General features: G+C 37.3%; 3 long non-coding RNA genes across 5 annotated transcripts; 1 reads left to right on the top strand and 2 right to left on the bottom strand.

The window, feature by feature from the left end:
- Nucleotides 1-30,015: 30,015 nt before the first annotated feature.
- LOC129433752 (uncharacterized) lies at nucleotides 30,016-47,981 on the bottom strand. 2 transcript variants are annotated; one of them, XR_012365357.1, is made up of 4 exons: nucleotides 47,299-47,981; nucleotides 31,997-32,020; nucleotides 31,268-31,375; nucleotides 30,016-31,001 (listed from the first exon to the last, which is right to left on the bottom strand). It is a non-coding gene; the product is annotated as an uncharacterized lncRNA (long non-coding RNA). The 2 variants fall into 2 exon arrangements; XR_012365358.1 differs by having other exon boundaries at nucleotides 31,286-31,375.
- LOC129417845 (uncharacterized) lies at nucleotides 33,070-36,891 on the bottom strand. 2 transcript variants are annotated; one of them, XR_012365232.1, is made up of 5 exons: nucleotides 36,877-36,891; nucleotides 36,424-36,511; nucleotides 34,419-34,493; nucleotides 34,003-34,152; nucleotides 33,070-33,476 (listed from the first exon to the last, which is right to left on the bottom strand). It is a non-coding gene; the product is annotated as an uncharacterized lncRNA (long non-coding RNA). The 2 variants fall into 2 exon arrangements; XR_012365231.1 differs by lacking the exon at nucleotides 36,877-36,891 and having other exon boundaries at nucleotides 36,424-36,537.
- Nucleotides 41,820-45,854, top strand: LOC141358904 (uncharacterized). Its single transcript, XR_012365416.1, has 3 exons — nucleotides 41,820-42,078; nucleotides 43,961-44,146; nucleotides 44,615-45,854. It is a non-coding gene; the product is annotated as an uncharacterized lncRNA (long non-coding RNA).
- Nucleotides 47,982-72,089: the final 24,108 nt, after the last annotated feature.

Below are 72,089 nucleotides of genomic sequence, written 5' to 3'. Positions count from 1 at the left end.
AAACTGGCTTGGGGCCATTTCTGAGAATGACATTTCATCGGGGGGCCGCAGAGCTATTTTAACGTTCATAAAAGTACAATATTTCTGTAAATGTCATGTTTAATTTCTATTATTTAATGTATAATAATATATATATAATATAATATATAAGCAGTGGTTTTATCTTTTTAATATACATTATTTTATAAAAGTAGCCTATAAGTAAATCTTTTCTTAACCTTATCTTAACTAAGACTTATCATAACCTTGCACTAAACTAACAAATTTCATTCCTGTATACATTTATAAACTATTATAAAAAATTACCATTAGTAAAGTTAAGTGTTTCTTTTTGATTTATTTTGGATTGTTTTCAGTCATAGTATTGACTTCATTATGTTCTTTGTTATTTCAGTTTTAATGAATTTTCTATTATATGTGGGAAAATATTAATAAGTGAAAGTGATCCCATAACTTTTGAATGGGAAGTCAATTTTACATAAGCTAGTTGGACAGAAAAAAATAATAATACTGCTCTATGTGTAATTGTATAGCAAGCTACATAATATTATACTTCATTATATACTTCATTACAGCAGTATACATCCTCTGTACATTTCTCCTTATCTTTTCTCTTTTCTTAACCTGGGCACTTTGATGGCTCTTTTCTTATCTGTAATTTAAAATGTGTTGCATTACTACCTCCATATGCGGTGTCTCCATTAGATGCTGTAACTTGATGTGAACTAACCCCACCGCAGCTCAATCTTCTCTGTGTAACAGCTGAGTATCCACCCGGAAGTAACAAATCTTCTCTGGACAAACACTACAAAGTCCCGACCAGATTAACTGATCACATGGTTACAATGATATGATTGATGCAAGGTTCAGTTGAGGAATTAAAATCCGATCACGCATTGTGTTATCCTCGACCTCACGGAGCGCGCGGTTAATGGCTGCGTAGCAACGGGTGACGCGACCCATGACACGGAGTGCAACTTCCGCTTCTGAGCACTTTGGAAAGTAATGCTTTGACTCGTTTTAATGCGTTGTTAGACGCGACATGTGAACGAACACATGAACGTTTAAATTAAAAATCAAACGAATATAAAACAAAGTGAATAAAAATCTTTCTGGGGCCAGATTATGTTATATTTTTGAAAGGTGACGCGGGCTGCAGAGAGAGAGAGGGCGGGCCGCAAATGCACGTTAAAGCTCCACTGTGTACTTTTTTTAGTTAATTCTTAGCAAAAACCCATGTTTTCTTTCAAAAGTATGTGCTCATTCATGTGTAATTACTTCCATCCCACTAATCAAAGAATTCTCGTAAGTGTAGAATCTGCTATTTAAAATACCGTCGAATCGCTCTCTGGCTGAATCCATGTTGTGCCTCCATCTTTGAAATACATTCGCCGACGAGGGACATTCCTGAAATTCAAGCTCCGCCTTTCACGCTTTCAGAGTACACTCACGCTGGCCGCTAGCTGAAGCCTCCGGAGGTTGCATGTGTAGGCGGTATACGTCATCAAGACAGCCTTATTTCAGAATATTAACAATTATAAAGCTGACAATTATTCTTAGTTAATTGTAAATTGATGTAATATGCTTATGACTTGCGAATGTAATGCTCAGTTAATTTAAATAGACCAGGCTTGATGACGTATGCAGCCCGAATATATGCGACCTGTGTAGACTGAATCCTTCGAATTTTACAACAGCCGCACGCCGTGATAAACCTGCAATCTAATGCTTTGATTTGAAAGCCTGTTGAAGACATATTCTCGAGGATATTAAAACAAGTCACCAAGGAAGCGAAAAGGGGATTTTAAACGACAACGCGACAGGAAAAACATCAAGACCAAAGTCAATATTGGAGTTAGTTTTCCAAGATGGAGCTCAATGGACACTGAAGTTGCTACTTTCTATCTTCTACACAGGTAATTCAGCATATTCGTTTACATCTATAGAGTCTATGTTTTAAACTTGAAGTTTTATAGTTCCTTGGCTAACTATAGCATAGTAATGCAGTTAGTGAAAACACGCATGTGATTTAATGTGTTCGAACAGCCACACGACGTCTCTCCGCCCATTTATGTAATCTGAGGTACTGAGATAAATGTTTTTCATCTTTTCTGACCTCTAGCATAAACACACGGTGACAGCCCTATTTTTAGCCTTTCATTGATAAAACGCCGCTGATCTGCGCGTCTTTCGTTTCATTTTACAAGCGTGTGAAAGTTGAGCAATCTTATTTCACCAATATCAGAGATTAAATTCAATTCAATTCAATTCAATTTTATTTATATAGCGCTTTTCACAATTTGGTAATTGTATCAAAGCAGCTTTACATAATAGATGCAGTGAAAAGCACAGAAAATCGACAGATAGCACAACATAATAAACGATAGCACAAGCAGTTAAATTTGCTACGGCTATAAATCAACATTATAAGCAAACGTATTACTAATGTAACGTATAGAAGTTAAACCCAAAAAGGCTGCCTCCCCGGGTTGAAAAACCCCCTAGGAGAAAAAAACCCCGGAGTTTTAGCCGGGGAAGTAAAAAAAGTCATAGGTGGAAAAAACCCTTGGGAGGTATATATATATATATATATATATATATATATATATATATATATATATATATATATACACATTGAAACGGAAGGAGATTAAGCGGAGATTAAGCGGAGATTAAGCGGGTTCTGCCGGTGGTCTTTGGTCAGGCATCAGCTGGACATCACGTTGAAGAACAGCTAGTAGATCAGTTGTGTGCCGACTTTCACATGTACCGGAACTGGATCTGTTTGTCTCGTCCTCGGGATCACACAGTAATGTGGGTTTAGTCAGCTCGGTTCCAGACAGGCTAACTATTGCTGGTTAAGTGTATTACATATAGTTGATGATTTTAGAAACGGAAACAGAACTCGTTTGACTAAGGCCAGAGGCCCCACTGCCGTCGTTAATACTAACGTACAGTGGCAAACGGTTCTGTATGACATACTATTTTAAGGTCATGGGAAAAGGCCAAAATTGCAAGCCGGCCATATTTGGCAGTTAAGACTCAATCGAAAACCAATTCAAAGTTTCAGCATATTACTAAAGAGTATTAATGAGATTTACTATGCTTTGAAGTGTTGACGAAAAAAAAGGTTTTAATTTATTCATTAATTTATTTATTTATTAGGTTGTACAAGCTAGCTATTAGGAGATAAGTACCATTGTTAAAACAACTATTTGAAAGCCTTGTTAAAGAGAAAAGTTTTAAGTCTAGATTTAAAGTTATCTACTGTCTCTGATTTTCGGACGTCGGTTGGTAAATCATTCCATAGCTTAGGGGCTAAGTAGGAAAAGGATCTGCCACCTTTAGACACTTTTGATATTTTAGGGATAATTAAGAGGCCAGAATTTTGTGACCGCAATGCAGGTGATGGATTGTATTCTGATAATAATTCTCTAAGATATGAGGGTGCTAGGCCATTTAAGGCTTTGTAGGTGATTAGTAATATTTTAAATTGTATACGATATTTAACTGGTAGCCAGTGTAAAGATGCCAGAATTGGGCTTATGCGGTCATACTTCTTAGTTCGAGTAACAACTCTTGCAGAAGCGTTTTGAACTAGCTGAAGCTTGTTGACCTGTTTTGCATGGCATCCTCCGAGTAACGAGTTACAATAGTCTATTCTAGAGGTCATAAAAGCGTGGATAAGCTTCTCTGCATCTGATGCAGACAACATATGGCGTATTTTTGAGATATTTCTAAGGTGGAAGAATGCTGTGCGGCAGACATAGGAGATATGGCTGTCAAAGGATAAACTGCTGTCGAACATCACACCTAAATTCTTAACCGTGGAGGTTGGCACCACAGTGCAGCCATCTATGGGCAACTTGTAATCTGTCATATTATATTTGTAGCGATTCGGTTCGATAACAAGTATCTCTGTCTTATTGGAGTTTAGCATAAGAAAGTTATGTGACATCCAGTCACTTATATCGCTGATGCAGTCTGATAGCTTAGAAAAATTTTGTGTTTCGCTAGGATGCGAGGAGATGTAAAGCTGTGTGTCATCTGCATAGCAGTGAAACTGTATGTTATGATTTCTGATAATATCTCCCAGAGGTAACATATATAAAGAGAACAGGATAGGACCTAAAACTGATCCCTGCGGTACGCCGTATTTAACCAGGGAGTGATGTGACTCCTCCTCATTTACATAAACAAAGTGATAGCAATTGGTTAGATACGATCTGAACCAAGCTAGCGCCTGACCACTGATGCCAACATAGTTTTAAAGCTCTTACATATACACAGACATTTAACGTTTACTTAAAACATAAGCATTGGACAAAAAAATTGACAAAAAGAGACGGATTTAAACACCAAGTGTAAACGTGATGTGTTTCTCTCGTCCACTTGTGATCCGATCGATGAAAACACATCTAAATACCAAGTGTAACAGCCCCTGGGGTATTTTTCCTTGCGTGGATGAAAAAGGAGTGTCTTAGCTACGTATATGGTTGCTTTTTGTATGTTATTTTAAGCGGACATATCATGACAATCAGACTTTTTACATGTTTACATACATCTGTGTGCTTTGACGGATCACAGGCAAAGTACATTGCAAATTGTTCATTTTTTTCATTGCTTTTGCTTTGTAGCTACTGGAAGCCATGTTAACCTTGGCATGACAGGGCCACCGTACTAGTTTAAACGCGTTCCGAATGGGGGGGCTAGAAAGTAATATTCAGTTGGTTGTCATATAGAATTTTACCGCTAGATGGGAGTAGATCCTACACAGTAGAGCTTTAATGGAAAAGAACCGCGAACCCGAGTGACTGAGCGAGAGAGACATAGAGCTGTTCTGTGTGTGAGTGAGCAACACTATACATCTGTATGTGTGTAGGGGAGGGCGCTTTTACTACTAGCCTATCACAGAACGCTGACACAATCAGCTACCCAATGATGATTTTCATTTAATCCGAGCACAGATATTGACTCGTATTACTCGTAAAATACTCATACTCGGCAGAAGTGCTTTATCCGTACCGGATACTCGTTTCAGCCGAGTATCCGGCTCATCTCTAGTATTTAACATCAAATTACATTTTTGTATGTTTTACTCCTAACTTTAACTATGATTTGCTTGATATTTTTGGTGAAACATGTTTACATTGTATTATTTGAGTAAATGTATGCAAAAAATTAAGTAGATTGCAAGTAGATCTTGCAGGAAGTCAAACACCCCAGAAGCTTGGCCATTTCCAGCTTAAGTCTCACTTGAAAATCATCGTAGATCTACAAGTGCTCTGAAGTAATCATTAATTCATAAGTGCATCTTAGACAACAGTACAAGGTCACCTGCAGGACAACCAGCAAATTGCACTCCTGCAATGACGATAACGTAATGTTTTAAATGTATATTTATTTATTGGGTTCTCTTTGTTTATTTGTTTAAATTACTTTAATATACATTCAAATGAGAAATCAAATTTAAATGACTGAACATAAATTAATAAAGAAGGAAAACGTATTTTGTACAATTATGGTAAAAGTTACTTGCAAATTGATAAATGGTTCCTACCAATTGCTGCTACAATTCATCTACAGTAAAAAAAAAATGTTTTGATGGGAAATGGCATCTGATTAAAGAAACCAAATACATATTTACTGTACAATGCAATAATCCATAATAATTAATAAACATAGATAAACAACAAATAATACTAATAATTTAAACTAAAATAAAATGCAGAAGGCATTTCACAGTGGTACAAGTCTTAACTAAACTAAATACGGAAAATAATATTTATTTTTGCACAAATTATTAAAACATTTAAAAAGTAATTGAACAATAATGAAAAATAATATAAAAATATTAATATTAGTGCACATCGGCTGAATATCATTAGCCTAAAAAAGCTTCTGCTACAAATTTGAGTCATTCTATTGGGGACATTTCAGCACTTGACAAATGGATAGCGACTCGTAAGCAGCACTCAAAACCCAGCTGCTAGTGATCGTTTAACGTGCATCTTTGGGAAACGCAGGTAATGAACAACGGATGTTCATTAAGTAGCTCGTAGAAAGCGCTCTTAAGTTTAATCGTTATCGGGAAACCCAGCCCTGGTAATTGTTGGGTTTATGACTATATACACATGTTTTTTAATGAAATATTGGCTGCGTTCCTCTGTAAACAACTTAACCTCCTAAGACCCGAGCTTTGGGTTGTCTTGTTTTTTTCTCAGATTTCCTCCAGCTATTTTTGGGTAAGGAAGAACCAATAACTACAGACCCGTTTGCCACTGAACCTGCATTAACGACGACAGTGGGGCCTCCAGCCTTAGTCAAACGGGTTGACACGTATGGTCAGGTTGCGATGTTGGCGTTTTTTTTTTCGTGATCTTGTAAATAGTATGCAATATAGACCCGTTTGCCACTGAACCTGCATTAACGACGACAGTGGGGTTACAGGCCTTAGTCAAACGGGTCGACAGGTTTCATTTTCTCTTAAAAATCGGAAGGTGACCCTTAGTTACCATATATACCGTCGCAGTGGGCCCCCAATTTGCAAAATCCTCAACTGTGGATAAAACAATTATGCCTCAATAGTTAGTCTGTCTGAAACTAAGCTGATTAAACCACATCACTGTGTGACACTGGCATTACATGTGAACGGCCCCTACGCTAATATGATTTTGTTTTTCTCTCCCTGTCTCGTCCCTGGGTCCCATTGACCCTGAGGACAATGGGACAAACAGACCCAGTTCCGGTAGATGTGAAAGTCGGCACACCTCTGATCTACTGGTCGTCCTTCAATGTGATGCCCAGCTGATGCCTGACCAACGACCACCGGCAGGACCCGCTTAATATCCGCTTAATCTCTGCTTAATCTCCGCTTAAGCTCCTTATCCGTTTATATGTGTGGATATACATGTATATCTCCCAAGGGTTTTTCCCTCCTAGGACTTTTATTTTTATTTCCTCGGCTAAACAACCCGGGGTTTTTGTTTTTTTTCTCCTAGGGGGTTTTTTACCCCGGGGAGGTAGCCTGCTTGGGCTTAACTTAGCTTCTTCTTCTAGACGTTACATTAGTAATATGCTCGCTCATAATGTCGCGTCATAGCCGCAGCAAATTTGACTGCTTATGCTATTGTGTATTATGTTATGCTATCTGTGCTTTTACTGCTTCTATTAATGTAAAGCTGCTTTGAAACAATTGAGTATTGTGAAAAGCGCTATATAAATAAAATTGAATTGAATTGAATAACTATAATAACCAAATATTTTTCTTTGATAATGAAGCAGTGTAATTGTCCAAGTTTGTGAACAGGTTCCAGTTACACACAATTAAATATTATGGTGCAAACAACAAAAAATGTGATGTCACGTATGTGGAGATCCAGGGCTGGGTTTCCCGATAACGATTGAACTTAGCACTTAACTTCTTCCACCCTGAAGCTATTTTGGGGATTTTTACCAGGATTTGGCCTACCCAATTTCAAAAGCTTCCCATACCCACATGCAGAGGTTTACATACAAAAGTTTTAAAGGAAACCCTTTGAAGTTACATAAAACACTGTTGAAAGTGCTAAACATGGTTGTATGTGTTGTCAGTCCTCTAAAAAACACAAAAATAAATAGGCGCTTTTTGATGTTTTTTTTCTAAAGTTTTTATTTGAAAGTGTATAACTCTGGCCCTGGATATCTCAGCTCCCTGCAGATAGTTTTGTTTGAATCCAGCAATTATCAGCTTACAGAGGAAAAAGGAAAAAAATTTTCTCTATCATAATCTATGCAAAAGTTATTTTACTCCAACTGAAGGGAGGAATAATACCCTTTTTGTACACAATTTCTGCCTAAAAACAAGTGTCCCCATAACCACATACAGTGGAATAAATGCAAAATCTTTATATCATTTTAAAGAAAATCCTTTGAAGTTACATAAAAAGCTGCTGTTTGTGACAAATATTGTTATTTATGTTGTTTTTCATATGATGAAACACCAAATTTTCTTTTTTTATTTTGTAAATACTGTCTTTGATAGTGTATAACTCTGGTTCTTTGTGTTCTAGCAGACTGCAGACTGCAGTTCTGGTTGTTAGCAGCAGCAGACAGTAAACACCCAAAAAAAGAATGAACTCTTTAGCATGTCGCATTCAAAAGTTATTCTCATTTTACTGAAGTGTGCGAAAATACATTTTTCATATAAATATTAATTTTTAGTTTTGCACATATAATAAATAGCAAGGGATTATTCATGCACACAACCAAAGAAAATGCTGTGAATGGACTCATTTTTTAGAGTAGGACCTAAGAGAAAAGATGGTGTATCATTTGTGGCTATCTGTGCTATCTGAGGCAGTCCACACTCAAGTTTCCCATATGTTTACAAAAGACGATTTTTTACATCATTATTCATTCGACGATTGTTGGATATGTGATAAAAATAGGACAAAAATAACACTGCAGCCTTATTCCTGAGAGTAAGAGCTTTCATTTGATATAAGACTTGCCCATGTTTGTCATACTTGAAAAATATGAAATATGTGAATATTAAATGATATTAAAAAATATTTAATGGGGGGGTGATAGTGTAAATTAAGTGTAAATAACTTTCTTACAGTAAAAGATATCTCAAAGTGATGCATATCTGCAGAAAGTAGAGAGTCTAAGCTTTCAAACAGTATCTCATATGTGTTACTGGGGTCCATGACAGACCATTAACAATTAAAATAATATTTTATATTAAGTTAAAATGAGAAATTTTGGACCCGGGACAGGGTCCTAGGGTTGAAGAGGTTAAGAGCGCTTTTTCTACGAGCTACTTAACGAACATTCGTTGTTCAGTTACGTGCGTTTCCCAAAGATGCACGTTAAACGATCGCTCGCAGCTGGGTTTTAAGTGCTACTTACGAGTCGCCATCCGTTTGTCAAGTGCTGAAATGTCACCAATAGAATGACTCAAATTTGTAGCAAAGGCTTGTTTAGGCTAATGATCTTTAGCCAATGTGCACTAATATTCTTTATAATATTTGTAATTATTGTTCGATGACTTGTTAGGTCTCGTCCCACTGCAAAATGCCTTATGCATTTTAAATAATAGTTTAGATTATTATTGTTATTATTTGTTTTTATTATCTATGTTTATTTATTATAAGGGATTTTTGCATTGTACCATAAATATTTATTTGGATTCTTTAATCAGATGCCATACCCTTCAAAACATTTTTAGCCTAGATGAATTATAGCTGCAATTGGTAGGAACCATTTATCAATTTGCTAGTACCAACTTTTACCAAAATTGTACCAAATACGTTTTCCTTCTGTTTAGTCATTTAAATTTTATTTCTCATTTGAATTTTAAATATATTATATTAAAGTAATTTTTACAAATAAACAAAGAAAACCCATAATAAATAAATATCGCCTACATTTAAAACATTACATTATCGTTATTGCAGGAGTGCAATTTGCTGGTTGTCCTGCAGGTGACCTTGTAACACTGCTGTCTTACGATGCACTTATGAATTAACTATTACTCCAGAGCACTCGTACGATGATTTTCAAGTGCTACTTGTCCTGACCTCTTGTCATTGACTTTGCTCTGCACATCTCTCCTTTTTCTCAATAAACATTGTGAACTTGCTATTGACTCAGAGACCTTCTTTGTGACAGAATGAGCGCGCCACCTATGGAGTCAGCGAGTTCGGAGAGTTTGGATGTGCAGAGCGCCCTTCACCAGCAGGGGGCGGTCATCGAACAGCATTCATCGTTGCTGAACGCAGCGGCCAGAGATTTCAATCTTCTGTCTGAGCAACTAATTGAACTAAGCAAGCGGTTGGACCGAGTTGCCCCACTCGGTGAACTTCCATCTTCTACCTCTGGAGGAGCCGCCTCGACTGAGCGGTAGCCACACATGGCGACACCTCCTACCTATGACGGCGACCCCAACACCTGCCGGTCCTTTCTGCAACAGTGCTCTCTCGTCTTTGCGCTCCAGCCTCGTCGCTTTACATCATCTACTTTCAAGGTGGCATATGTCCTGACGTTACTCACCGGGAGAGCGAGAGACTGGGGTATGGCTGCATGGGGGGCAAAAGGGGTCGTTATAGTCGTGCGCAGGTCCTACGGCGTAGCAGCAACGGCGTAGGTTCCGCGTCGGTTTTCATTTATACTTTTGCGTCGTCGTCCGCATCGACGTGCAAACACATGCGCAGACCGCTGGTAGGCAGTATCCACGCGCTTAACAAGTTAACCCACAAACGAAGAAGAAACAGCAACTTGTTGTGTATGATTTGAGAAGACCAGCAATGATGGAAGTAAATAAACAGCGACTTTTGATGCAGTTTGAGTTAAATCACTCCTTTACTTGGCTCATCTTTGTTTTCACCGTCACAAAGGGAAATACCTATGACGCAGTTTTTTTTACCTGACGGGAGGGGTTCTGGTGGACCAATCACAGCGCTTGCGGTCCGCGTAGATCTGACGTGCTGTTAAATTTTTTGTGAGGTGCGCGTCAGGCTACGCAGAGCTACGCACAGACTACGGATAGCCTACGCTGAACCTACGCACGACTATAAATCGCCCTTAAGGCTCCATTTACGTTTTCGTTTGAGACTCTTGAGGAGGAGATGTTGAGCCTGTTTGACCGTTCACTCAAGGGAGACATGGCTGCGGCTGAACTGGTGAGATTACGGCAGCGTAATGCCTCTGTTACTGACTTTGCTATAAAGTTTAAGACGCTTGCCATTAGCTGCAACTAGAACGATGCCGCACTAAGAGCTCAATTTCTCGAGGGTCTCACACCTGCCATTCAAGACGAGATTGCACTTCGGGAGCCACCCACGTCACTGGAGGCTGCCATCGACCTGACCTTGAGGGTCGAGACTCGTCATCGTCAAAGAGATCTTCGCCGGTCTTTTCGTCATCTGTCATCTGAACCAGAGGAGTCTGCTTCTGTTATGCCCACCGAGGAACCCATGCAACTGGGCAAGTTCCGCATCACTGCTGGTGAGAGAAATCGTCGTCTGTTAAATGGACTATGTCTTTATTGTGGAAAGTCGGGGCACATGGCGGCCACATGTCCGGTAAAAGGTTCCGGCCGCCGATGAGTTTACGAGTCTCGGTGGGTGCATCGTCATTTAAATCTCCCGTAAGCAGTACCACTTTGCCTGTCATTGTGAATTATAACCAGTCTTTTCATTTGCAGGCGTTGTTGGATTCCGGTGCGGAGGCCTGTCTCTTGGATGCTGGGTTGGCCAAGTCCTGGGGTATTCCATTTATTCCTCTTTCTTCTCCTCTGTCTGCCTGGACATTGAAGGGTCAGCATATGGCTGTGATCACGCATCGCACACCCCCTGTGAGTTTGTTTGTTTCTGGCAATCATCGTGAGGAGGTTGAATTTTACCTTTTAGAGGATTCACAATCGCCAGTCATTTTAGGTCATGACTGGCTATCCAAACATAATCCTCACGTTGATTGGCAGAACAATGTCGTGTTGTCATGGAAGTCTTCGTGTTATGTTTCGTGTCTTGGTCCTGCTCCTTCTCCTGTCTCTTGTTCTGTTTCGCAGTTTCCGGCTGTCGATCTCTCAGGGGTCCTGGCGGATTACTCTAATCTGCACCAGGTATTCAGTAAAGCCCGGGCCACTTCTCTGCCTCCTCACCGGTCGTATGATTGTGAGATCAAACTCCTTCCTAACACTTCTCCGCCTAAAACCAACAACGACAAGTCCATACCATAGATAAGAATAAATATTTAGTTTAGTTTAGTTTAAAGCTTTATTAATCCCCGAGGGGTAATTAGTTTAAGCTTACGTACATAGTGCCCCACACAAACACTTACACATATACTAAACATCTAGTAAAAAACACACACACAAAAAATAAAAAACATTACAAATCACTTACATTTGTTATATAACCTTATTGCCTCAGGTACAAAAGTAAATTTATATCGATTTGTGGAGCATTTAATTGCTCTTAAACGCCGCTGTGAGGGCATCCACTCAAAGTCTTGATTGAACGGATGGGTACAATCTCCTAATATTTTATGTGCCATCTTCAGCACTTGCTGTTCATCATAGGAGGCAAGGCTTCTTAGGGGAACACCCATAATTTTCGAACATACCTTTACAATGCCCTGCAACTGATTTCGGTTTTTTAAGGACAGTGATGAAAACCAACAAATAAAAGAGAATGACAAAATACTTTCAACAAATGAATTATAAAATGACATAAGAACTGCTTTTTGTACATTAAAAGAATTTAGCTTTCTCAGCACGAACAATCTTTGATGCGATTTTTTGAGAATTAACTCAGAATTCTGATCAAACTTTAACTTGTTGTCAAAGATCGTGCCCAGGTACTTATATTTTTCTACCACCTCCACATGTGTGCCATTAATTACTATCGGTTGAAGTGATAGTGTTCTCCTGCCAAAATTAACAATCATCTCTTTTGTTTTTAAGACATTCAAATCCAGTTTCATATTTTCTCACCAAGAGATGAAATTGTTCAAAACTAAACCATACTCCTGATCAGAAAGTGTAAGCAAGGATAGTAACACAGTATCATCTGCGTATTTTATAAGAAAACTGTTATCTTGCAGACTCTGACAGTCATTTGTATATAGTATGAACAAGATAGGAGATAGCACACACCCTTGTGGGGTACCTGTGGAGATATTTACAATATCTGACAACACCTCATTGATCCTAACCCTTTGTTGTCTATCTGATAGAAAATTTGTGATCCATAAAACCAATCCATGATCAAGATTAAATTGACTAATAAGTTTTTTCCCTAACACAACAGGTTGCACAAGATTAAAAGCGGATGAGAAATCCACAAATAAAAGCCGGGCAAAAGATCCACTATTTTCCAAGTGACGACTCAAAGTATTTAACAAGAACAGTTTAGCATCATCTACGCCTCTTCCAGCGCGATATGCAAACTGCAAAGTATCTAAAAGTGGTCCTGCGACTGTCATTATGTACCTCTTGACTTCTTTCTCTAAAATCTTCATAACTAACGAGGTCAAGGCGATTGGACGATAAGGAAGTTGGTTTAACTTTTTTAGGTATTGGTACGATAATCAAACTTTTCCACAACTCCGGTACCAACCATTGATCTATGGATGATTGAAAAAGTTACTGAAAGACTTCACTGAGCTGATCGGCGCAGTGTCTCAGTGTTCTACCACATATGCCATCAGGCCCTGAGGCCTTGTTAAGTGGAGTGGCCTTCAGCTGTCTGTTAATGTTATATGAGTTGATTTTAAAATTATTAGAAGTACTTAAGGTCTCCTTAAAAATAATTCTCTCATCATCAGCGGCAGAGGATGTATCCAAACGGGAAAAAAAGTCATTATACTCTTTAGCTAAAATCAAGTCAGTGTCTGTGTTTCCAATTGATGCATGTCGCTTTGGTAATGTATTCACTGCAGCCATATTCTTAATCCCTTTCCAGGCAGCTTTCAGATTACCTTGCATAAACACATCTTCAACCTTATTTTTATAGTTACTTTTAGCAATTTTAATTGCTCTTTTCACTTCTCTATTTATCTGTTTTTTGTCCTCATTGGTCCCTACAAAAATATTCTCTTTTTCTCATTAAGTATACATTTTAACTCCTTCGTAATCCACGGTTTATTATTAGGATACAAGGTGATCTTTTTGGTGGGTATCACAGAGTCAACACAGAAAGTAATATATTTAGAAATGGTGACCACCTGGTCATTCAAATCAGAAGATGTATTCAAAAACATATTCCAATCGGTGCAGTCAAAACAACCCTTCAAGACTTCAATATTAGAAGGTGTCCATTCTTTCACATATCGTGTATCTTTCTTAGCTTGCTTTACAATAGGAGTGTATACAGAAGTCAACAAGACTATATTGTGATCGGCTGAACCAAGAGGAGGTAGAGACAGGGATCGATATGCTTCCGGTATTGTTCCATAACATCTTTCCAGCTCAGCCAGTCGCCGCATGAACAGCGCCCGGACTTAGATAGTTGAGAATTTAAAAAAGAGAGAATTTAAAAGCAAAACCGATTTTGGCACAAAGGTTGCCTTCCTCCGTTGTGTCCTACAGCATGGACAGCGAAGCCGTCGACCTGAGGGAAGCCACTCTAATACAGGGAACATAACATGTAAACTGTCACTTAAAATCCTACCGGCCAACCTCAGCGTTTGCTGTTCACATATAATAACAAGAGCCCTCATGGGAAGTCCAATAATCTTTGAGCAAACTTTAACCGTTCGCTCCAGGCAATTTCTGATTTGGAGACTAATTGAGTGAAACCAGCAGACCATGGAAAATGTGATGACAGTTTCTATGTAGGAGTAGTAGAACATAGTAAGAATGTTCTTACTGACTCTTCTTAAAAGATACTGCTGCTGCTGACATTTCCTCAATATCTCCTCTGTATTGGAAGAAAATTTAAGCAGATTGTCAAAGATTGTCCCAAGGTACTTGTACTCTTTAACGATCTCTATAGGCCTTCCATTAATAAAAGTAGGGATCCATTGCTATCTGTCTTTGTTTATTGGAAAAGGTTACTATCATCTCTTTAGTCTTTTTCACGTTGAGTTCCAAACAGGAGGTATCACACCACTCAATAAATTGCTGAAGGGTTGGGCCATGATGCTGTGAAGGGCCTGAAAGCAGGGACAGTAAAACAGTGTCATCAGCAAACTTAATTAGGTGACAATCAGGTTGGGTGGATCTGCAATCATCAGTATACAGAATGAACAACAGTGGTGAAAGGACACAACCCTGAGGAGAGCCAGTAGAAGTGTATAGAAGGTCAGAAAATGTATTGTTAACCCGTACTCTCTGCGACCTATTGGTCAAAAAATCAATTATCCAGCAAACCACTCGATCCTCCAGATGAAAACGACTGATGAGTTTCTCAGCAAGAATATGTTTTTTTTTTCTCAGCAAGAATATGTGGCTGTAAAGTATTGAATGCCGAAGAAAAAGCAGCAAACAAAAATCTGGCTGTAGTATTTGGAGCCTCAAGATGCTTGTGAACAAGGTCTGTAATGAACACCTTTGCGTCATCAACCCCTTTGCCTGTTCGGTAAGCAAACTGTAATGGATCCAACTGTGAGTCGGTTACTTTGATAATGTGATTTTTAATAATCCTCTTTAATAAGTTCTGAAACATCCCCCCAACTGCTCCACACAATATTTTAAGGTTTGTCCACAGATGTTATCTGGTCCAGGTGCAGATTTAACTTTGGTCTTTTTGAGTGCTTGCACCACCTCTTCTGTACATATAGTGAAGGCAGATTCATCAGGTTTTAAAGTAGAAATTATTGTTTTCAATTGAGTGCTCTTATCAGTCTCAAATCTGGTGTAAAAAGAGTTGAGGTCACTAGGAAGGGATGTTGAAGTGCTGCCTCCAACATGAATGTGCTTGTGGGCAGTGGAAGCAATATTAACTGCTGCAATGTTCTTAAGGCCCTGCCAGGCTGCATGGAGGTTGCCCTGCGTAAATGTTTGCTCAATCTTGTTCTTATATCTCACTTTTGCAGATTTAATAGCACGCTTAACCTCTCTGTTAACCTCCTTTTTTTCATTCTCTGATCCGGTGTAAAAAACTCTCTTTTTCTTATTTAAAATCTCCTTAAGTTCTTTGGTTACCCACGGCTTGTTGTTTGGAAAGATGGTAACCTTCTTGGTGGGATTGATGTTGTCCACACAGAAGGAGATATACGATGTCACTATGGCCCCTTGCTCATTTATATTACTTGATGAAGCTGCAAGCATATTCCAATCAGTTATTTCAAAGCATCCCTGTAATCTTTCAATGCTATCATTAGTCCACAGTTTAAAAGTCTTTACAACCTTCTTGGTCCTCCTTATAACCGGCAGATAGGCTGGTACAAGTAATATAGTGTCGTGGTCAGCAAAACCAAGTGGTGGAAGAGCGAGAGATCTACGTATATGCACCTAAAATTGAGCCATAGCATTTATCCAATATTTTCCCTAAGCGAGTAGTACATGTGACATACTGATGAAAACCTTTCAAGGATTTTTCTGCCACACAGTGATTAAAAACCCCCAGAATGAATTTGGGAGGCTGGAGATATTAATTCAAATCTGTCTAAAATGTTCTTAATATGTTCTGTGGCTGTGGTCGCATTCGCTTTCGGATGTATATAAACCAATATAAAAAAAAAGCTGTGGAAATTCTTTGGGCAGATAAAAAGGGCGTAATGATACAGCCATGAGTTCAATATCGGGGGTGCATAACTTTTCCCTTACAACGGTCGTTGAGCTCCAGCGTGGGTTTACATACAAACAAACACCGCAACCACACTGCTTGCCCGTGGAATCGCTGTCGCGATCAAGTCTTAAGGGAGTTCCAAAGCCATCTATACTTAAAGTGTCATCGTTGTCGTTCTTGTTTAACCATGTTTCAGTAAATGCTAAAATGGAAGCAGTCCTATATTAATGCATATGGTTCACGTTAGCTTGCAGTTCGTCAATTTTATTTCGGAGAGAACGAACATTGGCCATAATTACTGATGGAAGCGCTCGATATTTACATTTCTCCCGCTTAAGTCTTGCTCGTATTCCTCCCTTTTTCCTCCCCCTTCTCGTTACCTTCTTGTTTTGAGAAGATTCCTTCTGGACAGACCTCTTACGTGTTATTTCCTCTGGAATCGTCTCTGTAACAGTAGCCTAATAAGGGTGGAATTGCAGCTGCAGCAGAAAATCTCTTGAATATGGAAGTGGCAGGTTTTCCAGGAGATCATATTCAGTTGGCAAACAAAATACGTGCTCAAAAAAATTTAAAAAGACTAATGACCAAAAAAGTCTTTTGTAATCCATTTCGATCGTAAAAGCAATGTTCCACCAGTTAATTAGCTGCCATGAGCCTCACGTGTAACCATATATAAATGCACAATATCCTCTCAATATAACATGGACTGTCTGAGTATAATCCAAAGTAGGTATTCACGATATAAAAAAGCGTCCATAAAACAACAACAAACAACAAACAAACAAATACAATTAAAAGTTATGCGTAACTCTACGAGCCGACGGTCTGCCACACGAGCAGCGACCAGAACAAGCAGTAATGACATTACTGTTAAGAATAAGTACCCCTTGCCATTAATGTCATCAGCATTCAAGTTGTTACAGGGAGCGCGCGTATTCACCAAGTTAGATCTGCGTAACGCTTATCACTTGGTACGTATTAAAGAAGGCGATGAGTGGAAGACAGCCTTTAATACACCTTCGGGACACTGGGAATATTCCGTTCTGCCGTTCGGGCTTTGTAATGCTCCAGCTGTCTTTCAGACCATGGTCAATGAAGTGCTGGGTGACATGATTAACAGATTTGTCTTTGTGTATCTCGATGACATTCTCATCTTTTCTCCCTCCATGCAGATACACACTCAGCATGTTCACATGGTTTTGCAACGGCTTTTAGAGAATCAGCTTTTTGTTAAGGCAGAGAAGTGCGAGTTCCACAAAGAGTCGGTTTCGTTTCTGGGGTTTGTCATTACAGAGGGAGAGATTCGTCCCGATCCCGCTAAAGTTAAGACGGTTGCCGATTGGCCAGTACCCGACACTCGGAAGGAGCTTCAGCGATTTCTGGGATTCGCCAATTTTTATCTGCGTTTCATCAGAAATTTTGGTCAGATCACTAAACCTCTTACCACTCTCACTTCACCTAATGTGTGTTTCCGTTGGAATAGGGAGGCTCAGGAGGCCTTTGATGATTTAAAGTCCCGGTTCATCTCTGCGCCTGTTCTCTCTATTCCCGATCCGGCTAAGTAATTTATAGTGGAAGTGGATGGGTCTGATGTCAGGGTAGGTGCCGTTTTATCGCAGCGATCGTCTGTTGATGGGAAAGTGCATCCGTGCCCTTTTTTCTCTCACCGGTTAAACCTAGTGGAACGAAATTATGACATAGGGAATCGGGAGCTGTTGGCGGTTAGACTTGCATTGGGTGAGTGGCATCACTGGTTGGAGGGAACCTCGGAGCTCTTTCTGGTCTGGACGGATCACAAGAATCTTGAGTATATCCGTTCGGCCAGAAGACATCTAGGCAGGCTCGTTGGGCACTTTTCTTTGATTCATTTATATTACTTGATGAAGCTGCAAGCATATTCCAATCAGTTATTTCAAAGCATCCCTGTAATCTTTCAATGCTATCATTAGTCCACAGTTTAAAAGTCTTTACAACCTTCTTGGTCCTCCTTATAACCGGCAGATAGGCTGGTACAAGTAATATAGTGTCGTGGTCAGCAAAACCAAGTGGTGGAAGAGCGAGAGATCTACAGTTGTGTTCAAAATTATTCAACCCCCCAATGCTGTTAAGGGTTTTAGGGAATTTAGTGTACATTTGTAATTGTATTCAACTTGGTACATTCCAAGATGGCGGCTCCATGTGACATGCAGTTTGTAACATGCAGTTACTTAAGAGAGTTATTGTTTTGAGACAATGATAAAATAATACTAAAGTGATATTGTTATTGAAATAAAAAGTCAAACAAAATGGCACCAAAGAAAATCAGCAATGCAGTTGAGGAAGAGTTGGAGGAGATTCGAAAATCCTTAAACTTCATGTCAGATGAGTTGAGCAAAGTTGCTAAACAACAAGTTATGCTACTTGACCTGATGGAAGAAGTTAAACAACTGAAGAATCTTGTGAAAGAGAAGGATAAGAAAATTGAAGGATTGGAGAGAAGGATTGATGATCTGGAACAATACACAAGAATGGAGGATTTAATTGTAAATGGATTGGAAACAACACACCGAATGTATGCCAGTACTGTGGCCAAGGATAAAGTCGGCGAAGACGCCCTGCCAGAGGAACTTCTAACACTGGAAATGCAAGTAATAAAGTTCTTTGAAAGTAAGAATATGAACATTCAGAGTGATAATGTTGTGGCCTGTCATACCCTTCCCCGAAGGAACAGCGGAGCAAAGCCTGTCATAGTTGTTCGGTTTGTGAATCGGAAACACAAAACTGAGTTACTTAGGCAAGCTAAAAAGTTGAAGGGTACAGGGGTGTATCTGAATGAACACCTTACAAAGAAGAACGCCGAAATTGCTAGATGCGCACGCATACTGAGGAAACAGAACAAGATACAGGACAAGGAATTGTAAAGTGATGATACGGTTAAATGGAACACCAGAAGAAGCCAAAGTGCTCACAATAAGAGAACTTAAAGAATTGGACCAGTACGCGTGACGGAAGTCTACTGTATGTGGAGAAATATTCGTGATAAATGACAATGATTGTGTTACAAGTGAAGACGTTGGAGTAATATCAAATGAACTCACTTACTACAAATGATGGACATTGAAAAGGATTTTTTGTTCCCATACACAGATATTGATGATAGGGAGTTTGTTACTATTCACAAGGACTGTGTGTCAGACTACTCACAAAATCAATACTGTAAGTACGAAAATTTGAATTTAAAGACTTTCAATCACACAGACTATAAAATGTATGATATTGAAAATGATATTGACCCGGAAAATCATTTTTACAATACAGTAAATATTAATTGCTGTGAGTATTATACAGAAGAACAATTTAATAAAAATGTGGATATGGAAGGGGCATTATCAATACTACATTTCAATAGTAGAAGTCTTTATAGAAACTTTGTTCAAATTAAGGATTACGTGTGTCAGTTTAACAAATTCAATGTGATAGCTGTGTCAGAGACTTGGCTTGATAATGAGAAAGTAGAAGATGTAGAATTGGAAGGATACAAATTGTTTACAATTAACAGAGTGATTAAAAAAGGAGGCGGTGTTGCTTTGTATGTTGACACAGCGTTAAGATGCAAATTGATTAAAAGTATGTCATTGACTATAGAAAATATCCTGGAATGCTTAACCATAGAAATTGAAATTGAAAGATCTAAAAACATAATTATTAGTTGTGTGTATAGAACACCAGGAACATGTATAGATACATTTATAAATAAAATAGTTGATATTCTTGAGAAAAAGAATGAGAACAAGATACAAATTATATGTGGAGACTTTAACATTGATTTGTTGAATCCAAACGGACACAAGAGGACAACAGATTTTATTAATACAATGTATAGTACAGGTCTTTTTCCTGTGATTACAAAACCAAGTAGAATAACAACAGATACTGCTACATTAATAGATAATATATATACAAATGAAATTGAAGCGGAAATAGTAGGTGGATTATTTATAAATGATATGACAGATCATCTTCCGGTTTTTGCGATCTTTCAAAAATTATTTACAAAAACAAATGAAAATGGGACTAATAACTATATGATGATCAGACATAGAACACCAGAAGCCATTGCTGCCCTTGGGGAAGACTTACAGAAACAAAACTGGAGTGAGGTCTATGAGAATAAAAATCCTAATAGAGCCTATAATGCTTTTATGAACATACTAACTGGGCAATATGAAAAACATTGTTTGTCTAAGAAAATTGTAAAGAAGCGCAAAAATGATGATAAACCTTGGATTACTAAGGGAATAGAGAAGGCATGTAAAAAGAAAAATGCTTTATATAGGAAATTTATAATAACTAGAACCAAACAAGCTGAAGATAAATATAAGACATATAAAAATAAATTAATAAGCATTATAAGATTTAGTAAAAAAGATTATTATCAACAAATATTGGAAAGGTATAAGAGTAATACTCAAGCAACATGGAAAGTACTCAACAGTATAATTAAAAAGAAAACGATAAAGGTGGATTACCCAAATTATTTTGTAAATGATGAGTCAATAATTACAAATGAAGTGAAGGATATTGTCAATCAATTTAATGAGTATTATGTAAATATTGGATATAAATTAGCAAAAGAGATTGTGGAACAGCAAACTGGAGACAGGGTAGATATTTAAGTAAATATTTCTAGTAATAAATTTTCAATATTTCTTAGGGGAACTGATGAAATGGAAATAATAGACATTGTTAATAATTATAAAAACAAAACGTCTACTGATTGTAATGATATTGACATGTCATTATTAAAAAATATTATATTATACATAGTAAAACCATTTACATATATTTGCAATCAGTCATTTTTAACAGGCATATTTCCAAGTAACATGAAAATAGCCAAGGTAATCCCTATTTTTAAAAATGGTGATAGACATATTTTTTCCAATTATAGACCAATTTCTCTGCTCTCCCAATTTTCAAAAATCTTAGAGAAATTATTTGTGTGCAGGCTTGATAATTTTATAGACAAACATAAAATATTGAGTGAACATCAGTATGGCTTTAGAGCAAATAGGTCGACCACAATGGCAGTGATGGAACTGGTAGAGGAGATTTCCACTTCTATGGATAATAATGAATATACTGTAGGGGTGTTCTTAGATTTAAAAAAAGCTTTCGACACTATTGATCACAGTTTATTAATGAGGAAATTGGAGAGATATGGTATAAGAGGAAAAGCCTTTTCTTGGTTAAGCAGTTACCTTGAGGATAGATATCAGTTTGTACAAATAAAGAATATTAAATCTGATCTAATGAAAGTTACATGTGGTGTTCCACAAGGTTCGGTGTTAGGTCCCAAATTGTTTGTATTGTATAAAGATGATATTTGTAAAGTGTCTAAAAAATTAAAAATGGTATTGTTTGCTGATGACACAAATTTATACTGTTCGGGGAAAAATTTGGAGCATCTCCTGAAAACAGTTAAAATTGAATTGATGGCTTTAAAAAGTTGGTTTGATGAAAATCGACTTTCATTGAATTTGACTAAAACAAAGTTCATAATATTCAGCAATCGACAAAGTAATATCAAAGCTAAAATTACGATTTGTAAGACGGAAATAGAAAGAGTATATGAATATAAATTTTTGGGTGTTACAATAGACCATAAATTAAGCTGGAAATCACATATAAACCATGTAAAAACAAAAATGTCTAAATCCATTGCGATATTAAATAGAATAAAACATTTTTTAAATGAAAAAACATTATATACATTGTATTGTTCTCTCATAGTTCCATACATTACTTATTGTGTGGTGGTGTGGAGACATGCATATAAAACTAATACAAAACCAATGTATATGTTACAAAAGAAAGCAATAAGGATTGTAAAACGGGCTGACTATTTTGAACTAACAAATAAATTATTTATAAATTTACAAGCTTTAAAATTTGTTGATTTAGTTAACCTTTATACTGCACAGGTCATGTATAAAGTTTATAAGAATTTACTTTCAAATTGTGTACAAAGGATGTTCAAAATAAGAGAAAGTCATTATAATCTTAGAGGAATGTATATGTTTATAAAAGTAAGGGCAAGAACCAATACAAAAAACAGATGTATATCCGTTAAAGGAGTTAAACTATGGAATAATTGTGACAAGGAATTAAAATTGTGTACATCACTCACTACATTTAAGAAAATGTTTAAGAATAAGGTAATAAATAACTACAAAAAACTATATGAATAATTAAGTACGATATAATTAATATATATTTTTATTATAACTTTTTATTTTATTTTATTTTTCTATTTGTTTTCTCTTTGTGTACCTTTGTATTTATATCTTCATAAAATGTCTTATGTAACTGTATGTTTATTTTGAATGTACCAGTTTCGCTTATTGCGTAATTATGTATATAGGGTAGGCAAAATAAGCATAAGCTTCAGCCTGCACCTTTTTCGGTTGATATGTATGTATACATTTTGTTTGTTTTGGAATTATGTGTGAGGACCGAAATAAAATTTGTTGATTGATTGATTGATTGATTGAGAATGAAATCCTACAAGGACTTCTTAAAGAACCATATGCAACTAAAATGACATCAATTGGTTTTGTAATATAGTAGTAAATGTTTCTTTTGTGAATTCTTCATTGACACAATTATTCAACCCCTTAAAGAACTACCACTCTGAAGAACAGAGGTTCATTGAAGTGTTTTCAATCAGGTATTGATAACACCTGTGGATGTCAGGGAACAGCAATAAAGCTTAATAAGCATCAATTAGGCAGCTTTAAAATGACTGTGATACTCAGCTCCTTCTAAACATTTACTGGTGTGGTTACAAACATGGTGAAGTCAAGAGAATGGTCCAGGAAGACAAGATAAGAGGTGATTAATCTTCACAGGAAGGGCAATGGCTATAAGAAAATTGCAAAGATGTTAAACATACCAAGAGACACCATAGGAAGCATCATTCGCAAATTCAAGGCAAAGGGCACTGTTGAAACGCTTCCTGGTCGTGGCAGAAAAAAGATGCTAACTGCGACTGCTGTGTGCTATCTGAAGCGTAGAGTGGAAAAAAGTCCCCGTGTGACTGCTGAGGAACTGAGAAAAGATTTGTCAGATGTGGGTACTGAAGTTTCTGCTCAGACAATACGGCACACCCTGCGTACTGAAGGCCTCCATGCCAGAACTCCCAGGCGCACCCCCTTGCTGTCTCCAAAGAATAAGAAGAGTCGACTGCAGTATGCCAAAAGTCATGTGGACAAACCACAGAAGTTTTGGGATAGTGTTCTTTGGACTGATGAAACCAAATTAGAACTGTTTGGGCCCATGGATCAACACTATGTTTGGAGGAGGAAGAACAAGGCCTATGAAGAAAAGAACACCTTGCCTACTGTGAAGCATGGCGGGGGGTCAATCATGCTTTGGGGCTGTTTTGCTTCTGCAGGTACAGGGAAACTTCAGCATGTGCAAGGTACCATGAATTCTCTTCAGTACCAGGAGATATTGGATGACAATGTGTTGCAGTCCGTCACAAACCTGAGGCTTGGGAGACGTTGGACCTTTCAACAGGACAATGATCCCAAGCATACCTCCAAGTCCACTAGAGCATGGTTGCAGAAAAAAGGCTGGAACATTTTGAAGTGGCCATCGCAGTCACCAGACTTAAATCCGATTGAGAACCTCTGGTGGGACTTAAAGAAAGCAGTTGCAGTGCGCAAGCCTAAGAATGTGACTGAACTGGAGGCTTTTGCCCATGATGAATGGGCCAAGATACCCGTAGATTGCTGCAAGACACTTGTGTCAAGCTATGCTTCACGTTTAAAAGCTGTTTTAACTGTAAAAGGATGTTGTACTAAGTACTAAAATTGAATGTCACTTGGGGGTTGAATAAAACTGATAATGATGTGAGCACAGAAAAGACATTTGTGGATATTTCATTATAAATGTTATGTTATATTTGTCTGACCTACACATGCCTCTTTGATGTAATTTTAAGCAGGATGACTGAATGATCAAAATCCATGTCAAACCGGCTAAAACAATCAATTTCAGTTGGGGTTGAATAATTTTGAACACAACTGTATATGCACCTAAAATTGAGCCATAGCATTTATCCAATATTTTCCCTAAGCGAGTAGTACATGTGACATACTGATGAAAACCTTTCAAGGATTTTTCTGCCACACAGTGATTAAAAACCCCCAGAATGAATTTGGGAGGCTGGAGATATTAATTCAAATCTGTCTAAAATGTTCTTAATATGTTCTGTGGCTGTGGTCGCATTCGCTTTCGGATGTATATAAACCAATATAAAAAAAAGCTGTGGAAATTCTTTGGGCAGATAAAAAGGGCGTAATGATACAGCCATGAGTTCAATATCGGGGGTGCATAACTTTTCCCTTACAACGATCGTTGAGCTCCAGCGTGGGTTTACATACAAACAAACACCGCCACCACACTGCTTGCCCGTGGAATCGCTGTCGCGATCAAGTCTTAAGGGAGTTCCAAAGCCATCTATACTTAAAGTGTCATCGTTGTCGTTCTTGTTTAACCATGTTTCAGTAAATGCTAAAATGGAAGCAGTCCTATATTGATGCATATGGTTCACGTTAGCTTGCAGTTCGTCAATTTTATTTCGGAGAGAACGAACATTGGCCATAATTACTGATGGAAGCGCTCGATATTTACATTTCTCCCGCTTAAGTCTTGCTCGTATTCCTCCCTTTTTCCTCCCCCTTCTCGTTACCTTCTTGTTTTGAGAAGATTCCTTCTGGACAGACCTCTTACGTGTTATTTCCTCTGGAATCGTCTCTGTAACAGTAGCCTAATAAGGGTGGAATTGCAGCTGCAGCAGAAAATCTCTTGAATATGGAAGTGGCAGGTTTTCCAGGAGATCATATTCAGTTGGCAAACAAAATACGTGCTCCAAAAAATTTAAAAAGACTAATGACCAAAAAAGTCTTTTGTAATCCATTTCGATCGTAAAAGCAATGTTCCACCAGTTAATTAGCTGCCATGAGCCTCACGTGTAACCATATATAAATGCACAATATCCTCTCAATATAACATGGACTGTCTGAGTATAATCCAAAGTAGGTATTCACGATATAAAAAAGCGTCCATAAAACAACAACAAACAACAAACAAACAAATACAATTAAAAGTTATGCGTAACTCTACGAGCCGACGGTCTGCCACACGAGCAGCGACCAGAACAAGCAGTAATGACATTACTGTTAAGAATAAGTACCCCTTGCCATTAATGTCATCAGCATTCAAGTTGTTACAGGGAGCGCGCGTATTCACCAAGTTAGATCTGCGTAACGCTTATCACTTGGTACGTATTAAAGAAGGCGATGAGTGGAAGACAGCCTTTAATACACCTTCGGGACACTGGGAATATTCCGTTCTGCCGTTCGGGCTTTGTAATGCTCCAGCTGTCTTTCAGACCATGGTCAATGAAGTGCTGGGTGACATGATTAACAGATTTGTCTTTGTGTATCTCGATGACATTCTCATCTTTTCTCCCTCCATGCAGATACACACTCAGCATGTTCACATGGTTTTGCAACGGCTTTTAGAGAATCAGCTTTTTGTTAAGGCAGAGAAGTGCGAGTTCCACAAAGAGTCGGTTTCGTTTCTGGGGTTTGTCATTGCAGAGGGAGAGATTCGTCCCAATCCCGCTAAAGTTAAGACGGTTGCCGATTGGCCAGTACCCGACACTCGGAAGGAGCTTCAGCGATTTCTGGGATTCGCCAATTTTTATCTGCGTTTCATCAGAAATTTTGGTCAGATCACTAAACCTCTTACCACTCTCACTTCACCTAATGTGTGTTTCCGTTGGAATAGGGAGGCTCAGGAGGCCTTTGATGATTTAAAGTCCCGGTTCATCTCTGCGCCTGTTCTCTCTATTCCCGATCCGGCTAAGTAATTTATAGTGGAAGTGGATGGGTCTGATGTCAGGGTAGGTGCCGTTTTATCGCAGCGATCGTCTGTTGATGGGAAAGTGCATCCGTGCCCTTTTTTCTCTCACCGGTTAAACCCAGCGGAACGAAATTATGACATAGGGAATCGGGAGCTGTTGGCGGTTAGACTTGCATTGGGTGAGTGGCATCACTGGTTGGAGGGAACCTCGGAGCTCTTTCTGGTCTGGACAGATCACAAGAATCTTGAGTATATCCGTTCGGCCAGAAGACATCTAGGCAGGCTCGTTGGGCACTTTTCTTTGATCGTTTTAACTTCACCCTCTCGTACCGGCCTGGCTTGAAGAATACAAAACCTGACGCTCTCTCCCGTCTGTTCGAGAAGTCTGATTCGGAGCGGACTGAGACCATTTTCCCGGAGGGGAGAGTGGTCGGTGCCCTCGTGTGGGGAATCGAACAGCGGGTGAGAAAGGCCGGCCGGGAGGGGGAAGTTCCGGAGGGGTGTCCAGCGGGTCGCCTATGAGTTCCTGAGCGTTTACGTTCTGATGTCATCCGGTGGGGTCAAGAGTCCAAATTTGTCGGCCATCCAGGAATTTGGAGAACGTTGGCTGCCGTCCGTCAGCGTTTTTGGTGGTCTTCTATGACCACGGACGTCAGACAGTTTGTATTAGCCTGTTCGGTTTGTGCTCGTAATAAAGCATCCAATTTACCTCCCGCTGGTCTGCTTAAATCTTTGCCCGTGCCCTCCCGCCCCTGGTCTCATATAGCCCTTGATTTTGTCACCGGCATCTAATGGTAACACTGTTATTCTAACTGTGGTGGATCGCTTTTCTAAGGCTGTTCATTTTATTCCCTTACCCAAGCTTCCTTCTGCCAAAGAGATGGCTCAGGTTTTGATCAATCACGTCTTTCGGTTACACGATATTCCGACTGACGTAGTGTCAGATAGGGGTCCTCAGTTCATCTCTCGTGTTTGGCAGGAGTTTTGTAGACAGATTGGTGCCACGGCCAGCTTGTCTTCTGGTTATCACCCGCAGACCAATGGGCAATGCGAATGGGCTAATCAGGATCTCGGTAGAACGCTTCGCTGTCTGTCGTCACAATATCCGAATTCCTGGTGCGATCAGCTTCCGTGGGTTGAGTATTCTCATAATTCTCTTCCCGTTGCGTCTACTAATATGTCCCCGTTTGAACTTTCCATCGGTTATCAACCTCCCCTTTTTCCATCACAGGAGCCCGAGGCGATACAGCATTTCTAAGGTCATTAATCCAGTGATGGCAAAGCTTAAGTTACCCCTTTCTCTTGGTCGGGTTCACCCTGTTTTTCATGTATCCAAGGTTAAACCTGTGATATTTGCTCGTAATAATCCTCCTGTCTCTGCCCCTAAACCTCCCGCCCCTCGTCTAGTGGATGGTGCCCCTGTCTATACAGTTAAGAGGTTACTAGATTCTCGCCGCAGGGGCAGAGGTTTTCAGTATCTAGTGGATTGGGAAGGATACGGTCCGGATGAGAGGTGCTGGGTTCCGGCTCGGGATATACTGGATCCTGAGCTGATTGAGGACCTCCGTCGGCGACAGGGTGAGTCTCCCGGTCCGTCTGGTGCCGACCTTGGGGGGGAGGCTACTGTCATGACTTCTGGGTGATCGATGGTTGTGTGTGGGGTATGTGTTTGTTTATTTACCTGTGGTGATGGTTCCTCATGTGTTCACTAGCCCCGCCCGCTCATTTCGGTAATTCAGTCCCTCCAGAAAAACGCGATCTATTGCATAATCAGCCAAAGTCCGCATATTTATGCGGGGCTGCATTTTTTCCAAATACGACGCACTTTCACCGCATTAATTACATATTTCCGCGCACAAAATATGCGGGGCTTGCATGATTTCATAATCTCCGCATTTTCGTAGCAAAAAGTCACATATATATATATTAGCAGAAAGTTGAAAAATGTTGCATTTACTTCCCAAAAGTGCAGTGTGTCCTCTATTGCCATGGGAACGTTATGAAGTGACGTGATTATGTGACGTGAACATCATTGCAGCTTTTGCAAGTTTCCGCAGTTATTGCAAGTTCCGCAATTTTCGCAAATTCCCGCAATTACATCGCATAAATTGCATAAATATCCCGCATATTCCATCGCATTTTTTAAGAAAACATGATGCAAGATTAAGGATTTTTGCCCGCAACAATCACAAAAAAACTCAGCGTTTTTCTGGAAGGACTGGTAATTGTTCACCGGTGGTGTCTTGTTTACATTTCCCTTTATATTGCACGCCGTCCTGTCTTTCGTTGCGCGCTCATTCTATAGGTCACAGTCTTGCTGCCTTGCCTTGTCTTGTCGGACGTTTCTGTGCTTTCTCTCTAGTTACCCCAGGTTTGGGTTTTGGCTTGAACTCTGATTGTTTCTCGGAACAGCTGGTTCGCTTCGTATTCAGGCGGTACACCAGTTGCTTTCGGGTTTCATCGGCTATCACCATCACCCGTGACCGTGAGTGGATATCTCCAGGTATCGAACATTGTGGATTATATGAACTTGAACTCTATTGAACTCTGATTGTTTCTCGGTACAGCTGGTTCGCTTCGTATTCAGGCGGTACACCAGCTACTTCCGGGTTACGTCAGCTACATCTGCATCCGCAGTGGATTATCTCCAGTCGTTGCACTTTGGATTTAACATCTTCCATCTTTCATCCACCTTCAGTTGTGTGTAATTCATACCCTCTGCTGCGTGTGGTGATCTATGGAATTATATTTGTGTCAAATTAAATGAACGGAACTTTTGCAAAAACAAACAAAAATATACATTGATAAAAGAAAAAAAAAACACTCTGAAAATAAAAACAATATACTGCATTCTTTGTTTATGGTTTTCTAAGTTTCAGTTTCACTAAGCATAGTTTTGAATGTGCTGCAAGTGTTTTCGTTTTCGCTTTCCAAGTTTTCGTTTGCGCTTCGCAAATTTACGTTCTCCATTTTGACACAAACCTCTCGTGAGGGGTGGGCTTAACAGCTGTTCGCTCATATTGGCTTGTGAGATTCTGATTGACAGCTCATTGACCAATAAGCTGGATGCCAACCACTGTTAAAAATAACAAGAAGGAGACGATCGTACGCTGTGTTTAAGCTGGGCTTGCATGTCTGGACTCTGGAGCTGCAAGTAGTCTAAACAAACCGTAATAAGAGTATATTAAAGAACATTAATGTTCAAGATGAGTAATCGAGAGGCTCACGGTCCGGAGCATCAACACCATCCTCCTCGGCCGGACAATCGAGGCAACCTGAGGTAAGTTTGTAATAACTATCAAAATAAATAGAATAATCCCACTGCAAGTTTTATTCATGTGCTGCTGGGGAGGTTTTTGCTGTTAGCCTTGCATAGGGTGGCCAGCTTAAAAATTTTAGGGTTCTAATGTTAACCTTGTCTGTAAACTTGCGGTGTTCTAAAGCAACAATTAGTTACAAACAAGTTATACATTTTAAAGTATTTATATTGAATGACTATTGTGCTTTATGTAGTGATGTCATTAAATGCTTATTATTTATTTTACTGCCCTAGACGGCGAAACTCAGGATTAGGCAGCACTTTCTGTCCCACGAGTGATGCAGGGGTTGACAGGCACCTGCTTCTGTCAGAGAAAAACACCTTCAAAATAACTGCTTGCGAATGCAAGCAAATTAATTTAAAGACATAATGGAAACAGCAGTGCATCATGTTGCTTACTTTTACAGAGTGTCGGTTGAAATATACTCCAATGTCTATAGACAAACTGTTTCTCCCAATAGTAATGTCTTCCTTATAATTTATAGATGCTGTTTAGCAGTTATTAATGATTTTACATGTATCTGAATGGTTTACAGAGTCTTAAAGAGATATTTCATGAAAAATGATAATTCTGTTATCATTTACTCAGTCTCATGTTGTTGTAAACCTGTTTAAGTTTCTTTATTCTGCTGAGAAGATATTTTGATAAATGATGGTAAGCACACAGGAGAGTGTACTCATTGACGTCTAAAGTACAAATAAAATCTAAGGAAGTCAATGGGTACAGTCTCATGTGTGCTAACCATCATTTATTAAAATGTCTTCTTTTGTGTTCAGCAGAATAAAGAAACAACATGGAGACGGGATGACAAAAAACACTTGTGATTGTACATGCTACTAAATGGTTTAAAAAGTCTTAAATATTTTTGTTACAAAAAAGTTTATTCTCAAAATAAATGGTTGAATGGTTTAAAGTGATTTTCCTATGAATTACTACACAACAGAAAATGGAAGACAGTAAATTTTCTATGTCATGTGATGTTTAAACACACCAACGGAAAGCAGTTTCTAATCTAATCATCCATATGCCGATATATAGCATGCATAACGTCTTGCATTGCATTTGTCCTTCATGTTTAGCTGCGTTGACTCTCAGATATGTAAAGCACAGGCTGACAGACGCAGTGAGAAGGCATGATATTAAAAGATAAATTACCAGCACAACGTTATGAAGTGTTGGAATGAATAACCCTGCAGATGTATATGAATCTGAGCACGATAAGAGGGGAAGCCCAGCAGTCAGAGATGTGTCTTCATTGTGATTACAGGAGGAAAATTGTTTAAAGGAAAAGTACAGCTGTGAACCAACTTTTGCATCTTTCAAACCTGAAAATCACTTTCACAATTTAAATAGAGCACAGTCTTTGGATGACATCAAGTGTCTGTAGGTATAACTCCTAGACATTCAATGGTGATATGAAAGGCTTAATCAATCCATTCAGAACAAGTTTTTGGTCTGACAAAGGACAATAGATCTCTGACACCACGACCACACCATCATCCTCTGTGACATTGTCAACAAATTCCTCTTGAAAAAGTTGCTCCACCATCTGAAAAAGAAACAATGTGTTATAATGCTAACCAAATTTAGATTGATACATTTCTAAGGACACATAATGACATAATGCTAAAGTAACTATATGCAAGTACATGAATGTCAAGAATAAAAATCCTGATATTTACTTCGTCATTCCAGTTTTTTTATTAATAGTTTAATGTCATGCCATCTACCCGGCTAGAATTATGAATAAAAATAAAAGATGAAAAATTAAACATTTATTCTTGATAATTATCTTACAATTAAATCTGGTCTTACAAAATAGGTGCAGTTCACCTGCCGAATCAAGCACCGACTCTTCTTCCATTGCAGTTCTTCATAGTACAAGAGACGGCTGACCAAACATCACACCATAGAGGCTCAATTCTAAAAAAAAAGAGAAGTATGGTCAAATCGTAGCTTATAAAAAAGCATTGTTTGTCCATAGTAAATCATCATGTGAAGTATTATGGAAACCAAATTAGTGGCATTTCTACATTAAGGGCAGGTAGGCTAAATACCACCAGATGTGGTGCTGATATATTCACTTTTGTAGAGTGCTCCTAATACAGCTAAATAAGACAATTCTGTCGTCATTTACTCACCATCATGTTGTTCCAAACCCTTAAGACTTTTGTTCATCTTCTGAACACAAGTAAAAATCTTTAAAATGTTATCTTTTCAAAGAGAGCTTTCTGTCCCACCAGTAACAGCAAACATGACTACCACTTTTAAGGCTTCATTTTAACCTTATGTAGCACGGTGCTCTTGAACAACGTGCATTAAAAATTAATTGATTTGAATTAAAATTGATTTAAACTTAACATACGCTGCTAAATATGTTCTCACACTTGTTCTTGTATGAATAGCTAACATGAATTCTATGCTGAACTTGTTACATTTCAAATATAATAAAAACATCAACTAAAAACACCTAAAAATGTACCAAAGCCCATTAAAAGTGGTATTTTATATACAGAGAACAACATGAACTAGTTTAGTGCCTACCTGGAGAAATGACACTCTTTGGTCCTGATAAGTAATATAAAAAGAAAAGCGGAATTAGGCTAAAATCTTACATTTGTTTTTGTAAGGACAATAATAAAGATAGAATTGTTTTTCTAACCACAATTAAAGAAATATCATTATCTTTGCGTTTCACATATACATTGTAAGCAGGGTGCGATTTGCCGGGGGGATGTGTGGGATTTCCCCCTTTCTGGTCAATGTATCCCTTCCTCTGCTTAATTATTTTAATCCCCGGTGGGGATAAATTTATCCCCCTCTCAAAGTGATCAGTGCTACTACAGAAGTGGCGAGACGCATCATAAACTTATCACGGATCCGTGGTTTGATTAAAGTCAATTTTGTTTTAAAATGCGCTACTTTGTCTGGCTCTGATATATGAGGCACGGGAGTTGACAAAAGTGAAGCGAACTCGAGAGAGAGAGCGAGACCGCGCGAGAAAGAGTGAAACCACGCGCGAGAGACCGAGTGTGCGCGCGAGAGACCGAGTGTGCACGAGAGAGAGCGAAACCGCGCGCGAGAGGCACCGACTGTGCGCGAGAAAGAACGGGTGTCGGGTAAAGGATCAAATATACTGAACAATTTAAACTTGTATGGTTGCGTTAAGTGGAGGTATAATGCATTTTTTTAAATATGTCTAAAAAGAGTTTTATTATCAATTATGCTAGTACTAAAGTAGTTGTCAGTGCAACGAAATATAGAGATATTTCAGAGAGCTAAACACTTGTGTGAGAGTTTATGATGAATGTATGCTGTCCAGAAATTTTAACACCATGGAGCACTGTCACAGGTTATTGGAGAAACATTTTCGAATTAGTATGTTGGATCATACACTGTAAAAAGAATCCTGTGAAAAATACAGTAACTTGCTGGCAGCAATTAGCTAGTAAGTTGCTGTATTTCATTTCACAGTATTCTTACTGTAAATGTAATTGCAGTAAAATTAAAATTACTGTAAACTCTTTTAAAGTAATAATCACAGTACTGCATTTCATAACTACTACTGTAATAGGGATTACTGCATTTATTTTGTGTACTGTAAAATGAAGACACTGTTTGTCACAAAAATGCCATTTATTTTATCACTTTAAATTACAAAAATTCATAAATTAAAAATAGCATAGCATACATTTTTTGTGTTACATTTTTTCTGTGAACATCTCAAAACTTTTCTGAACATATACATTTTTTTTTAAATATGTTAACATTTTTCTGTGAATGTTTCATTTAATTTCAACACTTTTCTGAACATACAAAAACACTTTTTTTCTGAACACACAAAATAATCAATATTTATTAAAAAGTTTCTGGTAAATTACAAATGCATAAAAGTTAAATGATTTACATTTACAGCAGGATTTCAAACCTGAATATTGTTTTTCTCCAAGACCTTTTTTTTTCTGAAATATTATTCTTTTAAATCTGGACATGAACTAGTTGACTTCCTGGGCTGGACTCTACCCTGTAATGAAAGAAATTGACTATTAATGTAAAAGCAAGACAGATGGGTTGATGACATATACATAAAAGTTTACTTCGCAGTGATTTACTTTTAAATAAACAATTTAAATTTTTTTATATGCTCTGTTGGTGGTTTGTGGAGTTTACAGTTAGTGATACAACAGTGAAATTTATGGTAAATATTTGTTAATTTGTGAATGGAAAAGTATTGTTTCACTCGACGCGCCAAACACATATTTTGAAATGACGAACCACACACATGATGGGCTACATACATGTCGTGACAAACGCCCTCGAAAAAAGAAGTCACCGGCTGCCACTGTATTAGACTAGCTGTGCTGCTTTTCTACCTTTTGCATGGCGAGTTAAATTAAACGTTTGATATTTAACAATAGCACAACAGTTCATTTAAAAAAAAACACTTTAAGAAGTATTTTACTAATCGGGTAGTTGGTTAAAGAATGAGTACTCAAATATTTGTTCCCATTCTTAGTCAAAACTATATAAAAAAACAAATAAGTGATTACCTCTGGATAAATCCCAATGTAGTGGCTGCCTCATACATAGTATGACGCAAAAAGGCTAGAGCAGAAGTGAAATCACAACCGTCACTCAATTGGAGGAGAACTCAGCACTCGATGGAAAGCATCCATTTTTTGCCCTCAGATTGGACTCTCCTAAAAAATATTAAATAAAAGTTGACATTGCACAGTATTCAATCTGATATGGTTTACTATTTTACATAAGCAAAATTATTTGAAAACACTAGCCCTACATAACTACCTCTTTCTTTCCTATTAGATCAATAACCACTAGAGAATTTTGGAATATACGTGCAAGATGACATAAAACTTTGTTCACACAGTGACTTGATACAAATACGCTTTATAGATGAAGTAACCCCTAAAATTGGCATCTATTATGTTGAGTGCTGGGATCATACCGAGCATGATGAGCCTTGGAGTGCTTAGCATGGAAATCTGGGCCTCAGCATCTGCTTACTGTAGGTGGAAGTTTCCTGTAACACAAAATAAACAAACAAAAAAATAACTTTTAGAAATCACAAGTACAATATTCATAAGAGTAAAAGTGTGTCAATACTGTACAAAAATAACTTGCATCAACCAAGAGAAAAACAGCTTCTTCCTGTTGCATGGTTTCTGTGCACTTTAACATGTTTGATATATTAATTTATACAACAGTTCTTTCTGGTTCTCGAATCTGATTGGCTAAGAGCTATGCGATATTCTACTGATAACGGCACAGTAACCGCTTCACCTTTCGTATCATTCCGCCACCTAGTGAATGGAGGTCCTTTAAACAGCCTCATCTCTGAATGGAAAAACTGCACGCAAACACGGACAAACACAGACGCGCCGTCTCATTAGTTCACTAGCTCCTTAGGGTTGCTGCGGTGACAGAATTTTCCCACCGGTTAATCAGCACGTGGCAAATCCGATGATACCGATATCACCGTGTGGGAGGGGCTTATAAATGCTCATGCAGACGTGCGCATTTTACTTTCACTTTTGAATCACGCAACTGTTTAAATGCAGCGCTTGCATATGCCCGCCCCAATAAATATTATGACAAAAACGAGTAAGACCATTCAGTTGTAAGTGTTTGCTCTCTCTAACGAAACTAAATTATTTAATTACAAGAAAAATATCAAAACGTTGGTGAAAGACGGTGTCGCGGTGGGCAAGTGATCTAAACGGTGAGAGGCTGAAGCACCAGTAATCATCGTTTCACAGACTATCGCGACAAGCCTATAGCTCGTAAATCAGTCTGTGAATCCCAATCGGAAGCGACTATTCCATCAAAGATCAGTGACTTCCATGTAACGGGACCCTCAGTGTATGTAGATAAAAAGTCTCGTTCTAAGTTAATAAACACATAACGGTTCATTATGAAAGGTCTTTATACACCCCTGATCATATAGTTTTGTATATTATTTTGGAGTTCTGTGTAGTGATCCTTCTACAAATTACACACTGCACCTTTAATGGGAGTTATGTCTTGTCACATCGTGTGGAGGATTAACACTTGGAAAGAGGAATGTAAACTATTTTTTTCTGAAGCAAGATCTCTTATCAGAACGCGAAAATACCGTGGAACTGCAGGTAAGCACCGCAGCTTTTAAATGTGGACATTGATCATTTATTTTATCGTGACGTGACTATTAAAACATGTTATGAGATATTGCCACTGATATATTTAAAAGCAGCATGCAAAAACATCTCTCTGACACTGATAAATAACCGTTTTATATAGTACTGACAAGAACAAGGTGTAAGAAAAATCGAGTGCTCGTATCGCGTTAAGAATAAATGGGAAAGCATAGTAACATTGTAAAATTATAGTTTTATTAATTTTCACCTCGCGCCAAAACAATAACAAACACAAAAGACACTAAATATGAATAAGAAAACGATTAATAGTTTCATTATGACACCAAATACTGCTGATTTGATATCATTTTGACCATCAAAAACAAACAAGGCCAACATGAGAGCCAGGGAATCTGTCAGAAATGAAGCCCAGAGAGGGCGGTGGTCAGCGGGGCGAGTGAACACTGATGTCCGCTCATGACTTGGTTCTCATTCGTACCGAATCTCACTAAGCAAACGTTCAAACAGGCGCTATCTTTACCAATCGACTGCAGATTTAAATATAATACATATACATTCTCACCTGAACTAGTCCTAAAACTACACTTTGTGACCAAGAAACGGTAAAAAAATCGTGAAATTATGAAAAATGTGTGTTATGCTTTCTTTCGGATCGGCCCGCTCCGTTTCCTCAGGCAGCAACGTAAGCGAGCAAGAGAAAAAAACGTGAGATTTAAACGAATATCGCGCCAATAAATACAAAAATACACACTTTTAAATTAATTTTGGTTCACAATGCTAACGCTATAATTAAATTAAAGACTGGATAAGTCTTACCTCATATCTCCTCAGCTGCGTTTTCTTTCAGCTCGAGAGACTGGTTTCAGCCTGCGTGCGGAGGTCGCACTCGCATACGTCATCAACCCTGGTTTATTTAAGTTAACTGACCATTAGATTCGCAAGTCATAAGCATATTAAACAATTTACTATTAACTAAGAATAACAGTCAACTTTATAATTGTTAATATTCTGAAACAAGCATTGAGACACGGCCAATTACTATTATTATTAAATTATTATCCTTTCTTCTCTAAACTAATGACGTTATAAAATGTTGCCAAACTAGAAAATATATCGAAATCATGCAGAATTATATATTTGTGGTAATAAAATTACAAAATGCACACACAAGATGGTGAAGTGTGCTGCTCATTCTCTCTCAGTGCACTCTTAAAGTTGAACAAACAGACTTTACAAGAGTAAACTTTGGAATTAAATTAGCAAATTTACCTTTCTGAAGTAAAAATTCAGATGAAAGTGTGGAATCTCGTAGCTTTCCTTGGCTGAAGAAAAAAATCCTTTAGAAATTGCTGTATTGTGATTCACAGGAAAAATAATTTTACTGTAGAATTTAACCGCCGTTGAAAAAAAGACCATGATGCTTAGCAGATCTACACCAACATGCTGTAAACACGTTCTACAGTAAGCATTTGCTCATTTTACAGTAATAATGCTGTGAAAACTACAGAAATTTGTTACAGTGTAGGCTATAAGCAATACTTTGTATGAAAAAAGATATGTATAATTTTAACACAAACTTTTTCATAGAACTACCAAATAACGCCCATGCTATCTGAGTTACATGCCAGTGTCTCAGAAATGTTACTACAACTTGAACTTTTCTTTCATCCTCAATGTACACCGACAATTCATATATCAGATGAGAGAGACGACCAAGGTGAATGTGTTACTTCTTTTTTTTAATAACAAACACATGTATGATGATAGTCCACCCCAAATGCACAAAAACAAACACCATACAGACCCTCAGACATCCACAGAACATCCACAGCTCAGCGCAGAACAGCAGCCCACCGCACCATGAAACAACCAATACTCTATGATTTAATACTATTACTCTTGACAACCAGCAACAGCGGCTCTGACTGAAGTAATATTTAGAAATGTTATCACTGTTATATATTTATTAAATGTGCTGTGCACACTGTTGAAACACCTAGAAACCATTATTCAACAGGACACAACCACACAGAGCCGCGGATAGAGTTATTAATGAGTCCAAAATGAACAGGCAACAGAGAACCACTTAATGAGAAGAATTGGACAAAACAGAAAAACATTGTATAAAAATATTTTTTTTGTTTGACACATGACTGCACTAAAAGTCATTTACACAGGTATGATCTCACCAGAGAACAGCGGATCCAGCTGAGAGAGACAGGAATGTTATGGACAGCTATTTCTACCTGTTTGGGTGTGAGCTGTCGAACAGTACGAAGACGTCATCTTCGATATAGCATGGAGACTAATTTATTCAGAAATGTCATATATGAAGTAGCCTACATATCGCATATATAACACAGAGAACCTTGTTTTATCTTTCTGGAGAACCCTCCTGATTGCAATTGAAGATAATGGAGTGATGTTGTAAATGCTTAAAAATACTTATTATTTTTAACCAAAATTACTGTAATACCTTCTTTTTCTTACCCATTATTGTAATAAAGTATTATGGTAATAAATATTTTGGTACTTTCTCTTAGAAAGGATATGTTAATTTTTTACACATCTTTTTGTGTTAAGCTTTTAACACATTATGTGTCATTTTGTGTTGATTTTTTGTTAAAAGTAACACAAAATGTGGTGTTTTTAACACATTCATTCTAAGAGGGAAATATTTTCTTAGGTTAGTATAATTTAATGCCATCCACTCAACTTTGTGGTCCTGATCACTCTGCAATCATAAGTGTGAGAAATTTTGTAAAAGCTTAAAGTATGTGACATGATTCAAAATAAAAGATATTCCTGTCTAATTTAAGAAAGTTAACCACTTTATTCTACAGATGAACAACCGAGTGAGCTGCATTACAGTGACATCTTCTTCTTTACCACAGGCCTAAAGACTCTACCACCTTTAGGACTGAGACCTCACCCAAGCATTCACTTTCTTCATGATGTTGAAAAGAACAAAATTCTATCTCAACTTCCTAAAGCAAATACATATGCCAACACCCTGTACCTTCCAACTGTTCATCAACAGTACACTGATTTTAAACCAACATGATTTATGCTATTCAGAATTGCCAAGGGTTTTATTAAATGTTGTTTTGTAAAATAAACCTTCAATTTATCAATGACTAAGAAAAATATCAGATGAAGTACATCTGGTCAAATAGAAGAAATCATTTTGTTCTCAGTGAAACTCTACCGTTTACTGAGTTTTTTCACTTGTTCATCATTTGTTACTTATCTCATTCACTAGCCCCCCTTTATCTTATCTGGTAGGACTTTGCATATACATTTACTACTGAAACATATAGAAACAGAAGAACAGGAATTTGCATTTAACAATTATAAGTTCATAAACTATAATCAAAAATAAAAAATCTTCCACTACAATGTGTAACCAAAATCTGTTGTGTGACACAAAGATTGTCCCTGTGGTTAAACCAAGTAAAAATTAAAAAGCAACGGCGCTTTGCGATACCAATAGAGGTAACACAAAAAAAATTATAAAGCAACCACCAATCTGGGATGGACTAAATCCTGTGTCTTTGTAATACATAGCAAAGATGATTTGGTCCTCTAACATTATATACTCTTCTTTTAATAGGCTTTATGCCCAGCTGCACTACTTCCTGAACTTCAGCCAGCTGCTTGTTTCCTGTCTGCCCTTATTGGACAAACTGATTAATCCAGGTGTGTCTGATTATTGTTGTTGTGACTACTGAGGTCAGGCACACCTGGATTAATCAGTTTGTTTGTGACTACTGAGGTCAGGCGCACCTGGATTAATCAGTTTGTCCAATAATGGCAGACAGGAAACAAGGAGCTGGCTGAAGTTTAGGAAGTAGTGCAGCTGGGCATAAAGCCTATTGCATGTCTTGTACGGATCATGGTGCCAACAGGGTCAACTGCTGCCAGTCGCTCCCGGACACGGCTTCTTTGGATAAATAGTCCCCTACTTCTGAGGCTTCCTACAATACAATTTAACTATGTTAGAATCATAAATAATAAGCACTACTTTCATCAAAATGGCAAAGATATCAATATTTTATACATAATATAATGATTAAAATATTTGCCTAAGGACAAGTGTAACTCCGGCATTAGGTGTTTGAGTAATAATTAATCAGTGCATCAAGGTCAGGATCTGAAATTGTGCTGAAATTAGTCTCCATGCCATATCGAAGATGACATCTTCGTACTGTTCGACAGCTCACACCCAAACAGGTAGAAATAGCTGTCCATGACATTCCTCTCTCTCTCAGCTGGATCCGCTGTTCTCTGGTCAGATCAAACCTGTGTAAATGACTTTTAGTGCAGTCATGTGTCAAACAAAAAAAATATTTTTATACAATGTTTTTCTGTTTTGTCCAATTCTTCTCATTAAGTGGTTCTCTATTGCCTGTTCATTTTAAACTCATTAATAACTCTATCCACAGCTCTGTATAGTTGTATCCTGTTGAATAATAATTTCTAAATATTTCAACAGTATGCACAGCACATTTAATAAATATATAACAGTGATAACATTTCTAAATATTACTTCAGTCAGAACCACTGTTGCTGGTTATCAAGAGTAATAGTATTAAATCATTAAATATTGGTTGTTTCATAATGCAGTAGGCTACTATTCTGCGCTGAACTATAGATATTCTATAGATGTCTGAAAATCTGTATAATGTTTATTTTTGTGTATTTGGGGTGGACTATCATCATACACGTGTTTGTTATTAAAAAAAAGAAGTAACACATTCACCTTGGTCATCTCTCTCATCTGATATATGAATTGTCGGTGTACATTGAGGATGAAAGAAAAGTTCAAGTTGTAGTAACATTTCTGAGACACTGGCATGTAACTCAGATAGCATGGGCGTTATTTGGTAGTTCTATGAAAAAGTTTGTGTTAAAATTATACATATCTTTTTTCATACAAAGTATTGCTTATAACCTATGATCCAACATCAGAATTCGAAAATGTTCCTACAATAACCTGTGACAGTGCTCCATGGTGTTAAAATTTCTGGACAGCATACATTCATCATAAACTCTCACACAAGTGTTTAGCTCTCTGAAATATCTCTATATTTCGTTGCACTGACAACTAATTTAGTACTAGCATAATTGATAATAAAACTCTTTTTAGACATATTTAAAAAATGCATTATATCTCCACTTAACGCAACCATACAAGTTTAAATTGTTCAGTATATTTGATCCTTTACCCGACACCCGTTCTTTCTCGCGCACAGTCGGTGCCTCTCGCGCGCGGTTTCGCTCTCTCTCGTGCACACTCGGTCTCTCGCGCGCACACTCGGTCTCTCGCGCGTGGTTTCACTCTTTCTCGCGCGGTCTCGCTCTCTCTCTCGAGTTCGCTTCACTTTTGTCAACTCCCGCGCCTCATACTAGGCTTGTTTGAGATGAGCAAATTCTGTGCAGAATCGATCACCGGTGATCCGCGCAAGATGCATGTCGGTTAGAAAAGTGTCCGACTTACGTCCGACTTGCTCTGATGTCACGCTGACGTGTGCAAAATAACTCTCGCGATGGAGAGGCGGGCTCGTCGGATTCTACAGCCGAGCGCAGTTGCTCTCCACCGACTGCGTTGACGAAAAGCACGATGGGAAAAGACTTGCTGACGACACAGCTTAATGCTCATTGGCCAGGTTATGTCAGCTGATGACTTGTTAATTCTAAAAACTCTAATTCCTGTAGTAGTTTTATATTAAATCAATTGTTCTTTACTATGACATTTATATTTTTTATGAATTCCTGTAAACTTCTGTATTGGTGTTGATTTATTTGTACTGTGAGCTGTTTATATTTCACACAACAGAAACGAATTTGTGTTACCACTAGATTTATTCATCCCAACATTTACTAAGTAACCTTTTCAAGTAACGAACAGTTCACCTTCGTTGATTCTCCTTATAAACATCTTTATGTAAATGAATTTATTGATATTTAAGTTGCATCTATTTAATCCGCGATAAAATACGCGAACGTGATCTCTGCCTATGCTGACGTTTGTAGTCGACTGGACTGCGAGATTGGTGAAGTGTCTGACTTAAAAGCTCTTTTTTCACTCCTCCCCTTACTGCAGCCGTCTGCTCTCGTCTGAATTTCAGGCAAGGCAAGCTGCATCTCAAACAAGCCTACTGATATAGCTGCCGCGCAGCCTCTCTGTATTCACCACTCTGAAGCAACAGTATCTGTCTGCGTCCTGCAAGACGGAGGCGTCAGTTGTAGTAGGCGTGTCTTGTATTAGGAGGCGTGTCTTGTACTTTTTTAAATCGCAGTCCACCACGCGAGCTCTTCCCGATTCATTACCCACAGTAGATGGCGGTAATGCTTTTTTAAGAATGCGAGCCGCCAATAAGCTCAAAGAAGAAAAAGAAGAAGAGATCTGCCTCTTTCGCGGTAAAACTTCTAGATCACGCATCACGCGAGGAAGTTAAGATGATGTCGGTAAGTACGAAAGAAGTGGATTAACAAGAATTAATGTTTTGTTTTTACAAGCTGTTTTGTTTTTCTTGTGTTTGTGCTACTGTTTAACATTCTTTACGAACTATTTTAACGTCGCCATAACCGAATTACGTATGAACCGAACCGAACATAATAACACAGAAAATGTGTTGTCTATGTTTTAATGGTCAAGGATTATAGCGGTAATAAACTGTTCAGGTGAATAGTTAATGGTCAATTCAGTGACGTTGTGAGCAGGGAGTCACAGTATCTGAGAACCTAGGCTAGACTTTGTAATATTATGTGTGTCATGTTTAAGGTCATATTGAATATTGTTCTACTCTTTACAGTCACTGTATTGTTAGGGTTAATGAACAAAGGATTGCGTTTTACAACTCTAAACAACATGCATGCAACAGAAATGATATTATAAAGTCTAGCCTAGGTTCTCAGTGTGATTTCCTTCTCACAACTTCACTGAATTCACCATGAACTTTGGAACATTTGTAATTAACAGTATGCACCTATTTTCCAATAAGGGTATGGCCCTTAGGAGGTGGTGGTGTATCATGTTGATGGAGAACTTCCAACTGGACAAGTACTTATTTAAAGGTGCAGTGTGTAATTTTTAGAAGGACCTCTTGACAGAAATGCAAAATAATATACAAAAATAAGTTATCAGGGGTGTATTAAAGACCTTTCATAATGAACCGTTATGTTTTTATTACCTTAGAATGAGACGTTTTTATCTACATACACTGAGGGTCTCCTTACATCAGGGGTGTCCAAAATTCGGTCCTGGAGTGCCGGTGTCCTGAAAAGTTTAGCTAAAACTCCCCTCAACACACCTGCCTCAAAGTATCTAATCTACCTAGTAAGACCTTAATTAGTTGGATCAGGTGTTTTTTGTGCCATTTTGTGCAGCCATGTTTCTACAGAAGCCCTTAACGGACAAACTTTTTTACTAAGTTGTCTCCAACGATGACATGTTTGTCCGGTGGTGGCTACCGTAGCTTCTCTGTGTTTAAAAAGCAAGTGGTGAGCAGTGGACTGAGCTGTTGGTTGCAATTCGTAACCTCACCACTAGATGCCGCTAAAATTTATACACTGCACCTTTAACATTAGGGCATTTACAGATTCTCACATGATTTAACACTTAATAGCAGGATTTATGCCTTAGGTTATTGCATTTCTGATAATATTTGTATTTCACTCTTATTTCCCTCCACTACCTCATTTAGCCAAGACAAGCTTTTTGCACATTGGAACAATGAGTCCATGGATCTCCTAAAAGGTCATCGGCAGCCTGTTATGCATCTGAGGAAGTGCAAGTTGAAGGAGATTGAGGAAATAGGTTTGCCTTTCATAGAATGCTTGGTCGTAAACACATGATGGTTGATTGTACATTTGGTATATGAAAAAGTAAATATTGTGAAGACAAGATTATTGGCTTTTATTAGTTACATCTTTGCTTTCTTTGCTACTTCCTGGAAAAATTGACTTAACTGCCTGCTGCAACATGGGTCCATTAACCAGAAATTATATCAGGAATAGAATTAAAATAGTTTTAACACGCTACTAAGTTTGCATGTAGAACATCAAGACCTAGCCAGGCCGTGCCACCTAGTGGCTCCGCTCGACTTTAATTTCATTCCACCACATACGCAGTGAAAGGGGATGGTCATATCAGGCTCAGTAAGGCCACCCTCACAACATACGCAGTACACTTACCCCCCACCCCTGCCACAACAGCTCTGCCCATCCTCAGTAAGCCCCCCGCCCTTCGTTGTATCTTCGTCCCCTCTTCTGTATTGTATTCCCTTGAAGTACAATTCACAATAAACATAAAAATACCTGTTGTAACTCGTCCTTTTTATTCTATCAGGCCTTGAGCGTGGAAGAGCAAGGACAGAGGATTCCTGTGATTTTGGTTGATGGCCCCAAGTTCACTTTTCTTTATCATCAAATAAGTTTTCTACTGCAAAAGCATCACAAAATGCAAACAAGTTTGTGTTGTCTGTTTCAGGCTTTGAGGGTGGAGGAAGAAGAGGAGCCACCATTGAAAACAATGGTAACATATTTTACTATTTAAGACTGGCAAATAGCACAAAGGATTAGTAATGGTAATAGTATAAAAGGACATACAGTGAATTTTGTCAAACTTTAGATCTAGTTATTGTAAACAGAATGTTGACCGAATTCTGAATGTGCTCTGCCAAAATGTAGTCATGACCGTGATGTTCCACTTCTGATTTTAGCCAGCCTATTTCTTTGTTGGTATGACACATAGATCTTCCAGAATTATTGAAGTTTAGTACAAAAATGACTGTTATGGAGAAGCAATATTTAGTATGAAAGGTGGTGGTGTGGCCAACTGGTAAGTGTTATTATAAATGCAAAATGGTCACACATTAATGCCAATGAATACATGACATGTGAAGGCTTTCTCATAACTATCCTCCTGTTAGTGAGATTTTTCTTGTCTTGTTTCTATCATCAGTAATATTTATTTTAATTCATTGTTTTTTACCTCATCCAGAATATTGAAGACATGCAGGAAGCGAGCAATTTGGTAGCACAGCTGAAGGAACAGAACCTCTTCAAAGGTGAGGTCCAGGTGCCACGCTTCCTTGGCATGGAAGACAGCGAGGCTGTAGAGTCACTGGAAAATTTCATTTTTAATGGTGACACCTTTAATGCTGATGAGAAGCATAAAATTATGGATCCGTTTGTTTTTAATTTTGAGTATTTTGAGGACATGGAATTGTTTTTTCAAAAAATTGAAAATACAACGATTAAAGTCCATTGTGGCTTGTTAAAGCATCTTAAATGAATGTGTTATATGAGAAATGCGTTACATGAGAAACGTCTTATATGAATGTGTTATATGAGAAATGTTACATGAATGTGTTCAATGAGAAATGTTACATGAGAAACATCTTAAATTAATGTTACATGAGAAATGTGTTACATGAATGTGTTCAATGATAAATGTGTTAAATGAGAAACGTCTTAAATGAATGTGTTAAATGAGAAACGTCTTAATTGAATGTGTTAAATGAGAAACGTCTTGAATAAAAAATGAATTATTAATTTGCTGTCTTTTTGTTAAAGTGTTTATTATTATTATTAAAACGGGGACATAGGGAAGGAGGTTGTTGTAACGCATGGAATTACAATAATTAATTTGCAATGTTTACGTGTGTGTTTAAACACTGTGTAGTATGTAAGCTTATAATGTTTATGCATGTTTATAATGTACAATTGACTGTGCTGTGTTTGTATCTCATACCGGTTTGATTTGTAAATATACAAAGAACAACATAAAAAATAGACTCATAAGGCACTTCTTTAATTTATTGTTAATTATAATAATACCCCTGGCTTAGTGTCATTTTCTTTTGTTTTTTAAATATCTGATTGGAAACGCCATCTTCATCACTTTTACTTATTATTAATCCCTGGAAGAATAAATATATAGATTTTATTAATACAAGGAATTAATAAATTAATTTATTGCTTTTAATCAACCAGCAGAATCCCAGTGCAAAAACACTCCACCCATACGTTTTATGCATAAATATGCACAATGTACCGACACTGTTTTAATAGCCTCTCTAATTACACAATACTGAATGAATCTGCATTAAGAAAACGAAATTTACCATTAAAAGGCTTTTCGTTGTTGATGTGCTTCTGACTTCGAGGAAGATCTCGCGTGGTACACCGCGTTTTAGAAAAGTACAAGACACGCCTCCTACTAGTACAAGACACGCCTACTACAACTGACGCCTCCGTCTTGCAGGACGCAGACAGACACGACTCCTCTGAAGACTTGCTCAATGTCCCGCCCACGCCGCTATCTGATTGGTTACACACCCGGTTACAACTCACGGGTAATGGCCTATCAACACTTGCGAGATGGTTTTGGAGCTGTGTGTCGAAACGAAGGAGGCAGCATATTCAGCAGCATATTATTCAGCATATTAGTAAAGCGAGGAATAAACATCACAATCTGATTATCTGTTTATGATGACAAGCAGAGTTAGTGTCCCAGTCACACCACTGAGAATGGCCGAGGTTACCCATATGATAAACCCCAATGCGTTTAGCGAGGAGCGGGCGCGTCCAGTTCGTGACTAACGTAATGCATCTGTATTTTCTATCATTTCACTGTAGCACAGTATCGCAGTGTAACTTAAAGTTAACGTTATTACTTTAAAAGCAGCAGGAAAACTGTTTCTACTGTAATGGTTTAACTTTGCAACCAATCCATTGTTCATATTTATGTTTAAGTTGACACTACGTTGTGCCATATAGTTTTGCCATTCAAGATTTAATTCTTGCGTGTTTTTTCGTTGTGCATAATCACAGTTCATATGTGTGTGGAAAGATAAGCTATTAGAGTAAAAATATTGTGTTAGGCTGCTTCATGAGTTTATAAGAAAAAAGATTTTACAATTCCTGCAAATGCAGTGATGAAGTTTATGTTCTCATGATTAATTTTTATTAATTAAAATGTTTTGAAACGTGCTGTGGACAGAGAGGCATTCATTCGCGCAGGTTATGTTTGGAAAGACGATGTCCTGTAGCTCAGGCACAGTCAGGCACAGACCCACTTTTCAACAGGCCCACCTAAAACCTTTACTATATTCTAATTTTGTCAAGAATTATAAAACATTTTTTAGTTTTAAAACCATTTTAAAAAGCTGTTTATATTTTGATGTTTCTGCGCAAGTTCAGGAGACAGTGAGGTTCGGGTTTGTTCCGATCAGAGCTCGTGAGCTGAGAGCAATGTCTGAATATTACAAATATTTTAATTAGAAATATATATATTTTTTTAATTATAATGGATTTTTGTTATGTCGGACAATGATTACCAAATTTCTCTCTCATGCTCCTCATAACAACTGAAAACAGTCAAAATTATTATGGACGGAAGTTAAAATTGGTGGGTACAAAATGACTCATGACGAAATGTCACCGAAAGACGCCTATGAAAACATCCCCCCTCTGTTTTTTTCCACAAATCGCACCCTGATTGTAAGCCTAATGTGCCAAAGTAGACTATGGAACAAATGGTCTGTTACGTAACGATCTTTGCTCTGCTTTGAGAAACGCAATACCATTTATATACAGTTTAACCCAACTGTTGCAGTCTTCACATTAATAAAACTTGTGGTGGGATTATTCTATTAATTTTGATAGTTATTACAAACTTACCTCAGGTTGCCTCGATTGTCCGGCCGAGGAGGATGGTGTTGATGCTCCGGACTGTGAGCCTCCCGATTACTCATCTTGAACTATTGTTATTCTTCTGCTGACGTGTAAAATATCCGTGTTTTATCATTAATGTTCTTTAATATACTCTTATTACGGTTTGTTTAGACTACTTGCAGCTCCAGAGTCCAGACATGCAAGCCCAGCTTAAACACAGCGTCCGATCGTCTTCTTCTTGTTATTTTTAACAGCGGTTGGCATCCAGGTTATTGGTGCACTACCGCCACCTTCTGTTCTGGGGTTCCGGTTAGGGTTGCCAACCGTTCCGTATAATACGGAATCGTCCCGTATTTGACACATAAAATTCTTGTTCCGTATTGAACTGATACGGGACGCAGTTTGTTCCGTATTTTATGAAAATTAATTCAGAACAAATACATGACAGACACATAGCTTATAATATGTCACCCATGAACGAAGACCGCGTCATTTGTATAAGAAAACCCTGACGGTGCGGTAATTTCTCCCTCTGTTTGTCTATCAGCGTATAACGTTTTAACATCTTGCAGCCCCATCAGGGAATGCCCTTTTAATTGGTCGTTTCAGTCATTGTGATGTCACGTATCATAGCAACGATGACGACAAGTGACAACAGCGGGAAATGTAAAAATGACTGCATCCGAGCAGCCGGCGTAAAAGAAACGAGAACAAAAATATAGAATTGAATGGGAAAATTACTACCCGTGGCTGAAATGCGTGAGGGACAATGAATACAAGGCCAATTGTAGCATATGCCGTCGCGTTTTTTCTGTTTGTCATGGCGGAGTGTGTGATATAAAGCATCACGCATGAGGATATAATTACAAGAGGAGCGAGAGGCTGCGGGCACAGGATGGAGCAATGTCAAGGTTCATTGTCCAACAGTCGTCTCCAGAGGCTCATACTGTATGGTATGTAATTATGTGGATTTTTAAAACTCAAATATAGTTGATAAGAAAGTGATTATAATTAAAAGAGATAGTACAGGTTTAGCCTAACATATATATCCACATATATATCTCTCCAGTGTTCTCCCTTTGTTCCCGGTCCCTCCCGTCTCATAATGTGTCAATCATTTCTGATGGGTTTCTTATTAAATAATTATGGATTTAGATAGCTCAAGGTTTAAAAAGGGGTGGGGTCTTTGAAGAGGGCGTATTATAAACTTAAATAAAACCATGGTGTTGGCAAAATGATCATGATAGCCTTTATATTTCACATCTATGTGGTTCAGTCTTGTATACTTATTAGGCATACTTTGCTTTTCATTAAATATTTAGGCCTAAGAAGTTGTATGAAATATATTTATCTAAATGTATAAATTAGTTTCCACTATTTTCACCAGAAGTCTTTATTTCAGGGGTTCTTTTTTTCAAAATTCTCTTCCGTGGGGGCATGTCAGGCAAACCCCCCCAAACCCCCCCCCCCCCCCCCCCCCCGTTCCTTATTTCCATTTCAGAAAGTTGGCAACCCTAGTTCCGGTTCAATGAGCTGTCAATCAAAATCTCACAAGCCAATAAGAGGGAACCGCTGCTAAGCCCACCCCTCACGAGAGGTTTGTGTCAAAATGGTAAACTGTAAATTTGCGAAGCGCAAACGAAAACTTGGAAAGCGAAAACGAAAACACTTGCAGCACATTCAAAACTATGTTTAGTGAAAGTGAAACTTAGAAAACCATAAACAAAGAATGCAGTATATTTAAAGATGATGTTAATTTTTTTGCTAGTTAGTTGATTGTTTTTATTTTCAGAGTGTTTTTTCTTTTATCAATGAATATTTTTGTTTGTTTTTGCAAAAGTTGCGTTCGTTTAATTTGACACAAATATAGTTCCATAGTGATCGAGCTGGTTGTCATTGGCTGTGAGCGTGGGTGGCTCTCTCTCATCAAGATCAGAACTGGACTATTTTCCTGTAGTGCCGGCTCACTCTCTCCTACTGTCGTGTGTGCTTCATACCGGCAGTAGTGATTACATCCAGAGTGAGTCGAGGGTGATCGTCGTGTGTGGTCTCCTTGAACATTGACTTTGCTCTGCACATCTCTCCTTTTTCTTAATAAACATTGTGAACTTGCTATTGACTCCGAGACCTTCTTTGTGACACTACTTAAGCTACGAAGCTTTTGGGAAACGGCCTGTAATTCTAAGATGATGCGTACGATCGTTTTTACGGTGTATTTATCTGAATACTTTCGGAGCCGTATTTGTTAATTGGGTACAGTAACATCTTTCTGTGCACATACTGCTAGAATAATCGTGACTATTTTTATTTTACGTATTCAGGTTACCAAAGTGTTAATACAGCTGTGATACTAAAAATGTGTGTAAAATAATCCATTTCAAATGTGATTGTATGCGTAGACAAACACATGTAAATCTTTGCGGCAATAGGCGCACCTCAACTTTGCTCCATTCGTACTGATTTGACCTTTTAAATAAATGTGGAATAACATAACAGAGCTTTACAGATGTCACACGCTTATTTGTATTGATGATCTCTCGGATCTATTTTCTTCTATTTTTCTTTCCTCACTAAACACACGCCGCCTGCGCAAGCTTTGATCTCCTCCGTTTTATTATCATGACACTCTACTGACTGCACGCGATTACTAAAGGTCAATACAAATTTTAAAACATGCATATTTAAATAATGTTTTCTTTACATTGTGTGCAGGTGCAGGATGCCTCTAGGTTCAGGAGGTGATTCTGCATGCTGTAAATTTGGGAGACCTCTCAGAGTTTAAATCAGCTCATTGTATTGGTTACATGTACACTGTCATTTTCAGAGTGTCGTGTTACTGTAGGCTTAATGTCATGTGATTTACTTGTCAAATTTGACAAATAAATGTTCAATAAAATTACTTGGTACAATTGCTTTGTTTATAATTCATAATTGATGGGAAATACATTCACTCTACATTAAGTAAATAAAACTATTTAGTTAAATAATATTCACAAAATTTTCAGCTACATCTAAGTAACATTTGTTTATTATATTTACTTTTTTTGTATAGGCCTACTTCACTTAGGATTTCTATTGCATTAAGATCTAAGATCTTTTCTTTAGGATCTCTGATTACATGTACTCAATTTTATTTTTCCAGTAGCACAATAGTATGGTTCCAAAAGGGTGAAGATGATTCACTGCTGAGCATTTATTTTGGTTGACAGAGAATCATCACTTGCGCGTGATTGTACTGCGCGAACTGCATGCGCAAAATGGCAGTAATAGTGTATGTCTCATGGTCAAAATTGTCACATACAGATTGCATTAAATCGTAGTAATTTCATTAGAAATGTAGGGCTTTATGATTAAAATATAAAGTCACTTTAATGACTAAAATCCCAAAATAAAGCGAATTATTCATGGTTTAACTATACTAATAAAACATGGTTTTATTGGAAAAAAATCTTATATATTTATATATTTAAAATGTATTTTAAAAAAATTGTATGCATGTTTATATTAGTATTTGTTCATACTTCAACTTTTTAGCATTGTAGGCTATGTGGTTCAACAGTATAAAATAGGTACTATTTCAACAGGTACTATTTCAACATTCAAGGCATGATACTGATTATATGTCCACTTTCATAGTTTAATAAAATAACAGTGCCATTTTTCATCAATAATAATTAGAGCTATTCTAATTCTGTTTTAGACACTTTACTTAATGCATTGGTAAGTTTGGATTTATCAAAGAATGTGCTAGATAAATGTAAAAATGTATCTAATAAACAGGAGCACGACCTCGGGATTACCGGATTTCAGGATGTTAACAATGAAAGTGGCCATTGTTTTACCAAATATTTACTATGAATATTGTGATATTGGACTGGGCTACTGGGCTGTGTTTCCCATTAACGATTGAACTTAGTACTTAAGAGCGCTTTCTTCGAGCTACTTAACGAACATTCGTCCCAGTAAACAATTACCGTCTTTCAACATTGAAATATGGTTGAAAATAAGTCGGTCCGCCTTGGACTGGTTTACGATGTGATTTCAACTAATAGACGGTGGGCCGAGGGGAGATTTCGTGTTATCAGACGATCTCTTGTGATGGATAACCCAGTTTTTTATATGTAACCGCTTCGCTTTTCAACAAAGCAAATAAAAATTGTTGCCACTTACACACCTTGCACATTACTATAATATCGGTAACTTTCTCCAGGTTATTTTCCCGGCGAATAGAGCAAGCAGCTACGTTTGGGGTCGGAAGTTCATGACGTATTTGTTGCCTTCATCCAATAGCGTGCGTGGAAAAGTGATGACGCGTGTCAACAAACTGGCGAGTTTCGCTGGAAAGATTGAACTTGTTAACTAATTTTAGCCACTAATGCAGTTTTAATATTCAGTTTGACACAAAATGTGAATGTAGAGGTAACGTTGCCCATTCTTACTGTTTTTATTTTATTTGTCATGTTCTGTCATTTTTTTGTAATCTTTAATAAATTCACCGTTCTATTTTTTTACACCGTTCTGATATCTGTTATCGCTTGGAAACACGACGTCATAAAGCAAGACAGACAATTATTTTCCCTGCTTTATCATGTTTACTGGAAAGAAATGTCAAAAAAATGAAGTGCTGCATGCATGTATTTGAGGACAGTGGACCCACCATTCCCTTCACAGGCACAAGTTGGCAGAAATTTATTTAATCAGTGTTTCTGTGAAAAAAGACCTTGAATGCAGAGAAAGCAGTACACAAGAATAATACAGGCATATAAGTTACAAAGTCAGGAACCGACAAACAAGTTAATCAAACTAGCTAACACTAGCTACCACAGGCAGTGCTACAGCCATTTCACAAATATCACAAAGATAAAAAGTGCACAAAGGAGAAGAGAGGAAGTTTTTATTGAAGATACTGCAAAGGAAGGTTGGTAGTATATTGTATAGACATGCAGTGAAGAAAGTAGCATGGTTTACAGTAGTATACATTAAATATGCAATGTTTTAGCAGTAGCCTTTAAATAGCAGAGCAAAAATGCATCTAAGACAAATGGTTTAAGATTATTATAACAGTTACATAGAAAATCGCTGGGGGGTGGCAACATGTACAGTGTATATACATACACATGTGCAGTGTAGTAAAAGTATAAGAGTAGTACAAATGTAGATGCAGTGTATTAACAGTAATATAATAAAAACAACCTACAAAATTTTCCTTTTCAATTATGGCATGATTGGCATCGTTATTATCAACAAAACCAGACACCTGGGGTCTCATTTATAAATCCTTACTAAAAGTCTACGTATGCACAAAAGCCAAAAATGGCACACGGCAAAAAATACCAAGACAAAACAAAGCACTGTTCCCTCTACAAATCACAGATCACCTGCAACTGCTCACACATGAATCATTCCCAGGTCCCACCCTCTGCAAGCCCATTCTCCCATCAAGTTCGGTTTTGTATAGATCACAACCTTTGTGTGGGAACCGGCGCACGCACAAAACGGGGCTGGAAATGTGCGTACACCAGTTCCCACACAAAGGCCGCGTTCCACAAAAGAAAAAACTCAATGAGAGATGGGCCTGCAGGGTGGGACCCGAGGATGACCCATGCACGAACACCCGCAGGTGATCTGCGATCCACAAAGGGAACAGTGCTCTGTTTTATAGGTCTCAATATTTTTTTGGTGTATGCCACTCTTGGCCTCCGCGCGCACGCAGACCTCCAGCAAGGATCATACGCACAGTTTTATAAATGAGACCCCTAAACGATGTGAAATTGGTTTATTACCCATGTTAAGGGAACAGGTGGAACATGTAGCATATGTAGCATGAGTTTTTCACTGCTGAAAGTTACAAATCATTTTTCTTCAATCAGTGATGTGCAGAACCTAAACCTATTGTTTTGCACTTTTTTAGTGGTAGAGGCAGAGGATGCAGAGGCAACGCCAGTAAAAACACAGGCTCTAAGGTCTTAAGCCCATGGTCTTTACACATCCAAGCAGGCCCCACACCTTGCATTATCTGCAAACATAAGAAGTATAAGGTTCAGAAAAACAGCAGTAAAGGGGTTAAAATAAAATTAACAGTATAAAACAAGGTATCACTTCACCTGCCCTTACAAAAATTAACCATTGTTTTTCTACAGTTAATAAATGGTAACTGTAGTAAAACCATGGTAACCACAAAACAACTATTGTTTTGACAACTATGGTTTTTAAAAACCATAGTTAAATCGTGGTTAGTGTAGTAAAACCATAGTTTTGCTGATAGTTATCAATACAACAAAATACCTTGGTTACTACACTTTTACCACAATAAAACCATGGTTAATTTTCGTAAGAGTGCTATCGAGATTATACCCGGTACCTCACCACACAAAAACACGAGAACATTAACTAAATGGGTACAAGCACTTCTGCAAAACAGTCATTGACGAGAGGCTGTTAACAACGTGAACTTTGACTGTCAAAGCTACATTTACACTTCAAAAAAACTGTGGAAGAAACAGAGGGAGTGAACATTGCAACTATAATACTGTGAAAAGCATAAAATATATCGTAATGTAAATTTTCGCTGCTCTAGTTGTCTACACCCAAGCAGCTGTCGAAGTGTGGCTTGCCCACCGGTCATTTTCAAGCGCAGTGGGCGCAAACTTTATGAAATATTACTAGAACAACCGGCTGGGGTGTGTCTCTCTTAAACGGAGATGTAGGAGAAATGAAGACGACACATATACATATTTTGTGTATGATCGATCGGCGGTAAAAGTTAATCTGCACGGAACATCGTTGTTGTACGGAACGGTTAACGTTAGTCTACGCCTACTTAAAAAGACACTTACGAGACGCATACATACGTTTGAACAAACCAGTGTACACAACAAACATTTTAAATAGATATCAATTAAATCAAATGGATACTTACAACCACACAAAGAATGTCCTTGGCGATGGTCAATTCCGCTGCAGCTCGTGTATGAATCCGTAACAGCTGTTCTACTAACATACATCTGATTGGATAATAATAATCCTATGTCAGTATCTTGCCGCTCTATTGGTTCGACTGATATAGTAGGCAACCGCGTTTGCCTGCATATTTACGGGGACATTTTATCATTTCGGGGGGAAATGTGCAATAAATGCGAGTGGCAACACTTTTCATATCGTTGAGAATAAAACAACCGTCCAAACTTTACAAAATCAGGTTGTCCCTCCATGGGGATCATCCATTTCGAAAAGTAAAGCAGATACAGAGCCTCGGCCCACCGTCTATAAGTAGTTTTGGCTGGACTGTTTGACTTCGTCTTTTCAACTGACCATGTTTTCAACTAATAATCTAAGACAGCTAGATAATCTGTTACACATGCTAAAACAACGGAGAAAACAAATTACCAAACCATGTTTATTATTATCTTAGAAAAATGAAAAAAGTTTTACATATTCCGTCAAAATTATACAAAAATACGAAACTGCGATTGAGGTTAAATGAGGATTCATACTATAATTACACCACCCCACCAGGTGGCGATAATGCACCATTAAATATAGTTGCCAAGCGCCTAAAAACGAAAGAAGAAGAAGCGAAGAGGCGCGTGAATGTGGGGCGAATCTTCCACCCATCATCACAGAGAAAAGCCCAACCAATCGCTAGATTACAGAAAGCTCTGGACTGCTCATAGGACTGACCTATGTTTACTGCACTTTGAAATCTGTGTTGGTATGTTTATTGCACTCTGTGTTGGTTACTGGACCGACCCGTTATAATTGTGAAATCTGTTGGCTACTTGACTGTTTGCACTATTTAAAATGTGGTGTTTTATTAAAGTTAATATAACCCTTTAAAGCTTTGTTTCATTTTATAAAATGTTATTTGGTATGTTAATGTGGACCTGTTTTCAACGTTGAAAAGTTGGACAAATTTGATGTCTTCAATTTTCATTTTCAACCTTCAGTGGACCAAAATTAGATGTTGAAGGTTTAGACGACTTTTTGCTAGCTGGACGTTGTTCATTTACGTACGCAGAGGCGCGGGAAGATATTTTCGGTAGGGGGTGCTGGGGTGCGGATGAGGCGGGGGGGGGGGGTATAGTTATAGAATTCTAATTCTAAAATTCTATTTTCTGCTACTATCCTCTGGCCGGGCCGTTGATTAAGCATATTTTTTAATCATTACTTTATTAGCCTCATTGGGTGGGGAGAAAACTATGCCATATTATCAGAAATATTATATCATCATCTAAATCATCTTCATCTAAATAAATAAATAATCAGATATTCGTTTACATTTTCAAATAACAATATGCTCTATTAAAAATCAGTTTTGACTTAGTTCAAAACCAGCAACATGATTTTAAACAATAATGTAATTAGAAAGATTTAATTCAAATGTTTCAGTTGTTATTTGCTTACTTTATTTTTATGTTAATTGCAATTCATGTCATAGTAATCTTCAGTTTAAATTTTGCTTTTAAAATGTTACATTTTCATATTTTTTTATCTATTTACTTATTTATTTTATATTCACCTAGATTGACAATAAAGCTTGCTTCGACTAGAAGTAAGTAAAAGATCATCTACCGGAGTCACACGGAGATACGGAGTTATTAACGAATATTTTATTATCAGAGTGCAGCATTTTATCAAGGCTTTCTGGTCTAATTAAATAAAACGGAAAAAAAACTAAAAGGGTCATTTTTAAAGTTGGGTTAAAAGAATTTTGATATTAGCAGCGTTTTTAAGATTTTAAACTAATTCCAAAACAGCTTGCGTTTCTAAATAAGGCTTGCGCCGAAAATGTCATTTTATAGATTGCACTCATTCCCTTCACACACATATTATTCGTGCTTTAAGGGGTTTATAATTTAGAGCTGTTCCAGTAAACACGTGATTATGTCTGGCCGAATATTTTCTCTGTTATTCGAATGAATTCGTTATTCGTTTTGAAGCTATTATCCGTGCCCTTCCGAATAACGTATTCGGCTTCGGCCACATCCCTATTATAGACTATATTTAGGCCAAAGTAACAATGTGTCCAAAAAGTTACACAAACTACAAAATGATTTGTAAAAGTTACAAAATGCAACACGAGTCATGTGCGGAGTCTCCCCTGGCACCCATCACGCACGGGTCTGCTGTTCTGTATGATGAAGCTTAAGTGCAACATGGAGTTTCCAGCGAACCAGTTATACATTCTCATTCGTGCCAGTAGCCTACGCCTTCTTTGTTTTCCTTTGCTTAAGTTTGTAATATGTATACATTTTAACATGGAAACTTTATTGACATCACTCGAGTTAAGGCGATTTAGTGGACCTTTCAATTCACGGGGTTCATTTAATTCTATTTTTTTAACGTAAATGTAATATTTTTGTCTTAAGTTTTGTTTCAGTTTGCCATGCCTCCTGCACGGCGGTGTAAAAATAAGATATTTTTAGACTTTAAAATTCAAACATCATATCCTAAATTGTTGGAATATATTTTGGATTTATAGATGTTTAACATTAAAATCGATGCATGGGAATAATTTATATAAATTTTTAATACCTACCACTTTTGAATGCGCATGTCCCTTTTTGTACATTGAGGCTTTACAATTTAGTTCCTTTCATGTCGTTTTAATAATTTACTTCAATCTTTTTTTACTTTAAATGTTTACTTTAAATGTTCTTTTACATTTACATGTGCGTTAAACACAATTTGGCTATATTTTTAAATAGTTTTTGAAAAGATTACCTTTTTCTGATATGTGAGTCATTTGGACAAATAACGCTAATTGGGACTTTTGGGCTGTGTTTTTGAAAAAAAATCTTCTGAGACATTGCAAAGCTGACAGGCTATAGATAGCCTAGTATTCGTTCTATGTGGCTGTGAGTGTGCGTGCTTGTGTGTTATGCTTATACATATACGCAGCTTATTCTTAAATCGCATTCACGTTGTCAAAACAAATCTGATTGGCTAATACACACTGAAATAAATTAAATCATTTTAAAATTACTAAATTAATCATTCTCTCTTCATCACACAGCACAAACATGATTACATACAAAATGTATTGGAACAGTAACAAACAACAATCAGAGACATTTATAAGCTATCATTTTATGGTCATTGCAGTTTTAAATCTTTGCCACCAGGGGGACCCCCACTTCCCGCGCCCATGTACGTACGTTTCCCAAAGATGCATAACGATCGTTTGCAGCAGGGGTTTAAGTGCTACTTACCAGTCGCTATCCGTTTGTCAAGTGCTGAAATATCACCAATAGAATGACTCGAATTTGTAGCAGAAGCTTGTTTAGGCTAATGATCTTTAGCCGATGTGCACTAATATTTTTTATAATATTTTTTATTATTGTTCAATGACTTTTTAAATGTTTTAAAATTGTTCATAATGAAATATTATTTTCCGTATTTAGTTAGGACTCGTCCCACTGCAAAATGCCTTTTGTATTTTATATTAAAGTTAGATTATTATTATTATTTGTTGTTTAATATCTATGTTTATTTATTATTATGGATTATTGCATTGTACCGTAAATATTTATTTGGTTTCTTTAATCAGAGGGCTATTTCATAAAACTCGCTTGGAAAACCGAGGATTAAAGTTACAAACTCGACTTGAATTAACCTAACAAATGAGGCGAGGCTAAAGCGGTTTCAAAAAAGGTAAATGAAGTTTATGCAATCCAACTAATTTGATCCAGATTTCCCTAGTCAAGATAATTGCGCGTGCACGGTGTTCTTGAGCAGCCCTAGAGGTTGAGCGTGGATCAAATCGATCAAATCTAAAGAGATGCGGTAATTTGTGATACAAATGTATGAAAAATTTACTAATGACTGAAAAATATAAACAAACCCATAAAATAGCTGGAAAATCCTTATGGAATAAATCCATTCATACAGCAACTAAATTAAAATCTATTGTCATATTTTTACATGATCGCATGAAAGCCTGACACAACGTCAGAAATGATAGCCCACTGATCAGTGCTTTCAATAGCGCATTCAGTGGTCCGGGTTCAATCCCCGTCAATGCTAGTGTAGGTCTGTTTTGCTTCTACTTTTATTTTTTATATACTGTACGTTTTAAATATAACACAGATCTTAACTTTTAAAAGACAATATGTAGATTACTAAGTAACCTATATAATAACTATTTAGCAGATGAATGATTTTAATACATTTAACTTTAAATGTAACTTAAATGTAAAAAATTTTATTTGGGGGTACATTTCAAAAGCAGCAACTTGAGTGGACAAAAAAGAAACAGGTAAATATATAATATAAATATATAAAGGTAAATATAAATATATTGTTCATAAGAAGTGTAGTTGATTTGAGCATAATCATATGGTAGAAGTGTCTAATCTCATAAAGTTAGCTGCCAAAGATGTTGACTGGCAGTGAGGAGAGCACTGGCATCTATCAGCAGCACATCTTTACTCCAGCAGATGAACTGTTCTTGAAAGAAAAAAATGGGGTCACTGACAGCATGGTGGGTGGACAGCATCTGCATTTCTGAATTTACAGGAGTACAAGGAATGATTGTGTAAAATAATATATGTTACACATATTCTTGACCAATAATTTTTACTCAAAACATTTTTGATGGCAAATTATGTGTGCATTATAGAGCCACAAGTTTATCATGTTAAACCCTGGGAGGATGAGAGATTTTAAACCACTGGTTTATTATTACACTGTTAAAAAATTAGCTGTAGTTAGTTACTTATGTAATAAAATAGAATAAAACTATACAATAACAGCCTCATGCCAAGTATTTTGGGAACCAGAAATCCTCATCAACCTTTTTCTGTTGTTTCCTTCATATTTTGGTTCCCAGAATGGTTTGCATGAGGCTGTTATTTTATAGTTTTATTCTGTAAATAAAAAGACTTGTTAACGTTCATTTAACTTTGAACAAACTGTTGCCAGTAAATAACATACATTTAAATCTACAGTAAGTTACTGGCAAACAGCTGACAGTAATACTGTCATTTCTACAGAATTTTTTTAACAGTGTAGTGTTAGGTGTTGATAGATAAACAGAGTTTTGTTAATGGTTTCAGGGTGAGGATCAGTTAAAGAGAAGCCTGAGGTATAAGCACATTATACTGTAAGTCAGTACAAGCCTACTTGTGTGGTGAACAATTATTGTCTGCAGGACACTAACAATCTTCTCTGGGATCACAGGCAAAAGTTTTAAGTCATTACAACAAAATGCTAACAGCATACCATCACATAATTATATTGTGTTCCTTCAGACATGCAGACACCATAAATAATTTTTTACATTTCAAGAAAAAAATAATAACTAAAGATACAAATACTGTAGATCTTTAAAATAATGTGCACTTTTATGCACACCAACATAAAAAAATCAATGACTGTACTTGACTTGTGTGTTCTATATTTAAATTAAATCTCCTTTCTGTATGACAGACAATCTGAATGAAAATATATATATATATATATTTCATCAATACATTGCAATTATATGGATTTAGATATATCTTAAATTTAGATACGAATTTTACTGCTGTAGCTATTATCCATATTGGGGTAGTTAAGATTATCATTTATATTCAACATTTGATAGGCCTATAACATTACATATAATGAAACGCATGTCTATATTGTATTCATTTTATTGTAACAGAATTTATCAAATTTAATATTTAGGTTGATTTTCTTTAATTGTAAGATTAATAGTAGTTAAAAAGTCAAATAAAATGTCAAAGGGTCAGCTGTAATATCACTGCATTCACAGTTCAGTGTTAGTGGAAGTCTAGTTAAGCAACAACTGTGGCTTAACCTGACAGTTAGGCTGCCCCGGACCAGGCTAGTTTCCAAGCATAAGTTTCCATAGAAACCGGGGTTGAACTGGTTCAAGTTTGTTTTATGAAACGAAATCCACCGGCTTTCCGGCTTAAGGGCAGGTCCGGACTCTGGCGCAGGCAAAACATGCAAATAACTCTCAGGCTGCGTCCGAAACCGCATACTGTATAGTAGGTACTGAATTAGATGAAGTACCTACTTACTTGACGTTAAAACAGTAGGTACTGTATACTATGAATCCGGGTAGTATGAATGAGATTCGGACGTACTACATCCGCAATGTTGCTACATCACGTGACATACGTCGTCATCACGTGATGTCGTTCCAGCGCGAAAACAGCCGCATGCCTCTTCTTCTTCGTTGGATAACTCCTCTGCCAGGGCATCATGGGATAGTGAAGTGTCTATCGTATGCACACTGCAAAATCTAACAGGAAGTAGTAGGTCATCCGGGTACTTTTCGCATACTGTTTTTCGAATACTATGTATTTGGACATACTACTCGCCTCCCCTACTGCATTTCGCGTACTATATAGCATAAAGTAGGCGGTTTCGGACGCAGCATCAGAGTCACTTTCGGAACGGACGCACTTGGAAAAAATGAGCGCGTCACTTCCATTATGAGCGCGCATACCACGGGGCTAAATTTGAATTAACGACTTGGTAATAATAACCGGTCCCCTTCAACCTACCACCTTGATTCACAAGTCAGCGGTCACAGCCGATGGGAGCATGATATTAGGTTGTCTTAGCCAATTGCTAGAGAGGAGGGTGGGTCTTGTGCAGAAAGTGAACCAGTTCGCAGTTAGCTTGTAGGCTACACACGCTGTGGAGAATGAAGTTTATCAAACCAGAAGAAAATACATCTGCTTCGGAGGAGAAAGTAAAAAACAAGTGACGCTTGGCATGCCTTGAAGAAAAGAGGACAAGACACGGTAAGGCTTTAGGCCAGTGGTCTCAAACTCCTGGCCCGCGGCCGTCTCTCCCCCTCTATGTGGGCCGTGTCTGTTTTCAAAAATATAATACAATCTGCCCCACAAAAAGATTTTCATTTACACTGTAAAAAGTGTTTCTGTGCCTTAGTAGATTTAACAAAAATAAATTGAGTAAACTGTATTCAATATTTTTAATTCTTGTTTTTAAAATCAAAATATGAGTTAAAATAAAATAAAAATTGGAATAATTTGAGTAATTCTAAATGAACACATTATTGAGTAAATTCAACTTAATTTTATTATGTATAATCTATTTCAATTTGTAAGAAAGAAATTATTTTTGTAAACATAACTAACTAGGCAGTGGACTTGCAGATCCCAGCATGCTTTGCATGGGACTGCATTTGGAGAGTAAATTTTTAATTAAAACTTTTTTTTTGTTTTAACTAAAAAGAAAGACTTGTTAGTGTTTAATGTTAATTTATCTTCGATATTTGGAAGAGTTTCTGTTTCTTCTTTGAGTTTTGTAGTTACCATTGTTCAGAAGACTGGTGCTTGTGCATAGACTACATACTGAAGTATGTTACGCTTTACAGCTGCCCAAAATAAAACAACTACTAACCATAAATATGTTACCTGTACCAAGAAAAGTAGGTTTATCTAACTGAGTAATACTAGCATAATTAGTTAACATATTAAGTAATGTTAGTGTGTTCAATATACTTAAAAAAGGTTGCAAGTTGACTCAACCTAAAACTTCCCATGCCGTCACTTGCCTCACTTTTTATAAGTTAGATCTAGGTATTACTTTTTACAGTGTACTTAGTTTTATATTTTTTAAATTATTGATAATTTATTAAGAATCAAATATACCGTGGCAAGTTTATATTAATTGTACAATGCTTATCTAGGAACTTTATTAACTGCATTCAAATAAAATACAGGTCTAAACATTTTTGGTAAAGTAAACTAAACGAAAATTAGTCATGCAAAATGCTTTTAAGCTTGTTTGTTAAAGTGGAACTGGAAAAGTTGAAATAGTAAAATTAATAATTTGACATAAAAACCTAACTAACACAACTAAAATAAAATAAAAACTAAACTAAACAATAAAAAGCAATAAAATAACAAAGTCAATAACAATGTAGCTACATTTTTTACATAAAAAATTATATCAAATTAAATTTAACATCAATTAAGGCAAAAATATAATAACTGTGTACTGTGTATTGAAGACCCATTGTAATACAGGCAGAGGCGTTACCTAAAAGATGTTAAGGAATCTTTTGTGCATTTATACACATTTTTCCAAAAATGGACTTTTTGTGGTATAGTCAGGAAATATTTAATTTATTTATTCATGTTCATGGACAAAATTTCCCTCTTTTTTCCGTGTCCACGAGCACAGCTTTCTTTTTCATGTCATTTTGGTTTCTCATTTTTTAATATTTTACCATTGTCGGTTGGGGTTAAAACGTCTTTCCATGGCCGCGGGAAGTGGGGGTGCTGCGGGTGCTGCAGCACCCCCTGTTGGCGAGAGGGAGAATTTTCGTTCATCCCATAGCTCACAAGAGACTTTGGACTCTATTATACAACCGGCGCAATGTGCGACGCGAGTGTCTTTTGCTAGTGTGTTTTGCGAGAGTAAAGAGCGCGTTGATAAAATGCGCATACAGTATTAACGGGATGACAACCTGGGTTTGCTTATTATCACATACATTGAGGCGCAGCAGCACAAAAACACCTTTTAATATGAAAAATTAAAGGATTAAAATGTAAAAGATTATTATTGAGTCATTGGACATAAATGATGACCGATTAGAAGGCGTAAAGAGCTGCTTCATCTGTAGCTAAGTAAATAAATGTTTTGCTTTAAACAAATGCATCTATTTTTTAATGTTTTTCAAATGCTACCACACGGATTTATTGTATATAATGACTCTGTACCTGTGGATATGGTGAGATGAGAACGTTTGTAAATTCTTTATCTCTTGTTTGTAACAAATAAAGTATTTTTAGAGTACAAACCTTATATAAAGCCTAATATATTCTAAAAATGTAATTATACACCATATATTTCTTTATAAAAGTATAGGCTACACTATCAGAACTCAACCCATTATTATTTTTGTTCGATTTATGAATTATTTATAACTTTAAAAAAGACAATAATACTATTTAGTAAAAAAATGATCTATATAAAAATATACTGTATGTTACTGTGAGAATATTTTACCACTGTTAATCGACGTGTTAACTTAAAAACGAAAGTAAAATGTTCGTCCACATGGCAGGCGCGAAGCTATCAGAAAAAAAATACTACTCTGTATAGTTAGACATGGATACTACTTTATGTAGTGTATTTTATCTATAGCATGTTATGTTAAAAACAGTAAAATTATAAGTAAGCCTGATAACTATTTTAAAACTATCATAAAGCAGTTGAATGTTGCGTTACAGTATATGGTTCTAATGAGAAAAATATTCCCGAGCAGCTTTCAGCCATGATCACTTTAAGAACTTTTCTTGCAAGCAAGTGGAAAACGTATTTTGAATAACATCATGTTATAAATATGTGCTACGCGCTTTCCTCTCAAAAACATAAACACACAAGAAAAATGACAGCGGGGTAAAAAATAGAAAGCAAGCATCTCTGATAACAGTGATGTTGTTTGATATAGTCTACCAGCTCTGTAACTCAGCACTATGGGGTGGTTTCCCGGACAGGGATTAGACTAGTCCTTGATTTAAACACTTTTAAGAGCTCTCCAAACTGAAAACAACTTTGACTTACAGATCTTAAAATACATCAGGGCCCTTTGTTTTACTTCAAGATGCACACATGTAATGTTTTTAGTAAGGCATGTTGTTTAAAACTAGTTATATGTCCTAATTAAACTAAGACCTAGTCCTGGATTAAGCTAATCCTGGTCCGGGAAACCGCCCCTATAAGTCACGCCACGTTTATTACTACCACTTTATACAATATAATAGCCTTTTAAGCAACAAATAGCCTATCATAACCTTCTATAAGCCTACTGTGTAATTGAGACATTAATTTAAGAAATGCATTAAAAGCAGAAAGACGTAGGCTGCGGAAATATATAGACTTCAATCCACACCACACCCGACGTTCTTGGTTTGCTTCTTATTTATTAAATCGAGGCAATTGTTTGATTAAACATTGATTAATATTAAGATACAATTTATACACAAATTCACTTTAAAGAAAGTCTTTCTAAAAAACAAACCTATGCAGGGCTCGCAAAATCGCTAGCCCGACGTCCCGGGGCTATGGCGAATTCCTGTCAGGCTACAAAAATGTATCTGGGCCCTGTCCGTCGGGCGGAGGAAAAATATTGTAATGTGTTTGCATTCTCTCAGATTTAGTTAGATAATAATATTGTATGTAATTCGGCGTCATCTTGTCAGTCATTACTATCCTCACTAACAAGTGAAACTGCCAGGCAATGAAGTGAAAGCATAATTAAACCCATTATTCCTTTCGTGTTCACGTCTGATATGCGGGCTCCTCGGCTCCGCTCTTCACGAGTAGGCTACCCGCTTGCTCTTGTGCTCATCAAAAAGTGAATTAAATGTTTATTTATTTATCATTTCGTTTAACCCCAGAGTCTAACATTATTAGCAATTCCCTTTTACTTTCTTTCTTTCTTTAGTAAGTTAAATATGTGAGAACGAAAATATATTTTTAGTTATTTGCATGAAGAGAATATGATGTTAGAAGCTTAATTTTAAGCATTTAGTAGCCTAATTTATTTGTAATAAACACTTTAATAGGCTATTTAAAAAAGTATTAGTTTTTTGTGTTAATTTATATTTCTTGTCACTGTGTGCAGGTTTTTTTGTAGGATATGACAGCCCAATAACTTTTTTTTATCAAAAAGGCTTAATTAATGTCACGTTGCATGACAATTTAAAGTTCAATAATGTCAAAAATGTGATGTGCAGTTCGTGTGTGTCTGTGTATGCTGTTTAAATTAGTGTTCTCATCAATACGCTTGTGATTCGTGAAGTTTTGACGAATTTTATAGACTTGTTATAGTTTCATATTCAAAACTCACACACATAGATTCAGGCCCACCCCGACTTAATCTATGCCCACCCATATGCCACGTTCTGCATCCGCCACTGCCGCATGGACATTGAAAATTGTGAATTAATTAATACTATATGTTGTTATATTATTATATTTTGTATGTTAATGTTATCTGAAGCTGTAACGAAAGTAATTCCCCCTGGGATTATTAAAAGTATTTCTGCTTCTGATTAATATATATTTCTGCATATATTCATCTAAGAACTGATGATGTCTGTGTGTTTCAGACCCTGGCTGTGTGCACTGAAGTGTATATGACAATAAAGTAGTGAAACTCTATGTATTTATTTTTTTTAATGTATTTTAAATAGGCCTATAGGCTCATTTTTTCAAAATTCACAGCACCCCCTGTTCCAAATGACTTCCAGCGGCCCAGTGTCTTTCTGTTATATTTCAGACATCCTAGCCCAAATCTAGCCCCAACCCCAAGCGACAATCCTTTAAAAACAGAAGAAGAAAAACAATACATAAAGTGACATGAAAAAGAAGGTCAGGCTCCGGGGCACGAAAATTGTATATAAATTCATTCTAAGTGACAGTGTCACAAAATATTTTATTTATAATTTATTCCTGTTCATTGACACGATTTTGCTCTTTTTCTGTGTCAATGAGCACAAATGTCTTTTTTATCAATTATTAATTAGTTACCTTATAATACATGTATTTGACATTTTTTTTCCCAAATTACATTATCTTTATTTTTATGGTTTCGTCACAACAGTCTGCATGATCACAAAGTTCTTTATGCAGCCTATCATGCCCTAAACTTTAAACAAATGCAAAGGATAACAGAAGATTCTTTAGGGCCTAAAGAATCATCTGCTATCCTTTGCATTTGTTTAGTACATTATAAAAAATTTTTTAGGTCATGTTCATTGCTACTTTTTACAAAAAGTGTACTTGAAAAGAAAACAGGATGATTTTGAATAGCATCATGGTTAAGTTTTGAGAAAGAGCTGATCAAGTCTTGCACATGTATTTCCTGGTCTAAGTAATGGATACCAACAGAAAAAGGAGTGAAAGCATGTGTAAGGAGAACATATGTGTGTGAGAGTATGAATATTTCTATGTAAAAGAAAGTAAAGAGTAAAAATATATGTATGAGAAAGGAGAATGTATGTGTGTGAGAATAGAAATGTACTTATGTGAAAGGAGAATGTATATATGTGAGAGAGAGTAAAATACAGTTGAAAGAAAAAGTATGTGAACCCTTTGGGCTTACTTGGATTTCTTCATAAATTGGTCATAAAATGTGTTCTGATCTTCATCTAAATCACAACAATAGAAAAACACTGTCTGCTTAAACTAATACCGCACAAACATTATACGTTTTCATGTTTTATTGAACACAACATGTAAAGATTCATAGTGTAGGGTGGAAAAAGTATGTGAAACCCTAGGCTAATGACTTCTCCAAGAGCTAATTGGAGCCAGGAGTCAGCCAACCTGGGGTCCAATTAATGTGATAAGATTGGATGTGTTGATTAAAGCTGCCCTGTCCAATAAAAAACACACCAGTTTTGAGTTTGCTGTTCTGAAGAAGCATTGTCTGATGTGAACCATGCCTCGCTCAAAAGAGCTCTCAGAAGACCTACGATCAAGAATTGTTGACTTAAATAAAGCTGGAAAGGGCTACAAAAGTATATCTAAAAGCCTTGATGTCCATGTGTCCACGGTAAGAAAGACTGTCTACAAATGGAAAAAGTTCAGCACTGTTGCTACACTCCCTAGTCATGGTCGTCCTGTAAAGATGACTGCAAGAGCACAGCGCAGAATGCTCAATGAGGTGAAGAAGAATGCAACAGGACAATGACCCAAACATAGAAGTAAATCAACAATAGAATGGCTTCAACAGACAATATGCCTTCTGGAGTGGCCCAGTCAGAGTGCTGACCTCAACCCGATTGAGATGCTGTGGCATGACCTCAAGAGAGCGATTCACACCAGACATCCGAAGAATATTGCTGAACTAAAACACTTTTGTAAAGAGGAATGGTCCAAAATTTCTCCTGACCCTTGTGCAGGTCTGATTTGCAACTATAGAAAATGTTTGGTTGAGGTTATTGCTGCCAAAGGAGGGTCAACCAGTTATTAAACCCAAAGGTTCACATACTTTTTCCACCCTGCACTATAAATGTTTACATGTTGTGTTCAATAAAAACAGGAAAACGTATAATGTTTGTGCGGTATTAGTTTAACTCTCTGGGGTCGACCGCGGCGGGGGCGCCGCAAACTCTTTATTTTTCAATCACTGCGCAAAGAGATTTAGATAACTCTGCTGATTGTGGACATACAGATATGATTTATACATCATTTAAAACGTTAAAGTGTCTAGTTTTTTCTGTCCACTCCCAATAAAAACAGAATGTTGTGCTTTTCGCAAAATTAAGAAAATAAACATGATAAGCGTTTTGTTCTCTCTCCCTCAGTGAAGTCCTTTCAGAAACGCGTCAGAAAAATTAACTGTAACTTAACGAATATACAGGGCCGGTTTTTGCTATGGGCAATGTGGGCGAGCGCCCAGGGCGCAATCTATGTGAGGGCGCACGAGCGCCCAAAAAAAAAAAAAAAATGATATTTTTTCAAAACAGTTTTCTAGACTACCGCTCATTTCCATGTCAAGTTAGTGCTGAGATACACAGGTTGTGTGCGTGTCAGAAGAGGCACGGGGGAGGGGACGGGGAATCAACTTGCCTTAAGGGGGGCGAGCGAGCGATTGACTGATCCCAGGCCAGAGGGCACACAACACAAACTGCTGCGTTTGCTTCCAAATAAATTGTTTTTTCATTCCTAAAATTAACATAGACCCATATACCTACGAAGTTGTAATTATTTGGGTTATGTGAAAAAAAATCTGTCACGTCACGTGATTCCGGTTGATTGACGGGCGAACAGACGTTGTTGTTGGCAAAATGTAATGCAAAGTTAATGATGTCGAGTCTTCATCTTCATCATCATGGATCAAATTAAAAGACCAAAGAAGCCATCAGTTGCCCAGTTCAGAAAAAGAAGAAAAGAAGATGAGGAGAAACGGGCAAAAGATAATGGTATGCCGATTTCTATGAGTGATGACATGAGTGACAGTAGGAAATAGGATATTGCTATTAGCTACAGAATACGACTGTATTTGGTTTTAGTTTTGCTGAACTAGCGACTATTAGAATTGAGGCATCATGTCATGCAACTAAATTCACCCTATAGGCAACACAGTCTAGTTTGTGTGTGCAACACAAAAAAGTGCAAATTCACACAGACCTCCTGACTGTGTAATTTTTTTATTGGTTTACGCTATATGTTAACTTAAATAACTTGACATGGCATTTTGTAAGCTACAGTGATATAGCTTTTTAAATAATCTGTAGTGTGTTATGCTTAGTTTATAGGATGTTAACAAATACTAACCCAAATAGTCACCCAATGACTACAGCCCCATTGACTCTCTATGTAAATGCATTGATGAAATTAACTGTTGGATGCGTCAAAACTTCCTCCAGTTAAAGCAACACTATGTAGTTTCCATGTAAAAATGACTGACAGCTCCCCCATTTGGTTGAAAAGCGCAACAGTGCCTGGTATCAGACACTCTTCTGCAGGCAGGGGGAGGGGCGGGGCTTTGTGCTCTACCCTCCACTGCCACTTTCAGAGTGTGTTTGTAGCAGCTAGGAGGCTGCTCAGGTTGCAGCAACAGTACAATTTGTCCAGTTAAAAGTTGATCTATCACTGAAATCATTTTAGAGACATTATTTAAAGGTAAAAAAACTACATAGTGTTGCTTTAAACAAAGACAAAACTGAGGTCATTGTATTTGGAAATAAAGATGAAACTCTCAAGGTTAACACATACCTTGATTCTAGGGGTCTAAAGACACAAAATAAAGTCAGAAATCTTGGTGTAATTTTAGAGTCTGACCTTAATTTCAGTAGTCACGTGAAAGCGCCAAGCAAATCAGCTTACTACCATCTCAGAAATATTGCCAGAATTAGCTGTTTCGTCTCAAGACAGGACTTAGAGAAACTTGTTCATGCTTTCATCACCAGCAGGGTGGATTACTGCAATGGACTTCTTACTGGGATCCCCAAAAAGACCATTAGACAGCTGCAGCTAATACAAAACACTGCTGCCAGAATTCTGACCAGAACCAAAAAATCTGACCACATCACTCCAGTCCTCAGGTCCTTACACTGGCTTCCTGTTACATTTAGAATAGATTTTAAAGTATTGTTACTTGTTTATAAATCACTTCATGGCTTAGGACCCAAATACATGACAGATATTCTAACTGAATATAAACCTAAAATATTACTCAGATCATTAGGATCAGGTCAGTAAGAAATACCAAGGGTTTATTTAAAACAAGGTGCGTCAGCATTTAGTTATTATGCCACATCTAGCTGGAATCAGCTTCCAGAAGAGATCAGATGTGCTTCAACAGTAAACACTTTTAAATCTAGATTAAAAACACATCTGTTTAACTCTGCATTTACTGAATGAGCACTGTGCTGCTTCACACCGACTGCACTTTTAACTCAAGTCACTTTTACTGTTTTATTCTTTTTAACATTTTAAACTGTTTTTATTAAAATCACATTTATTTTCTTTAATTGTTATTCTAAATTCTCATGTATCTTTGTTTTTATTGTGATTTTATTATGTGTCTCTAATTTTTACATTTTCTTTTTTCTCTTTTATATATTGTTTTCTCATTTCTATGTAAAGCACTTTGAATGACTCTGTGTATGAAATGTGCTATACAAATAAACTTGCCTTGCCTTGCATTGCCTTGCCTAATAAAATGTGTGTTATGGTCATTTTAATTGGGTAACTGATGCATGTGTGAAATAAGTGTATCTAACTTACATATTGTATCCACCGGACTTCCGGTTGAAAAGGGCACGCTGGCGCGTTTGGCTGCCGCTCCTTTCCTCCGGTTAGAAAGTCGTTGTTTTTTAAAGGATATTGTCGTGATAAGTTGTTGTTTTTAAGGATATTGTCGTGAAAAATATATCCTGTAAGCATCATCGGAAAGAATTCATATCTTTTGTTGTGTTTTCTTCGTGATGTGGAATCGCGTTGGATTACTGTTACTGACTCTGGGTGTGTGCGGAACGCAAATCATCAACACCTGTGCGACCCAGGACTTGTACAATTGTGATGCTCGCGTGCATGGCTATAAGATACACTTCTCGCCAGCTGCTGAACCTAAATGGGAATTATGTTTTGGGGACTGAACCACGCGCACTCGCTAACACCTATGGAATTCTTCGCTCTAAACGATATCTTCATCGATCATCACGTTGTAGGTATCTTTGCTCATCAAAAAATGTGTTTTATCCAATTGCCTTGCGCAAACCGTTTAAGTCAACTTGGAGACCAACGGGGGCTGATTTTAATAACTTGGCAGTCGTGCGTGAAGAGGTTGCACCGGGCTTGGCCACTCCGGTGCGAGTGTTGAAATCTGCACTGATAAACGTGCGCTCTGTAAACAATAAAGCCCTGTCCATATCTGACTTGATTACGGACCACAATTTGGATATTATCTGCTTAACAGAAACCTGGCACAAAGAATCTGACGGGCTGCTTTTTAATGAATTGACTCCGGAGGGTTATGGACTATATGATCTGCCACGTTCAACGGGTAGAGGAGGTGGTATCATTGTGCTGTTTAAACAGCTTTATGGACTATGCTCTGTGGATATCCCTCCATTTTCCTCTTTTGAATGCCTTGCTTTACGAGTTTCTGCCTCATTACCTACTGTCATTGTGGCCTCCCAAAAGTAACAACAAAGAATTTACATCTGACTTTGCTGAATTATTGTCTGTGTTGGTTTTGAGATTTGAGAGAATTCTTATTCTTGGTGATTTTAATATTCACATGGACAAGAAAGAAACTGCAACCACAAGAGACTTTACATCTTTATTAGACTGCTTTGAGCTTCACCAAGTTGTGAACTGTCCCACACACAACAAAGGCCACATGTTAGACCTTGTGACGATCTGCCCCCTGGTATACTGATGATCTTCGTGCTATGAAAACCCAGTGTCGCAAAATGGAGCGCATGTGGCGCTTCACGGGTTTAACTGTGTATCATCAGGCCTGGAAAGATAGCTTGTGTGATTATAGGTCTAAAATTGCATCAACAAGATCTGCTCATTTCTCTCAGATTATTGCAAGTAACCAAGATAATCCAAAAAAACTGTTTCATACAATCAACACACTTTTAAACAGAAATAACATGTCTAATGTTTCTTCTTCTGTTCATTTATGTAACAGGTTTCTTGTGTACTTTAGCAAAAAGATTGAGGTGATTAGAGATCAGATTGCTATGTCACATGTATCTGTTAATTCTATAGTACATAACACAGAATTCTCTGGTGTTACTCTCTCAAAATTCTCCACATTAGATTCTCAATCTCTGTGTAACGTGGTTTTAAAAATGAGAGCTACCACCTCGGTAGTTGATCCCATACCTGCTAAATTGTTTCAGTCATGTTTTTCCTCCTTGTGTCCTGTTACTTTGAATATTATAAATAATTCCTTGATTTGTGGTATGGTGCCATCTGCACTTAAAATTGCTGCTGTAACCCCTGTTCCAAAATCAAATAGCTTTGACCTTGAGAATTTAAATAATTTCCGCCCAATTTCAAATCTCCCCTTCGTTGCTAAAATATTGGAACGTATTGTTGCGTCACAATTACTCTCCCATCTCTCTGCAAATGATCTTTTTGAGCCTCTTCAATCTGGCTTCCGAAAAATGCATAGCACTGAGACTGCATTAGTTAAAGTCACAAATGACTTATTGATGGCCTCTGATTCAGGATGCTTATCAATACTGATTTTGCTTGATCTCAGTGCTGCATTTGACACTATAGATCATTGTACCTTACTTACCCGCTTGGAGTCTGTCTTTGGTGTATCAGAC

Source organism: Misgurnus anguillicaudatus, chromosome 22 (genome assembly GCF_027580225.2).
Source record: "Misgurnus anguillicaudatus chromosome 22, ASM2758022v2, whole genome shotgun sequence".
Taxonomy (NCBI): Eukaryota; Metazoa; Chordata; class Actinopteri; order Cypriniformes; family Cobitidae; genus Misgurnus; species Misgurnus anguillicaudatus.
The sequence above is the reverse complement of the archived record's forward strand: the minus strand, read 5'-3'. Positions and strand labels throughout refer to the sequence as shown.